General features: G+C 52.2%; 3 protein-coding genes across 5 annotated transcripts in view; all 3 read left to right on the plus strand.

Annotated features, from left to right (window-relative positions):
- The window catches only part of SPO11 (SPO11 initiator of meiotic double strand breaks), a gene marked incomplete at both ends in the record, with an annotated part of 12823 nt that extends 12785 nt beyond the window's left edge, over nt 1-38 (plus strand). For all 3 annotated transcript variants that reach the window (XM_082857037.1, XM_082857038.1, XM_082857039.1), the window contains one exon: nt 1-38. This exon is cut by the window's left edge and continues 82 nt beyond it. In XM_082857037.1, coding sequence (XP_082713163.1) covers nt 1-38 — 38 coding nt within the window.
- A 6189-nt stretch (nt 39-6227) lies between these two features.
- Nucleotides 6228-25277, plus strand: RAE1 (ribonucleic acid export 1). The gene is made up of 12 exons (XM_082856213.1): nt 6228-6370; nt 9628-9724; nt 10303-10407; nt 11432-11524; nt 15465-15551; nt 16528-16614; nt 17079-17150; nt 18187-18294; nt 20599-20705; nt 20790-20865; nt 21452-21646; nt 24712-25277. The coding sequence occupies exons 2-12, from the start codon at nt 9635-9637 to the stop codon at nt 24796-24798; spliced, it is 1107 nt and encodes a 368-aa protein (XP_082712339.1). The 5' UTR covers nt 6228-6370; nt 9628-9634; the 3' UTR covers nt 24799-25277.
- Nucleotides 25278-39370: 14093 nt separating this feature from the next.
- Nucleotides 39371-54599, plus strand: RBM38 (RNA binding motif protein 38). The gene is made up of 4 exons (XM_082856602.1): nt 39371-39769; nt 40508-40631; nt 41110-41164; nt 53266-54599. The coding sequence occupies exons 1-4, from the start codon at nt 39533-39535 to the stop codon at nt 53567-53569; spliced, it is 720 nt and encodes a 239-aa protein (XP_082712728.1). The 5' UTR covers nt 39371-39532; the 3' UTR covers nt 53570-54599.
- Nucleotides 54600-69540: the final 14941 nt, after the last annotated feature.

The following is a 69540-nucleotide window of genomic DNA, read 5'->3' on the forward strand; positions in this document are numbered from 1 at the left end:
ACTTACCCAACAAATTAAAATTTGGAGGATGGATATAAAAATATATCAGAATATATCTTGTGATTGCAAGAGGCTTTTCATTAGTTTTGTTTTCAGCAGTGGATGCTGTTGTGGAAAGAACATATGGTCTTAATAAAATAATTTCCGTCAATTGTATTTTTTGTCAAAAAAATGCTGCACTCTAATTTTCTTCAGAAGGCTTTATTTTATCCTTCTCTGTAGAGACTAATTTCTATCCTATGTTCTAAAGTAAATCATAAAAGAATGTATGTTATTTTGACTTTTAAATTTTGTTTGAAAAAAATGTTTACACATGTCATCAAAGTCTGCAGAAATATTCTATTTACTTTCTACAATACAAGTAATGTTAAGGCATGGAGTATCTTATTAGTAACAAAAATAATAATAACCTAACTTTGAGAGGTCGCAAATGAATGATAGTGTCCAGCAGTTTCTTCTTAGTTATATTTTCCTTTGTCTTCATAGTATAAGGGTCATACCTCATTCATTTACTGTGAAATTAGTAATGTTTATTATGAATAAATATTTGGATTGATGTAGTCTTCAGTGCTTTGTTTTGATTTTGAGCATACTTTTTTTTTAATAATATACTTATTTGAAAAATTTCCCCAGGGTTGTATCAGTTCTCACCCAAATTCAAGTCACCTGAATTCTTCTCTAGTCTAGGTTTAGAGAACAAAGAACTTGTTTTAAGATTAACAGAAACCTCAAGTTTTAATAAGGCCTTTCTATAACAGTAAAGATGTGATCTTTTCCTCTCATAAACTTATCTTAATTTTTCCAGAGATGAGTTTTATGATTTTATTCTGTACTTTCAATAAAGTTTTAACTGCACTGGAAAGTTTATTGTAATTGTAAGCAAGATTATGTATTTATAGGAGAAGTAAAGAAATGTTGGGTTAGTTTTTTATTGAGATAAATATTAATAATAATAATAGATATTTCTGAGAACTTGTATATGCCAATCACTGCTTACACGTTATCTTATTTAATTCTCCTGAGAAGAGCCTTGTCAGGTCAGTAGTACACTTATAGTTTACAGGTGAGAACACTGAGGATGTTGCTTGTCCAAAGCTACACAACCAGATGTAGGGGAATGGGGACAGTAACACTATCTACCTCAAGAGCAGGGCCGGGTGCCGGATATTTGGGGCCCAGTGCAAAAGGTAAGCGTAGGGTCCCTTGTTCAAGAGTTATTAAGAATTTCAAGGTGACAGCAGCTGAGAATTAAACCGAGCATGGGGCCCTTCTCAGCCTGGTGCCCAGTGTGACTGCACAGGTAGCACAGCCATGAAGCCAGCCCTGATCAAGAGGTAAATAAGGTCAAATATAACAATGAAAGAAAATACTTGTATAGCACTTATTATGTGCCAGGCATTTCTCTAGGTGCTTTATGAACATTAATTTCATGGTCACAGAAACCCTGTGACCTAGGTACCTTTCTTATCATCCCCATTTTACAGATGAAGAAACAAACATGCAGAGAGGTTAAGTAACTTTCCCAAGGTCACATAACTATCAAGCAGTGGAGCTGGGTCCTAATCCCAGAGACTCTGACTCCAGAGTTCATGCTGTAATCGTGATACTGGTACATGTAAAGTGCTTCACGTTTGGCCGGGCAGGCACACCACTCAGGAAGGGTCTACAATTTCTGTTGTTGGCGAGGTGTCAAATCAAGGCTCCCTGATATCAAGCCTGTGATGTCAAGCTTGTTACGTTATATTCTCTAGTCACATCAGAACCAGGTATTTCATTCTGAGAACATTTTGGTAACTGTTCATTTGACTTACTTGTGAGACTATTGAAAATTCTAAAAACATTTTATAAATCTCAAGTTTTTCTTTGAATTTATGCCATACTCCCTCCCTTAATAGCTAATAATCATTGAATTTTGACAAGTTTTGCAAAGGAGAAAAATACTAACTTAGAAATATATGGTTAAGCCACAAAATGTCTGGATTAGGATATACTGTCAAAATGGGAAGGAATAAAAAAATCTATAATAGTCATTAAAATTTGAAAATAAATTTGAAGAAGGCTTGCAGATACAGTTTGGATAATTCATTTCAAGTTTATATTTGGAAATTTACTTAAAATAATTTTCATTTATTTGGGAAATGAAAATGGGAGGAGAGCAAAATGCACTGAGTTTGGCTTTGCTCCCTGTCTTTATCAGATGCAGCTGAAAAGTTAATGTTAGTAGCTATTTGGGACCCAGCTAGAATTCTCATTCTTAAGATTTGTTTCTAAAGAGTATTACTGTAAAATAGGCAGCTGTTTAAAATGGCAACTGACAACAGACATCCCCTCTACCATGTGTATTTATTATTTATTTGTTTATTTTTTATAGCTCACTTATTAGATTCAACACATAAAATAGTCAACTATAAAAGTTTCTAAATTCTTAATCTTATTTTCTGAATTTATCATGGACAGCTAACAATTTGAGGACTGCACTGACTCCATTAGCTACACTTGGAGCAGCTCTATGCTATGTCACATTTTTTTTTTTTTTTTTTTTTTGCGGTACGTGGGCCTCTCACTGCTGTGGCCTCTCCCATTGCGGAGCACAGGCTCAGGAAGCGCAGGCTCAGCGGCCATGGCTCACGGAGCATGTGGGATCCTCCCGGACCAGGGCACGAACCCGTGCCCCCTGCATCGGCAGGCGGACTCTCAACCACTGCGCCACCAGGGAAGCCCTATGTCACATTTTGAGCCATTTCTTGAATGAGCTTTCTAAGAAGTCTCTCATAATGAGTTTTAACCTATATAGATCTCTCCCTTCCTCTGAATCTCTTTCTTTCTTTCGGCTACGTTGGGTCTTCATTGCTGCGCGCGGGCTTTCTCTACTTGCAACAATCGGGGGCTACTCTTTGTTTCAGTGCTCGGGCTTCTCACTGCGGTGGCTTCTCTTGTTGAGGAGCATGGGCTCTAGGCGCGCGGGCTCAGTAGTTGTGGCTCGCGGGCTTAGTTGCTCTGTGGCACGTGGGATCTTCCTGGACCAGGGCTCAAACCTGTGTCCCCTGCATTGGCAGGTGGATTCTTAACCACTGTGCCACCAGGGAAGTCCCTGAATCTCTTTAGCATCTGCTAGTGTTAAGAGGGTCTCCTGCAGAGGCAGGGGGTGGCTGTGTCTCACCATGAGGACAAGGACACTGGCAGCAGAAGTTCTGGGAAGTACTCCTTGGCGTGAGCCCTCCCAGAGTCCGCCATTAGCTCCACCAAAGAGCCCGGGTAGGCTCCAGTCTCTACCATCTGTATTTATTTTTAATATTTCCATAATTTTAATCAAGAAAGAACATTTGGATTGGAGTCTGTTTATAATTAAAGTGAATAAAAACTGGTGCAACGAAAAGATGTTCAGAGAATCTTGGTTTTTTCCTTAAGGGCTCATAATCACCCTCGTAAAATAAAAGCTCTCGTAATATCTCCAGGTTTCTGGGAAATTTAACCGTCATCATTGATGATGCTGATTGATTTCAGAAGTCATGATTTCATGAAAAAGAAACCCATATTGCACTTTCTACAAAACAGGCAAAAAACACTCCAGGATTTCTATCTATAACTTCCCTTAATGAATGTCTCAGTTGAACTGTTTGATGTAGATACCTGTTCAGTGGTGCTGAAAAGAATAGATGCTGTCAAAGCTAAGCCACAAGTACGTGTATACTAAACAGTATTTTCAACAGGATGTTTTTGTAGTAAACTACTGAGAAACATTACATTTGTTTGGACTTCTGTTCACCATTTAAAGGTTATGTGTCCCAAGAAAATCTTGTAAAAACAAGCCAAGGTCTCCCTCTGCTGGCAGAAGCTCTATGTTCTCTCAAATCCTTCCACTGTTTTGGATGGACATTTATTTAAAATATATTCGTCCCAAGAGGGAGGGGATAGGGGGATATATGTATGCATATGGCTGATTCACTTTGTTGTACAACAGAAACTAACACAGTATTGTGAAGCAATTATACTCCAATAAAGATCTATTAAAATATATGTATTCAAGTCCTTGGTTTCAGGAATGGGGTGGAAGAGTCTGGGACACAACAAGAGGTTGGGGAAACTATGAGGATTTCTGTGTGAGACTGAACACTTCTAGACAGGAGCCCATTTTGTATTACCATCTTTGGATGCCCCCAATTCCTTGTAAAGCTACACTTAATGTGTGCTTCGTTGCAACCAAGCTATTTACAAAACCTTAAGACAACATATTAGGACTTTTTAATTAAAATAACAGAATTAAAGATCACTTCAAATGAAAAGGAACTGATACTAAAATTACAAACATTCAGTTTCTATTTACCTAGAAATGGAATATAAACTGTGTAGTCATTCATAAATACTCCCTTGTGTAAACAACTGCAGAAGGGTATACTAATGTGAATAATAGCCACGACCAAATTTAATTTTACTTTTTATTTTTAAAAATTTTCACCTAGACTTTTGGCTTAATAATCATACCCATGGATACAGATTGTTTTGATCCTCCTTTTTGTTTCTGAGGGAAAAAGTGAGGTGAAGCCACAGACTGCCATCTCTAAAGTCACATTTTGAGGGGCAGACTGCTTGCATCCCAATTGCACTTCTACTCACTGCCTCTGTAGCTGGGAGAAGTTACAACCTGGCCTTCATTTCATCAACTGTAAAATGGGGATAATAGTGATAATACCTAACCTATAGTGTCATTGTGAGAACAAGTGTGGGTTTGAAATAACACTCTTTAGAAAGAGTCAGGGAGTGTTACTGTTATATTTGGGTACACATGCTGCTACCATTGTTCCACTGATGCTATATGCAAAACCAGCTTGTCGATTACATACCCCTAAACAACAGATTTTTTTAAGCATGCTGAATAACCAGTATTGTACATAACAGAGGCTTCTGGAAGATTCCTTGGGCATGGAAAATATAATTTGACAAATATTAAACACCACAATATGTAAGACTGTGCTTGGTGCTATATACATGGGCTTAAGACACAAAGTTTAAAATCTAGGAAGCTAGACAAGGCAAATACACCCACAATCTTATGAGACAGAATATGATAAGCACTGAGAGAGCTTTGAGAGGGCTTCGAGAGTTGAGAGGTGCTATGAGATGATCCATTTGGTAAAGAAATTACAGGAGATGGAGTATCCAGTGCTTAAAGGAGCTATTACTATTATCATCATTATTTAGACCAGAGGTTCTGAACCTTGCCTGCATTTTAGAATCACTCGGAGAGCTTTTAAAAAATATTAATTCCCTCGTTCCACCCCAGAACAACTAAATCAGAATCTCTGAGGGTGAGGCATCAGAGTTTTTTTTTTAAAGTTTCCCCAGGTGATTCTGAACACCTCATCTAGATCCTCGGTGCTCAACTGCGGTCCGTGGCCTGGCAACCTCAAGCAGGGAGTTTGCTAGAAATGTGGGTTCTCAGGACCACACTGGACCTTCTGAAACTGCATTTTATAACAAGGTCCCGCGGATCCTCAGGCTCCCTGAAGATGTCTGAAGGCTCCCTGAAGGCTTTTGGTACGCAGCCCACGGTGAGTAGTAAAGGAGAAGGGTCAGTGTATGTACCACAACCTCAGGAGATCCCTTCCTCTGTTTTTCCTTCAGACATTCTTAAAGGGGGAAAAGCAACCAGCTGAAATATTCGGAGTTGGCACGTGTGCGTCATAACAGCCCCTTAATATTCCTATGGAACCTTACACTTAGTAAAAGGCCTTCGTGTGTGTTACTTTTACTTGAACCTAATTAAGAATAGCCCTGGAAGTTAGGCATTATTATCCCCATTTCACAGCTGTAAACTGAAGTCCAAAGAGACCAGATGGCTCAAGATACCCCAGTCGCAAATAGGGAGGCCAGGGCAGGAAACCAGGTAGCGTCCCATCAGCTTCTCGAAGGATGGCCTTAAGAACTGGCGGCAATCGTAATTTTGCTAGACTTGTCATTCACAAGAGAAAATTGTTAACTAACCCTTCACCAGCCGGGGCCGCGGACTTATCAGAGAAGTCGCTCCGCAGCTGCGTCGGCTACACCAACTTTCGACCAATCCGCAAACTGCTGGCACGAGGACTTCTTCTTGGCGTCAATAGTGCTTCTGCGCATGTGCAATTCCCTTCAGGGAGGAGGAGCCTTTTCCTTCCTTTCCCTGCCTTCCGGACAACACAGGAAGTGGCTCGGAGACGCATGCGCAATGTCTCCGCGGTAATTAGGGCTGTTTCCTCAACCGGCGTGAGAAGACCTCAGGCTCCCGGGATTCCTGTCACCTGGCTACCGCCTCCTCCGCGCCCGAGCGGGGTCGCAGGCTCCCGAGCTCTTTCCGCTCCCTGCCGCCGGCTTCCCTCCGCGGCGCGACTCTCAGGTAGGCCTCGTGCCGCTTCCCCGCGTTCCCCGCCGCCATGGCGCCGCAGAGGCCTGGTCCTCCCGGGCGAGTGCGGCCCGCCGCGAGGTGCTGGGGCACGAGCAGGACTGTTGGCGAACTCCATTAGTGGCCCCTGGGAGGGACGTCAGAGCTGCAAGGGGCCTTACGGGTCCCCTCCGGTCTAACCCCCTCGTATTTCTCGTGGGGAAACCGAGGCACCGGGAAGGGTCACAGAGTGGATGGCAGCCTCTGTTGCCTCTCGCCTTCCTCGTCACACGTCTGGCTTCTCATCAGACACAAGCCGCCACCTCGTTGACCTTCGCGGACCGTTCTTCTGCGGAAGGCCATCCCCCTTTAGTCTCCCCCATGGTAACCGGTTTCATCTCCTTTGTTGCGTTTATCCCTCTCTGAAACTGGTTCTTTGCTTCTGTTTCCTCCGCCAAGTAGTCCAGTATCCACGTGCACACACTGTGCCCTGGCAAGTATCTGTGAGGCGCCAGGCGCTGTGCTGAGGGCCAGGTGTGTTTTAGGGGAGCGTCCAGGTTGCTCTTTGCCGTGGTGGAGCTGGCACTCTCCTGGGGAGGCGACTGACTGCCAACAAGTTCCAGATGGGGACAGGTGCTGTGAAGAAGACGGAGATACGATGGAGGATCCCGTGTGTTACATTAGGAAGGCAGGGAAGCCTCTGGGAGGGGCCTTCCTTTAAGAAGATGCTTTTAACAGCTTTACTGAATGTCACTTACAATAATCCGTTTAAAGTGTACATTTTGATGATTTGGGGAAGTTTAATAGAGTCGTGTAAACATCATCACAGTGCGGTTTTAGACCGTTTCCATCACCCTCAAAAGTTCGCAGGAGGCCCCTGTTGAAGTGGGACCTGAAGATTCACACTGAGACAGCTGGGGGTTTGGGGGAGGGCGGATCACCCCAGGCTGGAGGAACAGCTGGTAGGAATGCTCCAGGGCTGGGAGGAGCTTGCATTGTTCACGGGCAGAGAGGAAGGCATCAGAGCTGGGATGCAACAAGGAGGGAAGGAGCGCACGCTTCGGTAGGCTGGAGACGTATGCTTGTCTTCCGAACTTCTAGAGGGTTCTCGGTGTCCTGCACAACATGTGGCCCACGTAGGCTGATTAATGCTCGATGGCCCTTGTTCTTCTCCCTTAGTTCGTCCCTAATGGCAGAAATGCTCTCTCCCAACTTGATGGTTGAAGAGAGGAAGGGACAGGCGTTTCAGGCACTGTGTGTACAACCTCACTTGGTTTTCGTAACTCTGTGAAGTGGATTTCAGGGTCTGTTTTTACAGGTGAGAAAATGAAGGCTAAATAATGTGCCCAAATCATATATGTAGTTCCTGGACTTGACTGCAGAAGCCCTTCATTCCTTTGTGTGCTTGTGCAGTTAACTGGTGTTTCAAATACATCTCAAACATTTGAGGCAGAGGTGGTCAGCAAGCACCACGGCCTCGCACAGGTTGCTTTCTGAGATACTAATGCTTTCATAGACCTAGTAGGTCTACACTTGATTATTTTTCATAAAGCTCGGGAAATTCAAATACCTCCCCAGAATTCCTCACAGTTTTCCCATTCTATGTTGTCTTCTTAAGAGATGCTACTGTTGTTATCTCCTGTCACATGAGCTGTATGTTATTGGGTTAGTCACTTTTGTCACTCAGCTGCTAGCCTCCTTTGGGAGAGGTTGCTGATATGGTAGGCTTCTGGGTGTAAAAATTTACTAACCAATGACAGAATTGAAAATGTGGCATCAGTGTATGTGAGGCGTCAGAGTTATAATACACAGACTTTCTCCTTGGAAGGAAAAAAGGGAAAGTTGTTTATGACCCACTATGCACTAGACATTGCGCTTTCTACATAGATAATCTGATTTGATCCTCAAAACAGCCCTGGAGAAGCTGTTAATATTCTCTATGTTTGCAGGATAGGGAAAATGAGGCTTGGTGAGAGTAGGGTCCCAGCTCTGGTGAGTGGCAGAGGCATGGTTCTAACCCAGGTGGGCCTACTAGACTATGGTGCCCAGGAGAAAACTCAAAGTGGGGAGATTCTTGCTGGGCAAATGTCCAAAACATAATGCCAAACCTTTTGCTACTTAAGCAGACCAAAATGGATTACTTTTTTTTAATTTTTATTTTTTTGCGGTCCGCGGGCCTCTCACTGTTGTGGCCTCTCCCGTTGTGGAGCACAGGCTCCTGACGCGCAGGCTCAGCGGCCACGGCTCACGGGCCCAGCCGCTCCACGGCATGTGGGATCTTCTCGGACCGGGGCACGAACCCGTGTCCCCTGCATCGGCAGGCAGACTCTCAACCACTGCGCCACCAGGGAAGCCCTGGATTACTTTTTTTAAACTCCTATGATTGCTGCCAGGGTTGGTTGTTTTTCTAAGTAACTTCATGCAGAGATATTGACCTAATCCAGAGTGCGGAAATTAGTACAAAGACAGTGAACTGTCACTAAGCGGGAAGCTGGAAGAATGGGGCCTTCTGCTGGTTTCCAGTTGTGTTCCTGGTGCTCAGCAGCGTGTCTCTAACTGTGTAAAAAGAAATGAGCGAATTTATATTTTACCTGGTGACTGAAAAATACTCTGCTGTAATGTGTCAATATTGGTGAATTAATTGTGACAAAGTTAAGAAGGAAACTGGATGTGGGGTGTATGGGAACTCTTCTTTTTTAAAAAAATTTTTTATTTAATTAATTTATTTTTGGCTGCATTGGGTCTTTGTTGCTGTGTGCGGGCTTTCTCAAGTTGTGGCAAGCGGGGGCTACTCTTCGTTGCAGTGTGCAGGCTTCTCATTGCGGTGGCTTCTCTTGTTGCGGAGCACGGACTCTAGGCACGAGGGCTCAGCAGGTGTGGCACGTGGGCTCTAGAGCGCAGGCTCAGTAGTTGTGGCGCACGGGCTTAGTTGCTCCGCAGCATGTGGGATCTTCCCGGACCAGGGATCGAACCCGTGTCCCCTGCATTGGCAGGTGGCTTCTTAACCACTGAGCAGCCGGGGAAGCCCAGGGAACGCTTCTGTCTTAAGAATTTTCCATTAAAAACTATTCTAAAATAGAAAGTTTATTTTTAAAAAGCACTCTGCTTATCGCATATTTAGACCTCTTCAGGAGAGAGAAGCCTGACCATCAAGCCATTTATTTATTTACGCTCTATTTCCCTTCCATAACTTAATTATCTTTATCTTGCCTCTCAGTGATGTTTATTACTTAAGAGAGGACCTGTCCTTAACTTTTCCCATTATTTTTTAGGGCCAAGATGAGCCTGTTTGGAGCAGCCTCCGGGTTTGGCACTGGGGGAGCCAGCATGTTTGGCAGCGCCGCCGCAGATAATCACAACCCTATGAAGGTACCGCCTAAGGCTTCATGGGTTTGTAGAGACACTGCAGGGGGCCCCGCGCTTGTGGCAGCGAGAGAAACCCAGATGGGTTGGGAGCCTCCTTTGGGGGTGAAAACTCTGAAATTTTGTCCAGGCTGCTTTTACAAATACTGGAGCAGAGAAACTGTGTGTCCCCTGGACGAGTGTCCTATTCCCCCTGACATTCCTGATCACTGGAATCACTCGAGATGCCTGTTAAAATTGCATGTTCCTAGGGCCCAGCCCACAACTGTTGACTCAGAATTTCTGTGGCGGAGGGAGGCAGGTGATGCTGTGATTGAGCACTTCGGGGCAAGAGTGACCGGGTGGGCCGTCGTCTGGGAAATATGGTTGTGGGCCTGCCTTTGAGAGTGCTGCTTGTACTCCAGCAGCACCAGTGCTTTCACTGGCTTAGTTACACTCCCCCTTTTTATCAAAGTAAGAAAGGTCTAATTCACTTAGCTCTTGACACAAGGGAAGGCCACCATGAGGCGCTAGTGAGAAAGAAGGCAGTTTTGAATTGACTTGTGACGATGTATACATTTTAACACGGACTTTTTCCACCCCAGGATATTGAAGTAACATCCTCTCCTGATGATAGCATTGGTTGTCTATCTTTTAGCCCGCCAGCCTTGCCGGGGAACTTCCTTATTGCAGGGTCGTGGGCTAACGATGTAAGTGCTCCTTAAACGTTTGCGTGTTCTCTCTGGCATATCTCTTTGTATCGGCACAGTTAGTGTTAGCTGTTTTGTTGTTTTTTTTTTTTTTTTTTGCTCCAAGTGAGTGAAGCAGAGAGTTCAGGCTTATTCATGGCTTTTTTTTAAGCACCGAGTTTAGAGTGTGAACCCGTCTGAATGGCAGGCATCCCTTCTTGTGCCGATTTTTGTTAAGAAAGCAGGATCATATGCGGCATTCAAAAATTCCTACTCTAGTTCAGTATCTTGAAGTATATTCCCAGGTCTGTAGTATTCATTGAAAATAAAAGTTGTCCATGATGGTATGTACAAATTTCCCTTCTAGGCATCCTGCAAATGTTCTTCAGGCATATGTTAAAGTTTTTTCACCTTTAGATATAGCATAAATCCTGCACAGACACTATACTTACCAAAAAGAAATCATAGCATATGAAAAGAAAGATAAAAACTCTGGTACAAAAATAGGCGAAGGGTGTTTAGAGGCACTTCACAAAGGAGTGCAAGTGGCCTGCTGGAGTAATCTTGAAACATTCAACCGCATTCCTAATCGGATAAACACATAGTGGCTTTGCCACTCTCTTAGATATGGGACCTGGGCCAGTTATCTTAGTTAAGCCTCGTGTCCTGTTTCATGAGATGGAGATGACAGTAAGTTCACAGAGCTTTAGCTGTTGTAGAGATTAATTCAGATAACGCATGTAAAGTACATCATGGGAAATCTTCAAGTCCCGAAATAGTTGAGACACAGGGTACAGACTTAAGGATTTCAGATAAATATCTTCCAGAAGAGCTGTACCAACTTACACATCTGCCAGTAGTACAAGTCTCAGCTTATCCGTGCTGGCACCAAGTATTATTCATTTTATGTTTGTTCATTTGATCGGAAAAAAGTGTCTATAATGTAAATTTATGTTTATCTGATTATGGCTTGGAGCAAAGGACTTAAAATGCATATAATGTATCATTAATTGGCTGTTTGTGTTAATTTGTTTTATTATTATAGGTTCGATGCTGGGAAGTTCAAGACAGTGGACAGACTATTCCAAAAGCCCAACAGATGCACACTGGGCCTGTGCTAGATGTCTGCTGGAGTGATGTAAGTTTCATTCAGTTTTTTCATGTTTTCAGAGTGTATATAAATGTATATGTTTTTATATAACCTGAAACACAAATAGCAAGTATGTGTACACATTGTAGAAGTGCTGTTTCTGAATTTAAATATAGTAATTTATTGATACTCATAATGTAGTCAGTTAACTTTAGTCATGTTAACTTTAATCTCTCTGAAAGCTTTTCTTGCATTAAAAAATCCATTAATTTATTGACATATTTCCTTGAGCAAGGGACTAGACAATTTTTTAAAGCCTTTCCTACCTCTACACGTGCCATGAGCTTATGTTGTTTTAAAATTAGAAATTACTGTCCCAGAAAATAAGTCCTAGGGAAAGAATCAATCCTTTTCCATTATTAAACTTCTGAAATAGTTTGTTTTTTTGGAAGTCTTTTTCCTCCCAAATCCTGAACATCAGCAATGTAAGTAAATGTGTTCAAGTTTATTCAGCTCTGAGCTCTTCTTTATTTTTCTTTTTGGGGGAGTGGGTGGGTGATTGGGGAGTTTAATGAAGGTACCATTTACAAGGAAACCAGCAGGGATGGTGAAGTCACACAGCAAGAGCTGCAGCTGTGGAGGACTCACCCCTCCCTACAGGAGGAGCCCAGGATTGACATCCCAGCCTTTCTCTCCTCCCTTCTGCTGAAGGCGGAACCCTGCAGAAGTGAGAAAACAAAGGGGCCTGACTGAGAGTCTGGGGCAGCTGTGCGGAGGAAGCTAAGCCTCAAGGTCCCTCCTCAGGCTCATGCAAATTTTTTTTATTAGATGCGATTTGCAAACAGTAAAATTGAACCTTTCTAGTGTATGATTCTGTGAGTGTTGAGAAATGCATAGAGTTGTGGTCAAAATATAGAAGAGATCCATCAGCCCAAGGATATCCTCCTGCCCTTTGTAGTCAAATCCTCCTCAGCCCCCAGTCCCTGGAAACCACTGATGTGTTTTCTGTCCCTGTGGTTCTGCCTTTACTAGAATGTCATAAACAGAAGCCCTTTGAATCGGGCTGTTTTGAGCACACTGCATTTGAGGTCCATCCAGGTTGTTGTATCTGGCAGTAGTTTGTCTTCCTTATTGCTGAGTAGTAATCCATGGTATGGATGTATCACTCTTTGTTCACCATCCACCAGCTGAAGGACATTTGGGTTGTTTCCCATTTTGGGTCATTACGAATAATGCTGCTATAAACATTTGTATATTGGATTTTCTGTGAATATAAGTTTTCATTCCTCTTGCATTAATATCTAATAGTGGGCTTGCTGGGTCATATGTAATATATGTTTACCTTTATGAGAAATAGCAAACTACTCACACCGTACATTTGTGTGATCTTAGCTTTCAAATAGGAAATGATTCTACTATTTATAAACATTTTGAGATGGTTAAGGAGCCAGAGTTGCTCCCATTTTAATCATTAGCTCTGACAGCCTTCTCTAAAGCATTTTTGTTACCTGTAAAATGTATTTCTGACATGTCTGATTGGGTTATTATGAGACTAATAATAGTTTTAATTTACCTGTAGAAAAATAGCAACTTGAATAGATTTTAAATATTTCTAATTTATTTTGCCTGTCTTTCTTTACTGATCAGTTAACAGATCAGAATTGTAAGTTTCTTATCAAGTATGGTAAGAAATAGAATTAACTGACACCGGAATTCTGTTGCTCGGATGGTACTGAGCAGGCTGTTGGCTTTTACAAAGACTTGTACCGTCTATTTCCTTTCTCCATCACCATTAGAGTTGTGCGCCATCTAGTGGAGGCATCGAGACATAGACATGAAGAGTTCCTATTCAGTGAGCTGAGTTCTGAGAGAGGCAGGATGCGCTGTACTGGGTAGACAGAACCCAGAAGGCAGCTATAAAGTTTGGGAAGGGGGCTGTGAATGCTCCACAGAAGAGGCAAGAATTGAGCTGAATCTTAAAAGTAAACCATCTGCTTATATAGCTTTAGAGCATTGTCTCATCCATTCCAGGCCTGGGTTCAAATTTTGGCTGTATCTCCACTTTTTGACTTTGCCAAGTTATTTAATCTCTGTGAGTATGTTTTTTCACTTATAAGATGACGATAATAATAGTTTTACAACAGGTAATAACATTATTTAGTTCAAATAATTGTCTGGCACCTATTGTATGCTAAGCACTTGGGATATAGTGGAAGTCAAAGTAGGCGAGGTAGGCAAATCCTGTGCTTATGGAACTCATGATCTCTTAAAACCGACAGAGAGGAACAGAAGGATTTCAGGTAGTGGAAATCAGTGACAGCTAGATTCAGCCACGTAAAGACTAGCGGGGCACCTGTGGGAAGCGGTTAAGAGACTTGTTTGAGGGAATATAGGGGGTGAAAGGCTGAGCCCAGACTTGGACCTTCCTGGCTCCAGAGCCCACGCACTTAACAGCCTCCCTCACAGGGGCTTACAGGAATAGGAGCTAGCCTGGGAGAGAAGGGCAGGTGTGGAAAGGCACAGAAGCACAGAAGAGCCACAGTTAACGCTTGAGGCATAAAAGCCAAAACTTGGTGAGGGTGATTCTCTGGCAGTCTGAGGACGGTCAGTCTGGCCACAGCAGGTGGACCTGAGAGGAGCTGAGTCGAGAGCACTTGGGAATCTCGTTTCTGTGCCCCAGCCGTTAGGTAGACTGGCCTCTGTCTCAGTATGTCCACTGCGGCCTGGCATCCTGCAGCTGGTAGGACTGGCGTTTTATGAGATTAAGGGGCCAGTGTTTCACTCAGCCTCGGGGCATCCCTCTCCATACATTATCGTCTTTCCAAGGGTTTGTGGAGTTGCCCTCACAGCTTCATTAATAGGGAAGAAGGTTTTCTCTCTTCTTTCACATGGGGAACTGGCGACTGCAAATGGGAAGAAGTTTTTGCTAGGGGAAGATAGTGGTAAATCTTTGAGCTGTGGAACCAGAAGTGAAGTACTGTAGGGCAGGGGTCAGCAAATTGTGGCCCATGGGCCAGATCTGACCCATTACCAATTTTTGTGAATAAACTTTTCTTGAAACACAGCCACATCATTCATTTACATAATGTGTATGGCTGCTTTCAAGCTACAACAGCAGAGTTAAGGAGTTGCAACAGAGACCTTTTGACCTGCGAAGACTAAAATATTTACTATATGGCCCTTTAAGAAAAAAAATTTGTTGACAGCTGGTCTAGAATTTTCAACTCAGTACTTTTTGTTTTTAAATTACCTTGTGCTTCATGTTGACTAACCTACTTTATGAGTTCTGTGTGTGAGTATTTTAAAACCACTATACAGTGACTGCCAATTTTTTAAGCTATTCTATAGTTTACATTGGACCAGTGACTATCATAAATTAGTGTAGTTTTATTGCATGCACTTTCGAATGCTATGAGATACTGAGCTGAAAAATAATCATGATTGTACATGTGGTACAGAGCGGGAATGGGGGGTAGAAAGAGATACAGTAAATGTGGCAAAGTGTTTACAATTGGTGAATCTAGGTGATAGGTTTATGGGTATTCATTGTATTATTCTTGCAACTTTTGTGAAGGCTTGAAATTGATGAAAATAAGAAAAAAATTTTGAAGTGGCCCCTGGTAGGTAATACACATCGATACAGGATGTACAAAGGCTGTTCTTGGAGGACATGCCAGTGGCTATGGCTGCCTCTGAGCGGCGAGCTGGGGTCAGGAGAGACTTCGTTTTCACTCTGTAATTCTAAATGCTGTTCAAGTTTTTTTAACCTTTTTACATATTATCTCTTAGAAAAAATTAACAATTAAAAAGAGCAGAAAATGTGTTTTGTATATGATACTGTAGCTTGCAATACTCTGGCCCCCAAATAATTGGAAAAATTAAAATTGCAAAATAAAACCTGCCTCGGTATGTTCAGTCTGATACCTAGATGTTCATATAGACGTTTTATTTTTCTTAGAATGTCAGATTTTTTTCTATTTTATTTTAGGATGGGAGCAAAGTATTTACGGCGTCATGTGATAAAACTGCCAAAATGTGGGACCTCAACAGTAACCAGGCGATACAGATAGCACAGGTAGTAAAAACTTACCCTCTGCAGGAAGGCTGGGCAAGGCTGGTGCCCAGGGTTGCGATGATCTCTTAATTACAATAATTCTCTATTATAGGAAAGATGCAGTTTGACCATTCCAAATCAATTAGATTTAAATATACCAGAAACCTCTGTAGCACAAAAATGACACCAATCTTGTACACATTCTCGTTTTATCTAGTGTTTCATAAATTGTTCTGTCATGGGTCTTCCATAGTGTGTGGATGGGGAGGGCATAATAAGGAGCTAGTGACATTAAAACCTGTAAATGGTACAGCTCATCCTCAGCATTCTGACACCCGTGTGCGGCTTGCCTTGTACCAACTGCATTTGGTCACACATTCATTCGACAAGTCTGTATTGAATGAATGCCTGTGATACTCCAGGCACTGTCCTTAGGAGTACAGATAGCGCAGTGAGTAAGAGGGACCCTTCCACACGCCAGGAGCTTTTACGGTCTGCTCGGGACAGCAGGCAGCTTCTGTGAGAAGACTGCTAAGAAAAGCAGAAATGAGGAAGATGAGAGAGCCTGGAACCAGAGGGTCTGGCCTGGTGAGGAAGAGCCTCTTGACACTGAGACATTTTCAGGAAGGTGTTGCGTACCGTGAGGTTGCAGTACTGTGTGCTAGAAGCATCTCCTCAGTCTCTGAATGCGTGTCATCTAAGTGATACAGCTGTGGTGGAGTTCCCTATGAGTTATTCCTGAATGTCTCCCCCTTTCACTCTCACATGCTAGTTAATTATGGTTAAAGTCAAATTAAATTTTGTTAGAATGGAAGGTAGATACATGCTCTTGATGTTACATTGAATGTTTTGGTCATGGGGAAGAGCTGACCTATCCTTTGGTTTCTGTTTGACGTGACCTCAGTATTTAAGGTTCCTTCTCTTTGAATTTCCAGAACCAAAGCTGTGTAGCATATTATTACATTCACCTTGGTGTATTTTGGTTTTATCTTGAAAGCACGATGCTCCTGTTAAAACTATACACTGGATCAAAGCACCAAACTACAGCTGTGTGATGACCGGGAGCTGGGATAAGACTTTGAAGGTATAATATACTGTTGAGGGACTGCATGGCCTGACCAAGATTGGCGTTTATTTTATTTTATTTTTTTAAAATTAATTAATTTTATTTTTGGCTGCATTGGGCCTTCGTTGCTGCGCGGGGGCTACTCTTCGTTGCGGTACGTGGGCTTCTCATTGCGGTGGCTTCTTTTGTGGCGGACCACGGGCTTCAGTAGTCGTGGCACACGAGCTCAGTAGTTGTGGCTCGCGGGTCTGGCGCTCAGGCTCAGTAGTTGTGGCGTACGGGCTTAGTTGCTCCGTGGCATGTGGGATCTTCCTGGACCAGGGATTGAACCAGTGTCCCCTGCATTGGCAGGTGGATTCTTAACCACTGCGCCACCAGGGAAGCCCGACATTTATTCTTGCACTATTTGGACTTTAGCTCTGAATGGTCACTTATTGGGTTTTTGTGGTGTTTTTTTTTTTTTTTTTTTTTTTGTCTTTTAGTTTTGGGATACACGATCATCAAATCCTATGATGGTTTTACAACTCCCTGAAAGGTGTTACTGTGCTGACATGGTAAGGAATTTTTAACTTAATGATAATTATTTCCTTTAAAAAAAAATAAAGGCACTTCTTACCTTATGATATCTTGCAATCAGAGGGTAACGTAAAAACCCTTCAAACTTTAGGAATAGATGTGGGATGTAGTTTGGATTGCCTCAGTCATCTTAAATCTGTAGATTTTTGTGCTGCATATGTTCCAGAATTACAGAAAACTAGATGTCGCATTTTTTTAGTCACTTGTATGAACATACGCAGATAGCCACATGCCATGCTGTCCCCAGAATGACATGCACTGTGTGGCTGTAGGAAGACTGGCAGTAACTTTGTGGTGTGGTGCTAGAGCTTTGGTGACTGTCTCTGAGTGAGCCGGATTGAAAGTAAAGAACTTCTCTGTTGGTTTAGCAATAAGTTGAAGTTTTATACCAACTGCCCCAGTAATTCCACTTTTAGGAATTTATCATGAGAAAAGTAAAGATGCAAATGTTTTTTGTTTTCTATAATATAGTAAAACATGGGAAGTGACCCAGTGGGCCAACAAGACAGACATGGTTAAGTGAACCCTGTTGTGGGTTCATTTGAGGGAATGTTAGATACGTGGCCACTGCTAGTGTTCTCTGGAAAATGTGTGGGGCGGTGCTCACTAAACATGCTTTGAGTGAAGGATCAGCATTATACAGAAACATGCATATACACACCTGTATAATGTTCAGGAAAAAAGACGGGGGTTAACATACCATAATGCTAACAACAGTTATCATTTGATGGGGTGAGAGAGGTGATGTTCATTTCTTCTCTATTTCTCAGTACATTTTCTAAATGTATACTTTGTAGTTTTAAAAAATGAGTCTTTTAAAAAGATATGAATGTTCTACTTTCAAATACGATTTCTCTAGGTTACCTTGAAATGTGATAATATCATTGAACTGTTAAGCTTGAAAAAAAATTCAGGCTTACTTTTTGCGACTCTAAAAAAAATTGATCTAATACTTTGGTATAAAAAAGAGTACAGTCCACTTTAAGCATGTCTCTGCTTTCCCCTGTTTCCCAGATATATCCTATGGCTGTGGTGGCAACTGCAGAGAGGGGACTGATCGTCTATCAGTTAGAGAATCAACCTTCTGAATTCAGGAGGATAGAATCTCCACTGAAACATCAGGTGAGTCACAAGTCAAATCAAGAAGCTCATGTTTAGCACTTGTCGCAGGCAATCTGGCCATGTGGCCACATACGGAAATCGTTGTACTTTCCGACATTCAAAAGGGGGTGAATTTAAACACAAATATTTAGTGAGTAAATACCATCTTCTGCAAACATCCCCCGGGTGCGCTGCATGTTGCTGAATGGGTGCACACCTCGGTGGATTGGTTCCATTGTGAATCCACAGCTTCTGTCTTTAGCTTGGTCTTCACCTGCCACGGATTCTTAGATCTCCTTCACTCTCTTCAGACCCCTGGACACTCCCTCCGAGAACATAGAAGCTGATGGTTGGGAACTTCCCCATCTTCCTCCTGCTGCATCTAGAACTCTGGCTACACCTGCATCTTCCCTGCCTTTTCCCAGCTGTTAGGTGAGCCTTCTCAGGAGCCTTAGGTTGTCAACCACCTGCCTCTCTCCTGTATCTCATCTCCCCTCCTCTTGTACTTCATTGGCACTGAACCAGGCTCAAGTCCAATCCTAGGAAACAAGCTTCTTCTGACCCCCACATCCTCTTCCACCTCCGTCCCTTTTTCCCTTTGAAGTCAAGTAAGTGTCTTACGTGAGCTTTCTTGGTTCCCTTACGTCCCATTCATCTCTTACCCTCCTTTGAGACTTCTGCCCCCGTTACTCCGCTGAAACTGTTTCTGGCATGGCCAGTGATGGCTTTCTAATCAGTAGCTCCAGTGGGTACTCATCAACCCTCATCTTACCGTGGCAGCAGCATTCACTGCTGTTCTTATCACATATTCTTAAACCTCTCCTTGGTTTCTGTAATGCCAGCCTCTTGCGTCCTGCCTCTCTGGTTGCTGCTTTGTCTTCCTTGCTGCTTCTTGCTGCATGTTGAGGTTCCCCAGGCATCTGCCCTTGGCCACTGGCTCCTCTACATCTGCCGGCCGTTGCTGTTGCTTAGGTACGCCTTGTGGGCTGGAGACTTGGATCCCCAGCAGGCCTTGCCTCTGTGCTCCTGACAAGGACACCCACAGTCTGGCAGCTCCTTTGCACCCTCCTCATGTCTCAGCCCCAGAGCATCCCATGCCAAACCCAGGACCACTTTCTGCAGATCATGTTACCTCTTCTCAGGATCCTCCCTGCTCATTCTCCCCAGGCTATATATAGAGAGATACGTGTGTGTGTCTTATATATACATACGTGTAGATTTTACTCATCTTGTTTTTTTGACCAGACCTTAGACTCAGTGAGAGCAGGGATTTTGTGTTTGTTGCTGCCTTATTCCTGGCACCTGCAGCCAGGCCTGAATAGAAGGCATTCTGTGTGTGCCGAGTGAGCAGTCTTTACCTGCCCCTCCCCACCACCCCAGCCTGCTCTCCCCTGTGTGCTCTGCACCTCCGCCCCTTAGCTGTCTAAGCCAGAAATCAGGAGTCGTCCTTGATTCACTCTCCCTCCTCTCCTCCTCTCCCATGTCATCAACCACCAAGCTCACTTCTACCCTGCATGTGATTTCAGATCTGTTCATTTCTCTCCTTCCCTGCGTCCACATTTAATGCACCTCTTCTTGATTGACAATAAGAATGTGGATCTGTGCTCCTTTGCCCCTGGAGGCTGGGCCGTGGGCTGTTTCTGTGGGATCTTCTGTGGAGTCCAGGAAACCCTCCTTTGGGCCCTCAAACTCAGCGTTGGATCGAGTGTAGTGTCTGGCTTTTGCATAGCTTATTCACGGTTTAGAAATTTCTGGCCGCGTCCACTGTATGCTTGACCCTTGGTCCCCCGTGCTCCACAGGCAGGCACTACTTCCCTTTTCCAGTTGGGGACGCAGAGGCTCTGGAACGTTGGGTGACTTGCTGGAGGGCACTTACCTAGTCAGTGGTGGGCTGTGAATCAAAGTGACATGTTCTCCCGACCCACCAGGGGGCCAGCACCAGAAAAGGACCTGGTGGGGCTCTGAGGGCCGCGTGCCCTGCTGCAGTGACAGCAAGGCCTTCAGGGTGGCAGAATAGGACCTGGTGGGGCTCTGAGGGCCGCGTGCCACGCTGCAGTGACAGCAGAGCCTTTAGGGTGGCAGAGGGAGAACGGTGCCTGGATGGAAGCACTTGGTCCGAGGTTTATTCATAAAATCATGTGGCTGAGTAAAAGGAAAATAACGCTTACTTGGAGGAATAGAAATTATCTTCTTTACCGTATTTGAGAAATACTGTTTCTGGTTCTTTCAAAACCCGAAAATGGGGTAAAAGCTGTGTACAGTCACGTTAGTTATGGAATGTTACAGCTTCCATTGTGATGATATACTTTTTCCCCCCAACTGTAGCATCGCTGTGTGGCTATTTTTAAAGACAAACAGAACAAGCCGACAGGTTTTGCCCTGGGAAGCATTGAGGGGAGAGTTGCCATTCACTACATCAACCCCCCGAATCCGTAAGTGAGGCCTGATCAGCTTGAAGATTTTCACTTGAGGCTTTTTTTTAAAAAGGAAAACTAAGTTGGGCCTTTGTTTTTCAGTGCCAAAGATAACTTCACCTTTAAATGTCATCGATCTAACGGAACCAACACTTCAGCTCCTCAGGACATTTACGCGGTACGTTTTTAGAAACTGTAACCCTGAGAACGTGTCTAGAAACTAGACTTGGAGGTGGGTAGCTGAGTCATTATGGGGTCAGAAAAGATCACTGTCATTGTGTGTGTTCGCGTGCAGAGATAAATGGCTTACGTGAGAGGTTTCAGTTTTCTGTTTTTATGAACATATTGACCGTCTTCATTCTCTCTGTTTCTGAATGCAGGCTTAGGAGTTTTGGGGAGCGACTTCCACCTGTATGAGTGCTGGTAGACAGTTGATACACTTAGCTAAAACCGAGAAATTGCTGTTTGCTGAAAAAGAAAAAGGCATTTTCCTGAGGTTCGCTCCTTGGTGTCACTAGCTTACATACTTATTAACCTCTGCTGACTCGTGTTTTGAACAAGAGACGAGATTCAGTCCTGGGCTGCCGATTGGTTCAGGAAGTGGGGCTAGTTTCTCTTGTCATCAGCGGGCCGCCAGCTCTACTGAACTGACGGTCTGTTCCATTTTGTGTCCTGACTGAACCAGGAAGTCTGCATTGGCGAGAACCTGATTTCTCCTCCCTCCTCTGCCTCTGCTTCTCATTGTACATATCCATCATTTGTAGGTGAATGGAATTGCGTTCCATCCTGTTCATGGCACCCTTGCAACTGTGGGATCTGATGGTAGATTCAGCTTTTGGGACAAAGATGCCAGAACAAAACTAAAAACTTCGGAACAGTTAGATCAACCGATATCGGCTTGCTGCTTCAATCACAATGGAAACATATTTGCATATGCTTCCAGCTACGACTGGTCAAAGGTGAGAATTCCCAAACCTGCGTTGGGCCCCTTCAGGCAGCAGAGCCAGGCTCTGGAGTCGGAAGGCCTGGGCTTCAGTCGCAAGGCCTCCACAGACACGCTGTGTGTCTGCAAATGGCATGTCACCGTCACCTGACTGCAAAGGGAACAGCAGGGCCTCCCTCCCATCCTTTCTCTGAGAACGTGCCCACGTCAAGTGTTTGGTCACTGTAAACCCAGCGGCCGCCACTCTGGGGGGTCCAGTCATCCAGTGATGCCAGGGGTTGTTGGGCGAGAGTGAAGAGGGCTCAGCAAGGCCATGGGGCTTCCACCAGAGGCATTGGCTCTTTGCTTGTTTGCTGTGTGGGGAGGAGGGAAGTTAGGGACTGACAGGGTCCTGGCTGTGTTTTGGAGTCATCCCAGTGTGATGGTAAAGAGAGCAGACCTGGGTACTTGGGCTCCATAGCCGTAGTGTCTTTCTTGTTCACATCCACAATGTGTCTGTCTTCCCTGGCCCTGCCCCCCTCCCTTCCCCGAGACACACACAACACACAGCACACATCTCTCTCCCTCTCCCTCTCCCCCTCCCCCCTTCGTTCTTCTCTACCTGTCCCCTGTCTCGTTCCCCCGTCTGTAGGCACACCGGCTCTTCTAACACAAGTGTTAAGAAGCCTGGTTTCCCTTCTGTTAAACTTGTCCAGAGTGGTGACCCCCTGCCCTCTTTGTTCCCCCACCTCTGTCTCCTCCTCAGTTTCCTGGACTGTAGTCAGGTTCTTGCTGCCTTTCTTCTTGTCCAGTCCAGAAGCTTCCTTGCTGTCTGTGCTGGGCACCGGTCCATCCCTTCCTCTTTCCTTCACAAAGCCCTCCCCTTGGTTTCTCTGAGCTTTCCGTTGTCTGTTGTCTTCCTACTCCTGTCTGCTCCTTGCCATCTCTGGTGGCTTCTGCTCTCTGCCCACCTCTTGTACGCAGGCCTTTTTCTGTGGTTCTCCTTCGGGTCCTCGAGGCGCGTCTGCATTCACGAAGCAGCAGCTCTTCCAGCCTAAGCAGGTGACTCTTTCATGTCTAACTTGGCTCCTGACCTCGCTCCCCACTTCTTCCGCTGTTCCAGTCCCAACGGGATGTCCGCCCCTGGCTACCCCCTAAGCACCTTAACCTAGGAGATCAAAATCTGGTGGATTCCGCCCCCGCTGTACCCTCCCGCTTGCTGCTTCTCCTGTGTTCGTTCCTCTTTGAGGCAGACACCTCCTGGGCAGTGGGGTGTCGGTCTTGGAGTCGCCTTGGGTTCTCTTTCTCAGAAGAGCTGGGCAGTCACGGAGCTCTGTCCACTTCACCTGCGGTACATCTCACCCGCTCAGCGCAGTGTTGTGATGCCTGCTCAGGCCTGTGGGAGGCGCACTCTCTCTGAGCGTTTGCTTATGTGAGCTGCATAGCTGCCTTTTTTTGCAGCAACTTTACTGAGTTGTAATTGAAAGGCAGTAAATTGCACACATTTAAAGTGTAGCTTGATCAGTTTCAGTATCTGTGTATATACCCAGGAAACCTTCGCCACAGTCAAGATAACATACACTTGTGTCTCCCCCAGAAGTCTCTGTGTCCTTGTAATCCTTTCCTTCATGCACACAGTGATCTGCTTTTTGTCATTATAGGGGATTTGCGGTTTTCTAGAATTTTATATAGGCGGCTTCATATACTGTGTACTCTTTTTTGCTCTTGTGTCACTAGTTTGTTTTTACTGAGTAGTATTTCATGGTATCTGGATGTATCACAGTTTGTTTATCCATTCACCTGTGGAAGCCACGCACTCAGTTTTGCAAAGTGTGTGCTTTTTTGGTTCTGCCTGGCTGGGGTTGGACCCAGATTGTGGCCTGAGGCCTCAGTTTCCCTGTGGGCCTCTTCGATGGATCTCCGCTTCTTCACCTGCTCAGCCTGCCGCCACATTAAAACTCCATGTTTAACTCACATCACACTCATGGCTCTGTGTGTTTCAGGCGTTGAAAAAATAATTGTAAATTGTAAGCAGTGTAAAATCAAAGCTCATCGCTTTGAATGCCACTCAGAATTAATTCATGTGAGCAATTAATGTCAACCGTGGAACACTTAAATTATAATCTTTTAACTTAAAGTTGCTTACGAATTTTCCATTGTTCTTAGTTGAAGGACAGTTATCCCCACATATGATTAATATTATTAGCTTGTTGCTTGAGCGTAACTGTTCCGAAAAGCTGCACTTTGTGTATTACGATGAGACTTAATGGTCATTGGGTGAGCAGAACTTCTAGAACTATCTTGGCGTAACTGTCAAGGAGTGAGAATAAAGCATATCGTTGCACTGCAGGCGGCAGAATGCACCCAGAGGCGCTTCCCACCTCCCTGTTCCAGGCCTTTTGGTTACCTCGGGTTTCCACTCATCTGTCTTACCCACACCACTCTGCTGTCTTCCTGAAACATAAGTCCTGTCATTGTCACTTAGCTTTGTGGCTGCCATTCCTTTTCCCTGTGGGACAGTTTTCACAGGCCTCAGCTTGTTCACAGCCCTTTCTAGCCTGGCCTGAGCTGGGTGCTTCCGACTCCCCCAGTGTCACACAGCCCCGCTTCCTCCTCAGCACAGGCGCAAGCAGACACGCTGACACCCGCACTTCACCTCCCTCCGCGTCTGCGATGGCGCATCCTGGGACTTGCCCCGCTCCCTGTGACGTCACAGACCAGAAGTCTCCTGTGCTGAGAAACCTCCAGCTCATCCTCCGCCATCCTCCCCTCCCCAGTCTGTGCTCACTGAGGGGGAGTCATCTTGGCATTAAGGCGGTGGAAGGTTGACAGAAGTCTCAGTGCTGAAAAGATAAATATGTAGAAAATCATCCTTCTAAGGGGCACATTGAAGACATTTCCACCAAGTCCTTAACCTTTACTCTGAGGATTAAAGTTTTTGTTTAACGTTTGACTTTTATTTCTCTCCATTTACCTGTTTTATTCCTCCAGAGAGATTACACATCATGCATGGAGCACAGGACTTGGCATGTTAAAAGTGCCCACAAAATGCTAACCGGATTTTTAATCAATTTTTAAGGTACTGTTTTTTTTCCCCTTTAGGGACATGAATTTTATAACCCCCAAAAGAAAAATTACATTTTCCTACGTAACGCAGCCGAAGAGCTAAAGCCCAGGAATAAGAAGTAGTGGCTGGAGACTTGTGGGTTGTCCAGAGTTGTCTTCTCTCCACTCTGCCTCATCTCTGTACGAATTTGGGTCCCAGCTTTCAGTGGGTTGTCAGCCATGGATATGGATTTCAACCCCTGAAGAAAACGATGTCATTGTTCAGCAGTCAGGAGCCTGGCGGCCACGGTGACTGTCCATCTCTCCATTCCACTGCCGGTTACAGGTTTTGTCTGTAACTCTAAGATCTTAGATTCATGTGGGCAACTGCCAGGTATTTTGCAGTGCTTCATTCAGCAGTATATGTATTAGAGAACATTGGGAAACATTCTACGAGCCCTGTACTGTATTTTGTAATAAAATATTTAGAAGATTGTCTACTAAGCTCCTTTGTCCGTCTCTCCCCTTGCCCACCCCGTAAGCTTTGAAGTGGTTGCCCTGCTCAGCATCATCATTGGGTTTTGATTTGTGATTGCAGATGCCCTGTGGGAAATGCAGAAATTTTGCCCCTTTGGAGAGAGGAACCCCTGAGCTGGGAGTATTTCTGCTGTGTGGATTGTCTAGCAGCAGTCTCTCCAAGCATTGGTGGGCAGAGTTTGAATGTGTTTTTCTTTTGCTTCCTTCATTCCTGTCTTGGACATTCCAGTGCTTTTCAGTTCTGCAGGGCAGATGTCCTGGTGACTGGAACAGGGGTGTTCGTGTTCTGAGTGACAGGCCTTTGTGGGCAAAGCCAAAGTGGGTGATGCATGTGTGGCCTTCAAGTTAGAACCCAGGTACCCTGCCTGGGAAGTACTTGGAGCTGCTGCCCCCAGTAGCCATAGGTTTGAGGTGTTGCTTTTTTATTTCATGTAGTTCAAAATTCCTGATTGGTAAGTATCTGAAATGAGAGTCTGTTGTGTTTTTGCCCTGCAATCCCGAATGCTTTTTCTGCTTTACTCTTCGGGGCTGGTGTGTAAATTAACTTCCTGAGTGTGGAGCTCTGGTATTGATAATACTGTAAGACTTGTTTGCCTACTCTTAAAAGACAAAATAAAGTTTTCTACTGAAAGACATTGCTAGCACTCAATGGTTTAAATTCTTTGGTAGTCAGATCACAGATGAATTCAGACCATTAACTCTCTGGTTCTTTTGGTCTGAAAAGTTTTGTTTTGGGTTGGTTGTTTTTTTCTTTTATTTTTTTGAGAGAGAGGGAAAGGCAAGTGCACTAGAAAAGTCTTAATATTCAGGTTAACTGTTTACAGCTAACTTTTTCCTTCCCTTTATGAATCAGCCCTGCAGCTCTGCGATCTGTGTGTATCGGCAGACAGCGAGTAGGAAAGATTGCCATGAGGAGAGCCAAGCTCTAGCCAAGCTCAGGCTATTTCAGTAGCCAACGTTCGTTGGAGGTGAGAATAGATGGATCACTTTTAGTTTAGCCGCAGTTATTTTTTTTTTTTGCGGTATGCGGGCCACTTCCGTTGCGGAGCACAGGCTCCGGACGCGCAGGCTCAGCGGCCATGACTCACGGGGCCAGCCGCTCCACGGCATGTGGGATCTTCCGACCGGGGCACGAACCCATGTCCCCTGCGTCGGCAGGCGGACTCTCACCACTGCGCCACTAGGGAAGCCCTAGCCGCAGTTTTGTTACTCTTACAAGCTAGTGGCTGGCTATGGTTGAAAATGACCACAAAATAGTGAGTCTTAAGTCATGAGCCTTTTAGAGTGTTCTTTTCCAAGACTGGGCCTTGTCACATCACCAAGGGGATAGTTTTTCTAATTGGCAAATTTAAAACATTTGCTTAAGTCCAGGGTTGGACTTGGGGCTGCCAGAAACCAGGAGTAAAGTAAGCTCCTTGCTGGGAGACAGGCTCAGTTCTCTGTCGGCCTAGAACCCAGAACATAAAAGTCTGCTGTATTTTTTCTAATGTTGAACCTGTAAATATTTGTTGAAGTCATTAAACTTAAGATACTTGTTCTCATGTTTCCTAAAAGGTATGCGAAGTCTGAGGAACTCTCCAACTTCAGCATCCTCATCCCTGCAGGCACCAGTGCTGTATGTTGCATACAGCAGGTGCTCAATAGGTAGTCGTAAATTTGATGGCATCTTCTAGTTTGGAAAGATACAAGTGTAATCTTGACTGTGCTTTAATAAGTGTCAAGTCATACTGCCATTAAAAATTTACACCCAGTTAAAAATAGAGTTCCTGCTTTTGCTGAAGGTGGAATATGTAAACCTCATGGAGAAGACAAGTTTTGTTTTCACTTATTTTTTTTCCAACATTTTTAAGGAAAACTTTCAAACATACAGAGGAGTGGAGATTTGTAGTGGCCATATATCTACCACCTAGATTCTACAGTTAACATTTTGTTTCCATTCAATTTTCCACTTGGTTTTATTAGGTTTCTTCTCATCCCTATTTATAACATAACTTTCTTGATTAATTGTGGACATGATCATATTAAGATGCTGCTCAGGACCTCCATGGCGGTCCAGTGGTTAAGACTCCGCGCTTCCATTGCAGGGGGCGTGGGTTTGATCCTTGGTCAGGGAACTGAGATCCTGCGTGCCTCATGGTGCAGCCAAAAAAAAAAAAGATGCTGGACAAGGTGTCCTTACGGTTTTTCCCAAGCCTGAGTACAGGGAGGAGCTCCCCTCTGATCCTGTTACGTTTGGTCTGACCCCAGGTTCAGAGGGGCAGATCCTGGAAATGGCAGGGCACTGTGGTTCTCCGTGTGTGAGCGCAGGTCTGCAGGCCCGCGTCTGAGCCTGCCTGGGAGAATCCCGCTCAGGCAGGGGGGCCTTCCGAACCCTCCCTGCCCAGGGCTGCTTTACGGGCGGCTTCATCTGTCACCAGCCCTGGACAAGAGGATGTAGGGGTTGGGTTGGGTGGAACTATGTGTGTGCCCGACTCCCTGCAGTGAGGGATTGCTGTCCTTCCAGAGAAGTGGCGGTTCCAGCAGGGGAGGAGCTCCTCAGAGGCGGGGCCCTGCGCTGGACAGCGGGTGTCAGTGCAGCTTCCCAGGCAGGCTGAGCCACCGCTTCCACTGGTATTTACTGATTTTTCTTTAAATCGATCCACTTCTTGAAAACATAGTTACCTTTCAAAAATAAATTTGTTGCTGCCATAAATTTAGAGAAAAAATTTCAGGATATGGAAAACTAATACCTCTTGCCCAAGGTATTGTAGAAAGTAACCATAAAAAATAATACAGTGAAAATAAAGCAATGAAAATGAGACAGGAAATAATACAATGGAAGTTAAAACGTACACCTGAAAGTCGTCTTCAAGGTACAAACATACCTCGCTGGAAAATTCTGTAAAGGTGACATTATTCCATGTGTTCTAGGCTACTTGGTAGAGTGGAGGGATACTTTTTTTTATTCAAAACTTGAGTTTCCTTTTAAGGACGGGCTCTGTAAGAAATGAACCTGGAATGCATATAGGAACATCTAAGCCAGCATTTTCCAAATTAAATCATGACTCATTCATAGGTGGTACAATGACTGTAGTTGTAGCATTTTTTAAAATGGAGCCACAAAAGTTGACAGAACCCATTCCAGTACGTTGCATACAGTAATGGTAAGTATTGTGCTACCATTACATGTGTATATATGAATCTATGCATGTATGTATGATATATTTTAATATCGGAGATGGGCATTTTTCTCTGTCCCTGTTAATTTTTATATGGTTTAGGGTGAGTTCTTGAGGTTCAATAATAACCTCAAGTAGTATTGCATGAGTACCAGTCATAAGTGTGTCCTTGCCTTCTCCCCAAAATGGGAGGGGTAGTTATAGCAATTCTAATGTGACATTTGAAATGGCTGTACAACGTTATAGTTAAGAACATGCACTCAGAGTTGGATTGCCTGTCTTCACATCCGAGCTCTGTCACTTACCAACTCTGCGACCTTGAGCATGTGATTAAACTTCTCTGAGCCTCAGTGACCTCATCTGTAAAATAGGAGACGTTAAAAGTAGCTACCGCAGAAGGTGGGTGTGAGTAAAGAGCTAGAGCATGCCAAGGGCTTCCGTGGCTGGCACGTAATAAATGCTCCAGTGTCAGCTGCTGCTATTGTAACTTCATGGGGGGATGGCATCGGTGGGAAGTCTCCTATCCCACGGAGTCTGCTGGAACGAAAACGTCCCTAAGGATTGTCGCAGGGGGAGGCTGTTTCAGTGTGGCCAGCAGATGGCGCCAGTGACGCCAGTGGCAGTATTGGGGACAAGGTTCTGTATTCAGTTTCACCTGCTTCAGCTGATTAAAAGAAGTGGCATGTTTACTCTCCGTTTGCTGCTGTCAGTAAGCTTGTCAAATAGTTGGAAAGTGGAGTCAAAGATTATTTATCCTGCTAGAAGACTATTCTTTAAAATAATACACTTTTATCTTTAGAAGATGGATGGCCTCCTTAGGAAATGCTGAAGGGGACAATTTTTCAGTAGTCAGATTCCTGACTTTTCTACTTAAAATTTAATGCCCCCATTGGTTTCCTCCTGGGACATTGAAGCCTTGTTGTGTGGGGTGCAGGGGGTTCTGAGCACCTGCTCACCCTTTAGCATCCCTGGTTTGGGAAGGAAAGATTCGGAAAATCTCCATCCCAGATGGGCATTGGAGGCAAACAGGCCATTTTACAATGAGTTTTAGTAACTTTGGGTGCTCTAGGCCTCTGCGTGACTAGTCAGAATTGAGATGTAAAACGTACACAGAAGATTTCAAACAAAAAGAAGAATGTAAATATCTCATTAACTTCTATCAATTATACGTTGAAATAATATTCTGGATGATAAAATTAATTTCATCTGATCATACTTCTGTACCTGTAGCTCCTAGAAATGCAGATCTACTGCTCGCAGTGTATTTCCCTGGGACATTGGGGCTCCAGGCCCTCTGACTTTTTGTAGGTTTCCCCACTCATCACATCATATGTTAAAATACACCCACATCCCTCCTTAAATACACATTCTTGCTGCAAATTTTCTGAAAATTTTTGTTTCATGTGTTACTTCTGAAATTATTTGGCAGTCTTTAATTCACACTTGGCAATGATTTCTTAATGATCACCTTGAATACCAGGAAATTTCTCATACATGTTTTCTGACAAATTTTTGGAACACTAAACCATTGATAGTATTACATTTGTAGACACAAATGTTAATTTGGGGTGGTTGTTTTTATATTTTGAAGCCAATTTCCTCTCTCTCTCTCTCTCTCTTCCCCCCCCCCCCACCCCAAGACACTTTTGTAGGCCCTTGAACAAGCTGTATAGCCCCAGTCATTGCGTCCACAGTGCCCGGTGGGAAATCTCTCGGGGCTGCAGTGTTTGGGAAAGGCAGCTTCAACACAAGCGTCCTATTTCCTTGAGAGGTGCTGGGTTGATAGCCAGAGACTGCCACCGTTTCATAGCTCTGCAGGATGTCCTGCTAAGTGAGGTTACCCGGATTTCACAGATCTTGTTCAGCAGAAGGTGGGAGAAGGTGGCAAAACCATGCGGCTGCGGTTTTGAGAGTTTTTAATCACAACAGGTGTTACGTCACCAAAAGGCAAATGGAAGCAGAGTGAGTAATGTTGTAGCCTTTTGTATGTAAGTCTATTGTAAATTTTGCATTGATGTATGTTGGGAAATATTCTTTAAGGTGAGGGCCATTTCCAAAGCAAATAAGAAAAACCTGTTACACACTTGCTGAAATAATAAGTCAGCCCCTAAAAAGCAACTGGTGTGCATTCTTTTGGTTTTTTCCGCCAGGTGTGGGGCAGAGGCAGTGATGGGGAGAGGAACTGGACACAGTACTAAGAAGAAACTGTCAATCCCCAGCATCCCATGGATCCAAATCAGCTCCACCCTTCGGGTCATCGTGGCCACTGGCAGTGCCGGGTCACCCCCGCACCTTCAGTTTCTCTTCCCCGTCACTGGTCAGCAGTGAAGGTCTCTCCCTCTGCTTTTGAGTCTTGAATTTAGATGTGGCCGGGAGCCCCTGGGTACAGTGTCAGCACTGCTCCAGGTGAGTTTATGGGCGTCGGTCACTCGCCAGATTTCACAAGGCTGCCTAGGGACTGGGAGGGGCTGGCCGATGCTCCCTGTGACCCGGGCTTCCGGCCAGGACTCGCTGCTTGCAGTGGAGTCGGACCCCGCTTCCTCCTGACCCTGGGCGCCTCCTTGGCCACCATACCTGCCATCGTTTCCACTCCCTCACAGATCTTGCTGACTCCTGGGTTGGCCCTTAAAACAGAAGTGCAATGGAGACCGATTCTTTTCTGAGAGTGGGAGGTACCCGCTGTTCTCAGATCAGTGCGTGTCTCCTGGCGCCAGGGCCCAGGGGCGCCCCCAAGGCTCTTCAGCTCTCGGACTTCATGTGACGTGAGCCTGTTCCTGGGCTGCATCGGTGGGACTCCGCAGTGAGGGCCCTTGACCAGTGCGGAAGGCCCTGAGCATGATTCTGGTGAACAACTCAGTTGCCTGCAGATGCAAAGAAGGTATTTGTCATGGGCTGAGTTGTGCCCCCTCATTGTATCTTGAAGTCCTAACTCCCCAGTACCTCAGAATGTGACTGGATTTGGAGAAAGGGCCCGAATCCAATATGACTGGTGTCCTTAAAAGAAGAGATTAGGACGCAGACACCACAGAGGAAAGACCATGTGATGACACAGGGAGAAGACGGCCGTCTGCAAGCCGTCTTGCAGAGAGAGAGGCCTCGCAAAAGCCAGCCTGCCCACGCCTTGACCTTGGGCTTCTGGCCTCCGGAACTGTGAGGAAATGAATTTTGGTGGCGCTTCGGCACAGCACCCTGAGCTAAGTGTTCCCAGGGAGCCATGTGAATTTCAGCTGTGTGACAAGGTGTCCCCCTTGGAATAGAGCCCATGTTCATGTTGCACCTACAGGAACCTTCACACACGCTCCTGGGCTCCCAGAGCTGCCAGGCTGCGTCTGCCGGGGCAGGGTCTCCCACCAGCGCTCACTGGGAAAGACCCCTGCCAGCAGGGAGGTGCCCTCCCCCCCCCCCCCGCAGGGACAGGCTGGCCCTCGTCCCCAGTGTTGGTTCTCGAGGGCCACTCTCAGCCTGGGGATTAGCCACACACCATCCTGGGGAAGGGGCTTCTGCTGGCAGGACAGGCTTCCCAGCACCCAAAGCTAAGACACTTGTAGCCTTCCGGGTGGGGTGGGGCTGACTGCGTTTAGTCCACATTTTCACACCAGCAGCGGCCGCTCTTCTAAGGCCGACAGAGGTGGTGTCCCAAGGTGTGCACTGACACACCATCCTCAGTCCCCAAGGCGTCCCCTGCTTTCCACGCCACCCCACATGGTAAGAGGGGCTTTGCAGGTGTGACCAAGGCCCTGGGCCTCGAGATGGGGAAATTATGCTGGATTATCCAGTGGCCCAGTGGAGTTGAAGGGGTCTTTAAAGTGGAAGAGGTGGGTAGAAGGGAGAGAGCGTCAGAGAGATGCTGTGGGAGAGACACGACTCTGAATGTGGAGGAGGAGGCCACGAGCTAGGGGTGCAGGCGGCTTCTAGAAGCCAGAAAAGGCAAGCAAACGGATTCCCTCCTGGAGCCGCCAGAAGGACCACCCCTGCCTACACCTTGACTTAAGCCCTGTGAGACCCGTTCTGGGCTCTGACCTCCAGAACTGTAAGAGAAGAGATGTCTGCTGCTTTAAGCCATAAAGTGTGGGCACTCTGTGACAGCAACACCGGGAGCTAATGCAAAGGGGTCCTTACCTGGGACCCAGAGATCCCATATGTAGACTTCGGGGGTCCATGAAATGGAAGGGGGAAGTGTTCATGTTCAGCAACCAGCGTCAGACTGAGGCACAAAGGAGCCACAAACTTGGCCGGGGCCCCACCACCAGCAGCAGCTGTGACCCAGCCACGAGGCTGTAGCGCACCGTGTCTCTGATATCCTGACACAGCCGTCTTGCTCATCAGGCCTTCACAACTACAGACTCACTAGCTGGATCTTATTGCTCAATGCACTAGTAAGGGAGCACATGCTTGCTTTTCACTGTTGTAATAGCTGTGTTTTAGTATGATTGTTTTCCTAGGCATTTTATTAAGTATCTAAGACCATCCGTCTGAGGACGGTCCTTCAGTCTCAGCAGACTGCCCAGGGCTTCGTGGCCTACACAGAGCTGTGGGCCCCTGGGAGGGGACATGACTTGAGGAGGCTGGGCCCTTTGGCTCTGGTTTGAGGAGCAGGGAAGGCATCTTGAACAAAGGGATCTGGGACTCTGCCCCAGGGCACTGGGGAGCCACCAAAGCAGCACACGTGGGAGGGCTGCCAGGGTCCCTGGAAACTGATGCACGCCTGGTGAAAAAACCCAAACTGCAGGAGTTCGCATTGACCAAGCTCCCATTCGGTATGAGGATGAGCTCAGCACTCTGTGTGTGATCTCACTTCAGCCTCACCGAAGCCCTAGGAGGAAGTCACTGTCATTATGCCCGTTTTACAGATGAGAAAACTGAGGCCCAGAGAGGTGTTGGCTAGCAAGCACGGGATGCATGCAGGACACAAGTGTGGCCTGCCCTCTGCCCGAAAAGAACGGGGAGGGACTTCACTACCTGACGGTGATGATCAGAGAGGAGCTCAGGGGTCAGGTTACTCTCGGAAGCTGAAACAGCAGAGCCCAATCCAAGCCCGGCTGGCGCGCAAAAGTCTCTCGCGCTTCCTCTTTTGGTTCGCTGTGTCGGTTGTTGTATTTCAAGGCTCCTCGGGCCTCCGCCGGTTTGGGTGGAGGTGGGTGCAGGTGGCCTGCACGGCCCCAGCTGCAGCCCAGGTCTGCGATGCAGAGGGGGCTGCCCAGGCTTGACTCCACAGGAACACTGCGTCGCGTGCATCTCCGTTAAGATAAACAGGCTTTGGGGATCCCTCCACGTTCCCAGTCTCAGTCTTCTGGAACGCGTTCATTCACGCATTTGTTCCTTCACTCAGCACATCTTTACTGAGTGCTTTCCATTTGCGAGGCCCTGGGTACACGTCAGTGAACAAAGCAGCCAGCAGCCCGTCCTCCTGGAGCTGGCCTCTCGTGGGGAGGCGGTCCACACAGAAACAAACAGATGTATAAAGCAGGGTCGGGCAGGGACACGAGCTTTTGAGGGGTGCTGGAGGAGAGGTCTGGATGGAGTCCGAGTCCCAGGCCCTGAGAGCATCCAGTCAGCGACAGCAGATCCAAACACCAGGTCAGCTGCCTTCCAGGACGGGCTGGGAACTGAGAACCTGCGTCGTTCCTGGGGCTGCGGCCAGATGCCGCCTCTGAGATGCAGGTGGGGATGGACGGTGGGGTCTCAGCCTGGCTACTCGCTGAGTGAAAGGTCCAGACTCAGGAGACTGCCAGGAGGGGGGGCAGGGAAGGTGGGCGCGGGTTCCATTCCCAGCGGGGGTTGGGAGGGAAGGATGGGACCAGACATAAACTGGGGATGTTTTAAGTGAAAGGATCCTTAGTTGAACCCCCACTTTTCCCAGCTGAGCAGCTGAAGCCCAGAGAGGTAACAGGGGTGCTTCCCAGTCCCCGGGGAGTCCCAGGACCGTCACGTGGCTCTGAAGCCCGTTCCAAACCATGAGTTTGACAGCCGTGATTCCACCCGCTCAGGGCTGTGGCTTCCTCTCCCCTCCGGCCGTGCTAGTCTTCTGGGGCTGCTGCAGCATCTGACCATGAACTGGAAGACTTAAGACAACAGACATTTACTCGCTCACAGCTCTGGAGGCCAGAAGGCCGAAGTCAAGGTGTCGGCAGGGCCGAGCTCCCCGAGAAGGCGCTAAGAGGGAAGACTGCCCCTGTATGCCTTTCGGTGCTGTGGCTTCCGGGGTCGCCAGCAATCACGGCACTCCTCGGCTTGAAGGCGCATCCCTCCAACCTCTGTCTCTGTTGTCCCAAGGCCTCCTCCTTGCATGTCTGTGTCTTCACGTGGCCTTCTGATAAGGACAAAAGTCATTGGATTAGGGCCCATACTGCTCCAATATGACCTCATCTTAAATGGATGGTAGTACAAATAAGGTCACATTCACGGGTACCAGAGACTTGAATATATTCTTGGGGGACACAATCCAACCCGTAGCAAATGCCCACATCCAGGCACAGTCTCAGAGTAGGGTCCTGAGTCCAGGCTCCCCTCGTGGAGACAGTGACAAAGCCTGTAAACCATCTCCTGAGTGAGCTGTGTCAGGCGAGGGTAGGCAGTGGGCAGGGGGACGGGGCTTTATCCACTTGCCACATTCAGAGCTGTGAGCCTGGGAAAGTGTCCTCAGGGGAGGAGAGGCAGCACGTGTGCTGGGCAGCAGCGGACAGACCCTCACCCCGAGCAGCCTGGCCTAAATCGTCACTCCTGTGTCTTTCCATTTGGCTTCCCAACCCCCCTTCCCTTCTGCTGGTGATGCAGGGACCTAAGGGGACAGAGGATGAATGAGTCAATGATTCAAACCTGGCTGTCCTCTTCTTGAGACACCGATGTTCCCCCTGTCCCCTTCCTGGCTGGGCCCGAGTGCAAGGTGCATGCAGTGAGCCCACCCACCCGGGGGCTGACCAATGTCCCGCCCGTGTCCTGCTCTGTCCCCTTGTAATGAAGGGCTTGGAACTTTAGAGAGAGGAGCATCGGCCCAAAGGCCCAAAGCGTTGGGGCCAAGATCAACCTCTGGGCTGACCTCCCAACCCACCATGTGATGGACACCAAAGGAAGCAGGCACAAATGACCCCTGTCCAGCCATGCTGGCCCCTTCAGTAGAAATTATCAAACTGCATCTGCTTCATTTGGGAACGCTTTCAGTTGTCATCATGGAAAGCCCAACTACAGTGGCTTAAACATGTTGGGATCTATTCTTCTTACCCAACAAGGAGCCTGGTTGTTGGCCTTGGTTTAGCCCAAGTTTTCTGAGTTTCAGCACTGCTGACATTTTGGGCTGGACAATTCTTTGTTGTGGGTGCTGTCCTGTGCAGTATAGAATATTTAGCAGCTTCCCTGGCCCCCACATTCTAGATGCCAGTAGCGTTCCTCCCTCAAGATGTGACCACCAAAAATGTCTCCAGACATTTGCCAAATGTCCCCTGGGTTTAGCGGTATCAGGACTGGTGTCTGTGAGTCGCTTGCACTTTGCCTCAAGGTCGTAAGTCAGCTGCCACAGCTCCGAACATCCCAACCATGTTCAGAGCAGAAATAACAATAAGGGGCTGGTACCAGATACCATTGTTTCTTTGAGCAGAAGGCTGGAAGCCAAACAGATTTCTACTTGGTTCTCACCTCACTCGACCTCTCTGAGGTCTCACCTGCCCAGCCCTCAAAGCAGGGAGACAAGGCCTTCTCTAAAGGCTGTGGGAGGACAAAATGGGATCATGGATTGGCCATTTACTGCTCTGGGTGGCCTTGGGGGAGTCACTCTGAGCTTCAGTTTCCTCCCTCTTAAAACTGGGCTAATAGTACCTACCTGAGAAAAAAAGGTGTTTTGAGGTTAAATCACCTAATTACATGTGTCACCCAGTTCAGGGCTGGGCTCAAAACAGGCACTAAAACAACTGACCTTTATTATTATTAGTGGTGTGGGAGGATTAGCCACTAAAAGTGCCCGGCACTCAAAGGTTATTCCGTTAGTGATGGTGGCTGGATCTCCTGCCTCTAAGCTTTTGCATTGTTACCTGTGCTGTTCCCTATGCGCCAATGGCTCTGGCTCTCACCACTTGCTCTCACCAATTCCCAGAGGCCTTACCTGACTGTAAAGAACACCTGTCACTTTTCTTTGCTCCCATCTCAGGACCCGCCTGGAAAACTTTTCTCCCATCTCAGGACCCGCCTGGAAAAATTTAAATGTAAATATAATATTCATTCATTCATTTTCTCTCCATTCCTCCTAGAATGTAAGCTCGTGTGTGTGCGCGTGTGTGTGTGGGTGTGTGTGTATTGGGGGTGGGGTACGTCATTAGTTTCCTACTTGCAGTCTTCCCGGGGTCTAGAACCCTGGCCTGGCACCTAATGGATCATTAATAAGGATGTGTTGGGTGAATAGCTAATTCTCAGGCAGAAGTTGGTGACACGTGGGCACGTGGGGCCACCCGACGGGCGGAGAGATTGGTGACGCAGAAACTTAAGGGCCGGAGAATGAACACGTGAAAGAACCGTAGCGGGCGCATCCGCCTTTTAAGAGACTGACGCCCCCTGCCCTCTTCCGGGCCGGGCGGGAGCGCGAGATGCACGCAACGAGCCTGCCCATCCCGGGGCGTTTCCCTTTTCTGACCCCGTGTCCCCGTCCCGGGCGCCAACCGCCAGGCTCGAGACCCTTCGGACCCCGCAGCGCCAGCACGTGCTCTGCAAACGCCCGCCGGCCGGCGCGCAGCCGCACTCCCCGCGGCGCCCCTCCCTGCGCGGCCGCTCCGCCGGGAGGGGCGAGGTGGGCGGGGCGGGGCGGGGCGGGGCGGGGCGGGGCCGGTCCGGGCGGCTCTGGGACTTGTAGGCCTGGAGTCTCGCCGCCCGCACCCCGCCTGCCCCCGGCCCTAGAAGTCCTGTCTGTCACGGAAAGGGAAACTGAGGCCCGCTGATGGGACCCAGTGTGCCCAAGATGGAGCGGACGCACGGTGACCGCCTTCCCTGGCCCAAAAAGTGGAGGTCACACTTTCGCAAAGTTTTCCAAGGGCGCGCTGAATGTCCCTTGTCTGGTCGAGAGCTCTCCTCGGCTTCTTCCTTCCATCGTGCGTTCGCTCAACAAACATTTCCCGGGGGCCCTCTGCTTGCCAGGCCGCACAGCTTGAGCAAACCATCCAAGGGCCCACGTCGCAGGGGAGAGAGACCTTAAACCCATGAATAGGTAACCAGGGCTTGGGGAGGTGAAAGTACACTGAAGGAAAAGAAGAGCAGAATAAAGGGCGAGCGATGAGGTCCAGCCCCGAGGCAGGAGTGGGCCTGGGGAGTTGGAGGAAACTGGGAGCGACAAGACCAGGGAGAAATGAGGGGAGACTGAAAAGTGTGTCCCCGGAGTACTCGGGGTTCCATTCCCAGCGTGAGGGGGCTGGGGCGGGGGTTTGGGGGGAAGGAAGGTTCAGACCAATGGTTGCCGGGTGGCGCGCGGGGTCAGGGAGTCCAGGGGCTTGAGGCACAGCTGGTCTGGGCCTGGAATCAAACGCAGCCTGACAGAGAAGGTGCCTGATAAACACCTGAAAGACTAGTGAACGCTTCGCCTGCCTCCCTGTACCCCTCAGTCCTCCAGGAGCTGGGGTCACCAGGAGCGACCCCACTCAGAGCAGTGGTAACTTAAAAAAAAATGCACAACCTAAAAGTTAAGAAGTATGTTTTACTTGGCGGACTTTCTGCGGACTCGAACCCTTGAAGCAGCTCTCAGGCACTGCTCCAAAGAGGTCAGGGAGGAGCCGGGATATAGAGGAGTTTTTGCAAGAAAAACCAAAACGTGGGAACATCAAAAGATCACTGTTAGTTAAAGAAAAACCAGACATCTCAAGTTAGCGAATTTAGCGCTTTTCTACGTATGCGAAGATGCAAGAGTCTGGGCTCATTGAAATCATTCCTTTGATGTGCACCTTAACCATCTAGGGCCAGTATCCTGTTTTGTTCCACCCCGAATCCCCTCAGGGTACACAGTTGGGGGTGGCTGCAGTGGCTGATGGCCGCAACATCTTTTGTTTACTGACATGGCAGGTGACACTTTCCCTCCACAGCAGAGTCCCGACTGCACAGGACATCACAATGCTGGTGCCTGGACATGTGGAGGGTTTGAGATCCTCAGGGCCTGGCTCTGCACGGCCGTGTGACCCACTGGTGGGGGGGTGCTGGTGCCAGGGCCTCGGGTTCAGTGCTCTTGTCAGACATGAAATTCCTAATAACTTTGGACAAGATGCCCTGACAATTCTGTAGCGGGTCCTGCTACAGAGACCCAGGGGTGGGCCTGTTTCTAGGGCTGGGGAAGGGAACAGAGGGAACAGGGCCACCCTCTGCTTGTTTTCCCCCAAGGATGGCCCATAGAGATGGAGGGATCCTTGGCACAGGGATGGACTTTTGAGGAGGCCAGAACTACTTCCCCTGTCCAGTCACCTTCTCAGAGGGGCCTCCGGGACCACTCTGGCCACTCCTGGATGGCAGCGCCCTGATTTATTTCTTAATGGATAGTACACTGTATATTTACCTGTTTGTCTTGTTCATAGAAGCTCTGTGGGGTAGAGTGTGTTGCGTGCATTTCTGCATCCCCCACGCCCTGATAAACATTCGTCGAACGAATTATATTTACATATAAAAACAAAGGCTGTTTCACCTTTAATATGAGTTCCTGTACCGTAAGCTGCGCTGGGGAAACGATTCAGACTCACTAAACATGGTCTGAATCGTTTACATCTCATTCGCTAGACGGTGCGCTCCTCGAGAGCAGGGGCCAGGAACCCAGTGAGCACGTATTGGTGCCCCCAAAACACCCGGATGTGCTCCCTACCCTTGTGCTCGCCCTGCCCCTGGGCTTCACCAGGGCACGTGGGGCGTGGCGTGGCGGGGCCGGACTACGCCTCCCGGCGGCCCCCGCGCGCCCGGGAGGGGATGAGGGGGCGGGGCAGGACGCCAGGGGCGTGGCCTGGGCGGCCGGGGGCGGGGCCGACTACAAAGCCCGGGTGGGCGACGGGGCGCAGAGTTCCCGCAGCGCCGGCACAAACGCGACGCAGCGCAGTGCCGCGCGTAGAGCGGGAGCGACCCGCGAGTGGACGGGCCCGGCGGCTGGGCCGGCGCCCCTGCTGCCCCGCTCGCTCCCCGCCGCCCCCAATGAGCGCAGCCCCACGCGGCCCGGGTCCGTAGGCGGCGGGGCGCTCCCCATGCTGCTGCAGCCCGCGCCGTGCGCCCCGAGCGCGGGCTTCCCGCGGCCCCCGGCCGCCCTCGGCGCCATGCACGGCTCGCAGAAGGACACCACGTTCACCAAGATCTTTGTGGGTGGCCTGCCCTACCACACCACCGACGCCTCGCTCAGGAAGTACTTCGAGGGCTTCGGGGACATCGAGGAGGCAGTGGTCATCACCGACCGCCAGACGGGGAAGTCCCGCGGCTACGGCTTCGTAAGTGGCCCCGCGGCCGGGCGCTCCCCGCCCCGCACTTATCGCGGCCGGGCCGCTGAGTCAGCCGGCGGGCGCACGCCAGCCCCGGGCGCCTCCCGCCGGCTCGGCACCTGCTGCCCCCTCTCGGGCTCCAGCCGGTCCTGCCCCCGCCCCCCAGGCCCCGTCTCCCTGCCCCCTCCCCACGCCCGGTTTAAAGGGAGAGCCGCTGTGTTCAGTTAGGTCTCCGAAGTTTGTGGAGAGGTTCTCGGCACTTCCTGGAGCAACAGGCGAGCGAGGAGCCGGGCTTCAGCCCCGGGCGCTCAGGAGCTCGGAAGCAACCCCATTTTATTTTCCAGCACTTCCTCAGACACCCCAAACAACCTAAGTAAAAATGGGCCTGAAGACACCTCTTCTACTTCCTTTCTAACTAGGGTGTTCCTAAACCCCTCCCACGAGGAGGCTTGTCGTCCCCACTGGCCGGGACCCCTGCCTCCCTTCAGGGTGGCCGTGTCTTCCCTGGTGGTTGTTTCCGTCCTTGAGGGCAGTGTTTCCTAGCACTTGAACTCGGGGGGAGGAGCCGGGGCCCAGGGGCAGCTTTGGGAGGGCCCCGGGCTGGGGTCAGAGGGGACTGGGCTGGACGCCTTGGGTAATGGGCACCCGGGGCGGGGGGAAACGAGGGCCCCGTGCCAGGGCTCTAGAGCCCTCTCTCCGTTCCCCCCGCCGGCAAGGGAAGCCCCTGATGCGTCTGTGCTCCTCCAGGTGACCATGGCTGACCGGGCGGCGGCGGAGAGGGCTTGCAAAGACCCTAACCCCAACATTGACGGCCGCAAGGCCAACGTGAACCTGGCCTATCTGGGCGCCAAGCCGCGGAGCCTTCAGACGGGTGAGAGCCCTGTTTTCCTTCCCTGGCACTTCTGATTGCTATATTCAGCGTTGGTATCTGTCGGGTGGAAAAGGCACCCGCCCGCCCCCCCGCTCCCCCCCCCCCCCAGGGGTGGCAGTCGGCTGTCATGTGCTCCCAGAGAGCCATCTCAGAGCAGTCATCTCCCAGCTTGGAAGCTGAACCCCTTCCTCTGGCTGTGTGTGCCTGTGGGACAGGGCGAGGAGGGCGCATCACCCGGTTGTCAGCTGTCCTCACCGGAGGGAGGAAGTTGGTCCCTGGGGCTGGAGGTTGGGAGGACCGACACCCAGAGGCTGCTGCCTCTCGGGTCCCTCGGCCTCCTTCGGCTGGGAGTTTCGGGGTTCATGTGGAGGTGGCCTGGGAGGGGAAAGGAAGCTGATTAACGCGTTGGGTTAGAGGTGGGTGGTGGTGAGGTGCTTTCCTGTGTCAGGCCGGGCCCCTAACTGGTCCCTCGTTTTAGGCTTTGCCATCGGCGTGCAGCAGCTGCACCCCACCTTGATCCAGCGGACTTACGGGTGAGTGGACAGGGCTGGCTGGGGTGGGGGGCGGTAAACAGGCCTTGGAAGCCAGGCCGGGGGCCGTGGGCTTCCCGGGTCTTCTGGTGCAGGCGCCCATCGGTCTGAGGGAGCCTCTTACCCTGGGACCGCCGACCCCACGGCGGTCGGTTGCGCTGTCTGCAGCCACCTTTCTGCGTCTGAGAACCGACCTTTGCTCCAGCCTTTCAGAAGCGTGATTGTGTTTTGGGAGTGGGAGGGAGACAAGCTGGGAGAAGGGGGAGAAGGCAGGTTGCGTTTCTCTGTCCCCCAGAAAAGGCCGCACCACAGAGACATGGGAGCATGAGCTCTGGAGCCTGTGGCCTGGGTTCAGATCCCGGTTTCTCCTCGCTGGGTGCGTGACCTCCGCTCACGCAGCCACCAGTGCCTCAGTTCCCTCACCTGTGATATGGGATGGTGACAGCACCTCTGAGTTCTGTGGGTGGAGGCCTGGCATGGGCCCCATGCAGGTTAGGTAAGTATGCTGGAAGGGTTTGCCGACTAGGAAGCAGGCCAGGCTCTTTGAGGGTGCCCCTCTGACCTGCTCCAGTGCCCGACAGATGGCGGCAGCAGGTCACTGCCAACCGGTCCAATGTTTGCGAAGCTGCAACAGGTGAGCCGGGATCAGGGCCAGATGTCCCCACCCGAGTGGGTCCGGCCTGTGGACGTTTCGTCTGATGTGCTTTAGAGCAGTGTGTCCCAGCCTCCTCCATCCGAAAAGGGCCTTCGTCGTTGTCTTTCTTTGTTTTTTTTTTTAACCGTCTAGTAAGGTCTAGCGGCTGCTTGGGAAAGGACAGAAACTTTAGGGGCACAAAGGAGCCTGCCATGCCGGCTGACTTCCCAGCCCTGTGATTGATGCCGGCTGTGTGCCCCAGTGCAGGGAGTGTGCTGATGGGGATGGGGGTTTGTTTTGGGGGGGCAGATATAGAACAGGCAGCCCCTTTTAGAATGTTAGAACTTCTTAAGCTATCAGAGACTGAATCCCAGACCCTGCGTTTTGTGCTGAAAGTTGCAAGTGTGTATGCGTGCGTGTGTGTGTGTGTGTGAGCGTGTGTGTGAGCGTGTGTGTACCTGCCCCAGAGGCTTGGTTTAAGGGGCCACCTGGCTCACTGGGGCAGCGTGAACCGGGCACTGGAGCAGGTTGGGAGTTGGGCTTGGGTGGACTGGGCAGGTCAACCATGATTTCGGGGCTGCTTACCCTGACAGGCAGCCTCTGTGGCAGCACAGTGGCCCCCACGTGAACTGGAGGAAGTGTGTGAGCCCAGGTCCCGGTCTGTTCTCCTGAGAGGAAGCCTGGAGGGCGGCAGGGAACAGGGGGTTCTGGTTTCCTTCTCGCCCTGGGATCTGCTTCACCTGTGTCTGCAGCCATCTTGGAAGGTGTTTGGGGACACCCCTGTCTTCCTGCCATCACCCAGGTTCTTCCTGTTTGGGTTCAGGCCGTACGAGGAGGGTGTTCCTCACTTTCCACAGCCCTGGCTCTGTTCCCCAGGGCAGGGGCTGGGCCAGGGGCTGGCACGGAGATCCGGGCGTGAGCCTCGAGCACGTGCGGCTCTTTCCTGCTTGAGATGCGACCGTAGCTTCCCGCCCGAGCCTGGGCTCCCTTTTGATCTGTCACAACTGCCTCTGGGACTTGGTGGGCATCAGCACTTGGCCCCTGGAGCCTGCAGACCTGGGTTCAAACGCTGACCTTGTCACTTACCAGTTGGTCCATCTTGGCGAGAGATGTTCTCTTCCGAGCCTTCACTTTCCTCATCCGGAAAATGGGAATAATAACCACCTGAGGCAGTGCTGGCACGTGGGGCCAGGGGCTCCATGCCTGTCTGCCTGCTCTCCTGCCCTCGCGGCAGCTCTCTAAGGTTGGGACCGATATTACTCTTGTTTCTTAGGTGGGGAAACTGTGGCAAAGAAAGGTTAAGAAGGTTAACAACCTGTCCAGGGTGGCTGAAGTGACAGGATTTGAACCCACGCGGGCTGGCTCTGGAACGCGTGCTCTCAACCGCTGCTCTCTGGGGCGGGCGGGTGGGAAGGGTGCTCGACCGTTTCCCTCGTGGTCCTCAGAGCACCACCCATGGCGGGGTGGTCAGGCATCGGTCACCGATTTTACTGCCATGTGCTCCCGACTGCAGGCGACAGCGTTTTGTAAGTGAATCTGCTGGCTGGCCATTTAATACCTGTGACGACGAAGAGGCTGCTGGCCCTATTTGTTGGTTACCAGGGGGTGGAGACCCAAACGGGGACAAGGATCAGAGGGACAGTCCAGCTCTGCATTTCCAGCGGCCGGTGGACCGCAGCCTCTCAGAGCTGTGCCGCCTCCCGCCAGGCCTCGCTGAGACCCCAGAGGGCAGGAAGGGTGCCGGGCCGGGCTTTTGGGGTCAGCTGTCTCCTCCCAGCGCCCGCCCGCCTGGCTGGAGAGTTGGGCCGTCAGCGTCCCTTTTGATTTTGCAAACAATGGGCCTGGACTCGGCCGGGCCTGACTCAGCGGTCGGTGGTGGTGGCTCTGGGTTGGCAGCAAGGCCCGGGCAGCCCAGAGTTTGCAAACCCGTTAACCCTCTCCTGCCCCGCGGAACTTTCCCCGACTTTCTGGCCCCGATCGTGTGCCTGGGACAGCTCTAAAGATTCCACAGCTTGCTTCTGGGCAAGGCCGCTGCGGAATCCTCATCTGGCTGGGTCGTAAATGTCAGCGTGGAAAGAGTTGCCAAAGAACTTCTACATTCGCTGCTTTTTGCTTGGATTCCCTGCCCGCAGTTTTTCTTTTCTTCAAGAATGGGATTTTTCAGGACCTGACGCGACTGGGACACTTCCGTCATGTTACCTACGTGGGGCCGAGGGTTAGAGTTAGGGTTAGGGTTTGGAGAAGGCTTCTTTGGCAGGTGGCAGGTGGCTCGATCCCGGCGGGGGGGACTGCAGCCATAGACCCCCCCGGCCGACCGGCCCTTTGCTGATGGGGTGGGACAGTCAGCAGACTGCAGGCACAGGTCCAGGCAGAGTGTTGGGTCTGGCTTGGAAGGGGCCTCACAGTGTCAGGGCTGTCTGTCCAGGCCTGGGCCTGAGGCTTGTAGGAGCTGAGGTTTGTCCCAGGCCTGGCTGCACTGGGAGCCTCTCCTTGGGTTATTTTTGAAGGGCCAACTGCTTCTCCGGGCTCAGCTCCCCACCCCAGCTTCTTAAGGGTGCCTTGTTGTGGGCTCCACAGCCGTCCACCGCAAGCCGCCCCCCTCGGTGCTGGGTTGGGGCCAGTCTCTAGGTCCCAGATGGCAGAACAGGGTCCCGGGGCTGCTGGATGTCAGGCAGGCCTCGTGCTGGAGCGAGGCCCCGGGCTCAAGGCCAGGCCCAGCCCCTTCTCTCTGGGCTCATCTCCCCGTCTGCGGGGTGGGGACTGTCGGTGCCACCTCTCAGGGCCGACTGGGGATGGGACCCTCTCCCTGGCACGTGCACATACTGTTCTTCCTAGAGTTTCAGGGCCCCTACACCCTCTGTGTGAAGGGCCCCAGTGCCCAGATGGAGACCTGCTGCCCTTACTGTGACCAGGCTGTGGGTGTGTGCCTGCCCAGGGGGTCTGAGCAGAGTGTCTGGGTCCCCAGGGCGGGAGAGGGGCCAGAGAGTGACAGGAAGATGTCACGGAGCACAGTGGACTGGGCAGAAGGCCAAGAGCTGTTCCCAGAATCCTTCATTCATCCAGTATTTGTTGAGCGCCTGCTGGATACTTTGAATAAAAAAGGTGTGGTTGGTTCTCCATCTCGCTTTCTGGCGGGGAAGCCAGACCATTAGACATCCACGTGGGCACCCGAGGGCCGAGGTGGTGACGGGGACAGCTGGACAGGGCAGCTGGCCGGCGGAGGGCCTCATGGCCTGGGACAGGCCTGTGTCGAGATTGTAACGGTGGGTGGGTGACTGTGCGTGCGATACAGAATCATGGACTTACACCCGAGGACACCCCTGAGCTGGTGGAATCCAAGCCAGGCCCGGAGCCGAGCTCAGAGCGATGGTCCGGCGTGCACCTCCTGGGTTTGGTAGCATGTTGGGTTATGAGACGTCACCTCTGGGGACCCCACGGGAGGGCCTTTGGGGCCTCTCTTTGCTGTGTTTGTGCTTTCCGGAGAGTCTCTCGTGATTTCATGATACGAAGTAAATAAAGCCGGGGGGAGTCGCAGCGCCTGAACAGGGGGCCTGCGCCTTGGAGGTGTGGCAGGAAGTGAGGTCAGAGCCGGAGGGTATGGGGGCAGAGAGGAAGCTGGTGCCCTCCCGGGTGGCATCACGTGGCTTGTTTTTACTTTCAGGGTGTCTGGGGTGGCCCTGCCCCTCCCCAGCCCGTCGCTTCCTGTTTGGCACTCGCTGGAGCGAGGAGTGGGCCGGCGCGTGGCCCTCCCTGGCGGGCGGCCCGCGCACACCTGTTGTTTGTCCCCGTCTGCTGTAACAGACACTGGCCTCAGGGGCGGTTCTCGGGCTTCTGTCCAAGGATGAGCTCTTCGCCGGCCCCAGTGGCCCTGGCAGGAGGGCCCCCGTACCGAGGCCTCGTCAGGAAGCCTCTGGTCGAAGGGAGAGGCCTGACCACTCGCAGGCTGATGTGGGCGTCTCACTTGGCCTCACGGGTGTGTCCCAGAGCAGGGACCTGGGTGGGGGGCGCCCAAGTGGGCCGGGCCGCCCCTTCTCACTGCAGCGGGAGGAGGCTGTGTAAGGAGCCTGGAAGCCCCGCGACTTGTCTGTGTGACCCTTTGTTCTCACGACGAGTTTTCTTCCTTGAGCCTCAGTTTCCCCATCTGCCATGTGGACATGATGCGTGCCCTGCAGCGTGCTGACGGGGGGCGGGGTGCATCTGGATCATTCTCCTGACCCCTCCCACGTGGCTGAAAGGAGGAAGCTGTGCTTTCGTTCAGCCAGTTTGTGCCAGGTTGGGGACTTCGTGGAGACGGAGGGAGCCCTGGCCCTACTCGTGATTACGGAGCTTCCTTTGGCAGAGCGGTGGCGGCTCGGGTGGCGACAGGCGCTCTGCGGGGAGAGGGGCAGCTGGGCAGGGGAGGCTGGTGTGAGTGGTGGGAGATTGGCGGGGTCAGAGGCCCAGCAGGGTGGCCTCAGCTCACGTCGGGCCTCGGTGGCCCAGGGGAGCATTTGGATTTGCCTGAGTGCTGGGGGGCCGCTGTGGGCCCTGAGCAGATGAGGGCCAGGTTACTTGTGTCTTATAGCGTCTCTTCAGCTGCTGGGTAGGCCTGAACCACCGAGGCCAGGGTCGGGGCACCACTAGGGGACCTTGCAGTGATCCAGTCCACGCGCGAGGCCGTGGTGGCCGCCCGGGAGTCAGGAGCTGTGGGGTTCTGAGCACATTTAAAGAACGTGTGAAAGAAAGTCTGAGAAGATTGCAGAACTTTGGGCCTGAGCTAATGGTGGGTCAGTTGGCCTTGGCAGTGAGGGGAGGCTGCAGTTTGGGGGGAAGAGCGGGCGTCTGGGTTTGGACAGGTTCTGGTGGAGATGCCGGGCCAGGGTCTGGCACTGCCCCGTGGGAGATGTGTTTTACCTGCTTTGTGGTCCGACGGCCCCAGGGAACCTGGATGTCCCCCCTCCGGAGAGCCCTGGGAGGCCCCTCCCCGGCCTGAGGATCCTGAGTTGTGCCCCAGCGGCCGCCGGCTTCTCCGACCCCTCAGGCCGAACCTCCAGAGAGCAGAGAAAGTGAAATGGGCTCATTTGCCTTTTTTCTTTCTATTTTTGGGGATAGCTGTGCATTCACCAAATGAGTGCTTGGGGCTGCAGCTGATCCCTTTCCGCTGACAGTTTTGCTCTGAGTGTGTGGGCGGCGTGCCCGTCTGTCTCCCAGGCGCCGGCTCCCTCGGCCCCCTCACCTGCCCCAGCGTCCCCGGACGCTCCTGCGCAGACCCCAAGACCTCTGCCTTCAGGGCTCCAGGGGAGGCTCTGTTGGACTCTGTAGCACCCTCAGTTTACCCATGGGGAAACGCGGCCAGAGAGGGCCGATAGACTTGGACAGGCACGGCCAGGACCCAGACTCGGTCCTCGCCCGCCGCCCTGGTCTCCATCGGCCGAGGCAGCTGGCTGGCTCCTGGCTATGTGCCGCTTGCCCTGGGTGCGTGGGTCTGGGCAGAGATCTCGGCCATCACCCTTTCAGCAGGGGGTGCTCAGCCTGAGCGTGTACCCCCCAGGATGGTCTGGCCTTTTTTTTTTTTTTTTTTTTTGTGGTGATATGCGGGCCTCTCACTGTTGTGGCCTCTCCCGTAGCGGAGCGCAGGCTCAGTGGCCATGGCTCACGGGCCCAGCCGCTCCGCGGCATGTGGGATCTTCCCAGACCGGGGCACGAGCCCGCGTCCCCCGCATCGGCAGGCAGACTCTCAACCACTGCGCCACCAGGGAAGCCCTGGTCTTGCCTTTTGAACCTGGCTGGCTGCAGCCCTCTTCCCAATCTGGGGGTTTGGGGGTTTGCTTTGCCCAGGCCCTGGGCATCGGGTCAACTGACTTTTAGGTTCTGACCCCAAATCTGACCGTCCTGCTAGCTGGTTTGCTTTTCTCTCCAGGGCCCCGGGCTACCCTCCATGGGGCTGGGCTGGGTGGGGGCTGATCTTGCCCTCCCTCAGGCTCGAGGAGGGGGTCTCTGGGGTGTGGAGAGGGGGCAGTCCCGGCCCCTGGGTCGAGGCCGAGGCTGGCAGGTGAAGAGCCAGACTTGAACTGAGGCTGCGGGTTCTGCTTCCCCAGGGTCCCCGGCTGTGCCGGCCGGGCTACTTCCTCTGCCTCCCCAGGGCCGTGACTCCCGGCCCAGGAAGTGGCAGCAGCCCCGGAGGGGCCCCTTCGCCACTGGGTGCCCGCAGGGCCCTTGGCATTTGGCAGGGGTTGGCTAGGCATTTGGGACCCAGCCGTCCAGGCCAGGTTCCCGCCCTCGTGGGGCTTGCATTCTCGTGGGGAAGACGGTGGCACAGAAGATGGATGACAGGGTAGTCTGGGGTTGTAGGAAGGAAGTAAGGCCGGTGGGGGGGCGTGGTTGGGGAAGGCCTCCGAGGAGGTGAGGTTTGAGCTGTGGGAAGGAGCCTGCCAGCAGTGGGAGCAGCAGGTGCAAAGGCCCTGTGCTCGGAGAAGCAGGTGCAGTCTGGGGGATGGGAAGGAGCTCTGGGAGGCCGGAGTGGGGACAGTGGACTGGAGGTAAGCTGGGGAGGTAGGCTGAGGGAGGCCCTGGGGGGGTGGGGAGCAGTCAGGGTTTGGCTCTGGGCAAAGGGGAGGCCCCTATGGGGACGTGCCTGAGTGGCATGGTCTCCCAGACTGTTTTTAAGACGACCCCTGGCCGCAGGGTAGGGGACTGCGCAGCAGGCCTGCCAGGTCTGGGTGGCATGCAGGCTTGCTGCTGGGGGATGGGGGGGAACGGGGGGAATTGGGGGACTGGGGGTGGGGTGGGGTGGACGTGGGCAGGGGAGTCCCCGAGGACAGAGCGTGCCAGGCCTGTGCCCTTTTCAGAGGCCTGCAGAGCAAGCACATGGAGGCCGGCAGCACCCTGACCTTTCTGGGGAGTAGGTGGGGTGCTGAGGAACCCGCTGGACGTGCACCCTGTTCCCCGGTGCCAGGCGCGTGAGACCTCCCCCATTGTGGTGTGTGGGCCTGGGAAGGGGGCGCAGGGGCTGTGCTCAGATGGGGCCAGCCGGTGGTTTGGCTGGGGTTTCCTTTTCATCGAAGGGTCCAGTGGGTTCCCGTCGGGGGGCGGTGTGTGTGCACCAGCTCAGTCCCTTGGTCCCTGCCTGGCCTCTTCCCAGCCCTCTGCATGGGTGTCAGTGGTCGTGACAATGGTATTTGCCTTTTTCTTTGCAGTTTACAGCAGGGTCTCGACCTTACCGTGATGCTGGAGGGTTCTTCGTGGTCGGCGGCGGGGGGTGGGGGGCATCCTGTGCGCTGTTGGTCGTGTCCCTGGCCTCCACCCGCTGGCTGCCACTGGCACCCCCCAACCCCAGTGTGACACCAGGAATGTCCCAGACGCAGCTGAGTGCTCCCTGGGGGCAGAGCCGCCGTGGCTGAGAAATGCTGTTCTGGTGGAGGGTCTCGGTTCTCAAGCCCTGACGTCAGCCTCTGCCAGACCCGTTTTACAGATGGGAAAACTGAGACTCGCAGAAGCTCTGTAACTTCAGCGCAGAGCTGAGGGCCCCGGTCCCCTTCCTGGGGGTGGAGGGGGAGCTTCGCAGCTTCCTCCCACCTTTACTCAGCAGTGCTTAACCCAGTGGCAGAACCCACGCCAGCCGTTGTCTCCCTGGCCGTGTGACTGCTAGTGCCTCGGCCTCTCTGAGCCTTGGTTTCCCTCTCTGGGAAATAGGGTAACAGCAGCACCTATTTTATGGCTGTGAAATGCTTCATAAGTCATCTTGGGCTTTTCACAAACAGAGTGGGGAGTGGGGAGAGGGTGCTTGAGGGAAACAGGTGAACAAATACAGACACGCAGTGTCCCTGCAGGCCAGGAAGCAAGGGAGTCCCCCTTCCTGTCACCCTGAAGCTTATTCGCCCACACCGTGTCTGAGCGTCCCCCAGCAGGGCAGCTCTGTGGTGGCCAGAGCAGAGCTTAGTCCTGACGACGCTGAGTGTCAGAAACCTGGTAAACGTGACAGCTGCCTTGGCCAGCAGCCTTGAGGCAGGTGTGGCCAGAAACCTGTCATTTCAGAGCCCCGGGTGCTTCCGCCGTGGGGACAGCGTGTGCCTGGTCCAGGTAGTGGTTCTGCAGTGTCTGTGTATCCGAATCTCCGGGTGCCTGTCAGATGCAGGTTCCCGGACCCCATCTGACTTGGCAGTCTGCAGGGATCCACGTTTTTAGCAAATGCTGTCTGAAGCAGTGGTGTGCCTGCCCGTGTTGGGAGAAGTTCTGGGCTCAGAGCTTCCGTAGCTGCCCACTAAGGAATGTTCTGGGGTTCCGGGAGCCGCGTGGGGCTCACGTGGTGGGGGCATTGATGATGCCCAGGACAGCACAGCGGGCACCGCACCAAGATGCGCTCCATCGTGTCTGCACTGGCTCCTTTTCAGAGAGACATCCGGGCGGCCGGGGCCCCTTTCCTTTCTCGGAGGGGTCTGTGCCCACCGGCTGTTGGTCAGCACTGCGTGTCCAGCCCCTCCCGTGGCCCGGCCCTGGGCGAGGCACTACCTGCTCCTGTGAGGTCCAGTGGGGGAGATGGGCCAGGAGCTCGGGGTCTGAGCGCTGCCCCCTCCTCCGAGAAGCCTCTCCCGACCACTCCCAGCTCTGGCTCACGGGTTGGTGTGTTCGTTGCCTCTGGAATCCAAGCGCTGAGAGGCCAGGGGCTGGGTCGTCTGCTCACGGCTGCCTCCTCGCCCAGAGCACACGCGCAGGCACGTGAGAAGGGTGGTTGCAGCCTGGGAGGCCAAGGCGGGATTCGAACCCAGGCCCTGCTCTGTTCAGGGCTCTTGTTCCCACCAGGGAGGCAGGAGGGGGTGGGCAGCAGAAACTCCTAATAGGGCGGAGAGGGAGAGTGGGAGCCATGGCCTGGGCGCAGGGTTCCGGGCCAAAGCTGCCTGGCTTCCTGACAAGCAGCAGTGTGTGGCCTTGGCGACCATAGGAGTGCTGCCACCCAGGAGGGCAGACGATGGGGAGGCGGGGGCCCGGTGTAGGCACTCCCTGGCCGGGGGGAGCTGGGGCCCCTCCGGGACAGGCCAGGTGTGCCCAGGCTCTCACCCCCAGGGGTTTGCTGCTGGATCCCTGGGGCTGTGGTGCCCGTTGCCACCCCAGCTCTTTCCTCGCTGGGTCGTTCACCCCTCGCTCAGGATTTGCCCCTTGTATTTGTGCGTTTGTTGTGGTAAGGCACGCGTAATCTCAAATCTGCTGGTCTAGGGCATGAAATATATTCACACAGTCGTGCGGTCATCACCACTGTCTGATTCAGAACTTTGTCGTCGCCCGGAGGGAGGCCCGTAGCACTCACTCCCCTCCCCTGCTTTCCGAAGCCCCTGCAGTGTAACCACTTTCTTCCTGGGTTTGCTTTTCTGGAGATGTCATGTGAAGGGAATCATTCAATCTGTGGCCTTCTGTGTCTGGCCTCTTTTGCTCAGCATCGTGTCCTCAAGGTCCATGCACACAGTGGCGTGTGTCAGTGTGTTATTCTTTTTTATGGTGGAATGCTCCTCCTTGGCGTGGGTGCGCGGCAGGCTGGACATCCATTCATCAGTGCGTGGATGCTGGATGGGTGCTTGCTTTTCCTTTTGGCTCTTGTGAGTGGTGCTTCTCATTCCCCTTTGTGCCTGTGAATCCATTTGCCTTTTAGAGATGCTTGGACCCACATGCAACCCTGACACAGCCTCCTTCCAGGCCTTTTCTTTGCGTTCAGAACATTGCCCCACATAAAGTTGCCGTCAGTCAGCTCTTGGACCCATAAAAATGGCAGCTCCATGCAATTCCACCTCACCCGTCCTCAGCACGGATATAAATACACATGTGATTTTTTTAGCGTGAACATTATCACCATTCAGTATAAATATCACAGTTTTGCATAAACAGTATCTCTGTTCTGCGGCTTGGCTTTCTCTCCCGGCGGCGTGGAGGGGAGCGGCTTGGGGCTGAGCGTGGACCTTGTCCTGCTGCCACGTGGGGCGGTCTGGGGACACTGGACGCTGCTCCGTCCCTGTGGACGACACTCGGGTTTCTCTGCTTTTTCGCTGTTCCCAGGGGTGCCGCCGGGACCCACTGAGCCCCTGTGCTTATTCGGGAGGGAGGGCTGCTGGATGCCGAGGGGCCTGGCGGGGGCAGGGAGCCCAGCTTCCAGGGCCCAGCTTTCTGTCCACTTGCTCTCCCAGAGCTGCCCCAGTTTCTGCCCCTGCCAGGCCTGCGGGAGCACCGGGAGGGGACGGTTCCCTTTTTCTTTCAAAGCAGCTTCTCTTCGGAATGGGGGGGGGGCAGGCCAGGGGTCCGGGGCCTGTCTCACAGGCGTGGAGGGACGCTGGGGCGGACCCCAGGTGTGTAACCACGTCAGCCCCATCCCGTGTGACTTGTGCGGGCCCGAGAGGAGGAGGAGGGGCTGATGCTGGAGGCCACGGCGTCTGCCCCGCCGAGGCTGCCGTGGGGCCCGGCGCTGGCTGCAGAGTGGGCACCTGCTGGTACTGCCTTCCCGACCCTCAGGTTCTCTGTCTGCAGCGTGTTGGGTTGCCCCTACAGTGGAGGGCTGCACGCACGGAGCCCGCGGTGGGCATCCTGCAGGGAGGGACGAGTGCGGGGTGCAGCTCTCAGCTCCCAGGCTGATGCCCGGGGGGCCTTGGGTGAGGCACCTCCAAGACCAGTTTTTCTGTTGTAAAATGAGATGGTTACCTGAAGGCCAACCTGGGGGAAGTTTCAGCCAGTTACTGCGCGTGAGGCGTGGCCACCGGCCTGCTGAGCCTTGTCCCTCAGGCTCTGGCCATCATCTTTTTTTTCGCAGCACCGTCATTGCGGTTTTGCAGTTACGCCTGTACTACATCGTTGTCTCCTTTCACTCAGCAAGTGAGCCCCTGCCTGGGCCAGGGCCTGTGTTGTCAGTTCATGGGTGGCTGACGTTGTAGTCAGGGCAGACAGATGTGGTGAACAAGTAAACTGTGCAGGTGTCACTGCAGGGAGTGGCACATGCTGGGAAGATGAACCCAGGGAAGTGGGGGGACAGGACTGGCTTCATGGACATGTGACCTGGGTGATCACACAGGGACCTGTGCTCAGAAGGGCTTGTGCTGGATTTGATGCTGAAATTGTTCATCATTTTTAAACTCCCCACCCCTGCCCCCAAATCATGTTGTGTTGCTCCTGTGAGGGATGTGTGGTGTTTGGGGTGTAGGGTGGGATGGGGGAGGCTGCCTGGAGGGGTTCACGGAGGAGACATTTGAGTGCAGACTTGAAAAAGGGAGGTGGGAGCCCTGTGGGTCTCTGGGGAAAGTGCTGTGCAGGTTGTGGGCACGACCAGTGCAAAGGCCCTGTGGTAGGAGCACCATTATTGTTGTAATTGCACCCATTTTACAGATGAGGAAGTAGAGATGCTGGAGGGGGGACACGGCATCACCCGGCTCTTCCGGCACCTCCACTCCACCCGAGCCAGCTGTGTTGCCCCGCTCTGTCGCCCGACCCTGACCCTGACCCTCTCTGCTTGGCCCCACAGGCTGACCCCCCACTACATCTACCCACAAGCCATCGTCCAGCCCAGCGTGGTGATCCCGGCGGCCCCAGTCCCGTCACTGTCCTCGCCCTACATTGAGTACACACCGGCCAGCCCGGCCTACGCCCAGTACCCACCGGCCACCTACGACCAGTACCCGTATGCCGCCTCGCCCGCCACAGCCGCCAGCTTTGTGAGCTATGGCTACCCGGCCGCCGTGCCCCAGGCCCTCTCAGCCGCGGCCCCCGCGGGCACTGCCTTCGTGCAGTACCAGCCTCAGCAGCTGCAGCCCGACAGGATGCAGTGAGGGCCGTTTCTGCCCCTGCAACTGCGGCACCATCACCACGCGCTGGGCGAGTGCCAGCCGAGCCCAGGGGTGCACACCGCACCTGTGCCTCGGGAGACCCTGCGGGACCCCGCCTGCAACCCGGGTGGCCCAGAGACCACTTCTCTTTACACCCAGGACCGTCGCGCCTTGAGGGAGGACTTTGAGAGAAAAGAGTGACCGAGAGCCATTTGAAGATCAGCCTGGATGTCGCGCACGCACTGTCCCCATCCTCCCGCACCCCTGGAGCCCATGGGCGGCCCCCCAGCATCCTGTGGGGCCTTCTAGACCCTCCACAGACCCCAGCGGCCCTCCGGGGTGAGCAGAGACTTTGTCCCGCTCAGAGAGGCCTTGCTCCAGGGGGCCCAGGATCGCGACGCGTGTGGACTCTTGTTGCTCTGTCTGCACAGCTGTGAACCGCGCACGGGGCGGCTCACCGGCCCGCTGAGTTCCCATTCTCTAAATGCTGGCCCCGGTGCACCCCCCTCCCCCCGGCCCCCAGACACCCAGGTGCGGCAGGGCCACCAGTGACCAGCGACGGGGCAGCTGGCCGTGGTCCTTTACGTCGAAGCACTGCGACTTTTTTTCCTTATCATCATTGTTTTGCTACTAAGATGATTCAGAATTTCAGTCTATTTTTTCAGCAGAGACTCTCACCACCAAGAATCCAAAACCTGTTTTTGACTTTGAAAGACTCGCTTTTGTCGATGGCTCTACACCCGAGGAGCCAGTGATAGTATTTCTGTGATAAGGTGTCTGCTGGCCCGGGTGCCCGAGCCCCTCAGAGGGTGGGCGTCTCCAGACAGTAAGTTGTCTTAAGCTTGTCCCCCTCCCTGCGGCCGTGACGGGGTTGCGGGCCGAGGGGCTGGACCGCAGCGTCCTGGCCGGCAGGGTGGAGGCTCAGAGTGCCCCCCGCGGTGTCGCCTGCTGTGTATGTACCAGCCCAAGCAGCTGCGGGATTGAGCTGAGACACATCTGCTTGCCTTGGGGGTTCGGGGACGGGGGAGGTGACAGTTCCCACAGCCCGCGATGGGGCTCCTGGAGGGGGAGGGGAGAGTGAGATGAGGGGACAGGCCCGAGGGGGTTGGGGCGTGCGGGCCGCTCCTGCAGACCTACCTCAGGGAAGTGGGAGGCCTCGGGGCTGCTGCACACGGGCAGGCGCTTCCCTGCACGCCAGGGCAGAGTCAAGGCCCAGAAAGCAAAGTAGCTCAGATTCTAATAATATTTTTATTAGAATGTTCTGATTATAAAAATAAAACTTGTTTTCTTTAAAGAAAAAGTGGGTCTGTAGTTTTTCCCTCGAAGTGGGCGCCTCTGAGCCCCACAGCCACCGGGCTCAGTCTCTGATGTGCTCAGAGCAGGGCCCCGGGGGCAGAGGCTGGGCGGCTCCACCAGAGCCTGGTGGAGCAGGGGGCGGCTCCTTGGAGAAGGCAGGGCACTGCTGGCAGAACCCGGGCAGGAGCTGCTGAGAAGGCATAGGAGCAGGTGTCCAGGCCCCCTGCCCTCAGGTTGCTGGCAGCCGGGCGCGGCGCAAGTCAGGAAGGGACGTCTGGGTGTGCGGGAGAGGGGCTCCATCCTGGGATGGTCCCAGCCTCTCCCACCATCCAGCTGGAGCCCCAACTCAGCACTGAGGGAATCACGGGGGCCTCCTGGAGGGGGTGTGAAGACTGGAGAGGAGGTTCATTCACTCATTGCCTCACTTTCTCCCTCATTCATTCATTCTAAGAAGTGGCGTGTGCCAGGTCACATGCAAAGCACTGGGGATAGTCATAAAACACAGTCCTGCCCACTGGGTTTATAACGTACTGGGGGCACACAGCAAGCATGCAGACTAGTGGGGGAGACGCAGCAAAGGCAGATGGGGCAATTTCATATACTGGTCAGGACGTATCACCGGGGGTGACGGAGAATGAGCGGGTTCTAGGCAGGAGGAACAGCAGGTGCAAAGGCCCTGGGACAAGGAGGCCAGTGTGGCTGGAGAGGCACAGTGAGGGGAAAGTCAGTGGGAGGTGAGCTTCGGAGGTGATGGGGATGGGGCGGCAGCAGAGACCCGGTGGACGGATGCACTGTGAACGCAGTCTGGGGAGCGGGGGTAGCAATGCACAGACACGGCCTGGCCAGCTCAGCACAGTGCGGTCAATGCCATGGGGGAGGGGAGGACTGCACAGGGGCGAGGGGCCATCGGGGGGCTCCTGGTGATCTGGGGGAGTGGAGTGGGCGCTCCTGGTGGGGAGGCCAGTGTGGGCAGAGCTCGGAGGTTGCGGCTTGGCCTCCTTTGGGATGGTCGCTCTCCAGACACCAGGCTTGTCCTCCCCGCGACCACCGCCCCAATCCTGCAGAGCGGAGCTCGGCCTCCCAACGCAACATGTGCATCTGTCCCGCCTCCCACGTTCACCTACTGTGCACAGCGGGTGAGCCAGGCTCCCTCCGGTCACTGTGAACCCCTCCCTCACCCTCCGGTCCCTCTGAACCCCTCTCTCACCCTCACAGCCGACTCCTGCTAAGCCTGTCTCACATCTGCCCCCCTCCTCCCCTCCTTGCCCCCTCCCCTGTTTCCAGCCCCAGTCCAGGACCACCCCCTCTCTCCTGGACCCTTGCAGTGGCCCCTTCACTGCTTCCGCCCCATCCTTCTTCAGTCCATACACTCCACGTGCAGGTAGAGGGTCCTGTTGAACATGCAGCTAGAGGGTCACGGCTCCTCCAGCTCCCCTCTGCGGCTCCCCATCATCTTTGAGGAAAAAGCCAAAGCTGTCACTGTGGTCTGTGAGGCCCCTGCCCACACTGGGCACAGCTCACCCACCACAGGACCTTTGCACCTGCTGTTGAATCCTCCAGCTTTTACCTGCCGGCCTCCTTCAGCTCTCAACACGGAAGTGTCTTTGTCCCAGCGGCCTTCTCCGACCCCAGTCTCGGTCCAGGCAGCTGAACTGTGTCTCCCTTCATCTGCGTCCTCACCTGTCTCTGTCCCACCCCCTTTAGAACACCGATGCTAGGGGGGCAGGGGCTGTCTGCCTTGTGTCCCCCACACCTAGTGCTGTGCCAGGCACAGCAGCGAAGCTGAGGCCTGCCAGCACTCAGAACTTGATTGTGGCGGAGGACACCAGCGGGAGTTTTGGGACCATCCATCCCAGCTGGAGTGTGCTGGGCAGATCTGAGGCTGGGGCCAGGGAAAGGGGGGCGGGCAGAGGTCAGAGTTGCTGCAGGGAATGGGGCGGAGGAGATGCATGGGGAGCACAGCACCTGCACAGAGCTGGGCAGCTGGGTCTGACCCCAGAGTCCGGTGACAATTCCACATGGTCAGCCCTTGGCTGTGAAGTGAGATGGGTCACCCCGATTCGGGAGGTGGCTGGGGGTGACCGGGAGCCACCTTCTCTGTCCTAGCGTCCCTGTGGGATCTCCTCGGGCCTTTTCCAATCCCTTTGATTCTGAGATTTGCAAATTCCCCCTTTCTGTAGTCCAGGCCTCCAGCCTCTGCCCAGGGAAGGGTCAGGGTTCCCGGGGTCAAGTCAGGTGGGATCCTGCCAGGCAGGGTCCCCTTTTCTTACCTGGAACCACTGATGCCCCTCCCTGCCTGCCCCTGCCACCTGCCCATCTCCCTCCGGCTGGGTCTTAGTTTGCAAACACTGGCAAGGGGTCAGGGAGGTCAACATGGGGCTCCCAGCTCAGAGGAGACATTGCTGCAGCTGATAAGGGCTGTGGGGCCATGGGGAGAGTTGCAGGTGCTGCCAGGGTTATCGGGAGGGCCACTTGTGGCCAGCCCGTTTCCTGTCACTATCGGCCAGTGGCAGCCTCTGGGACAGACCTCAAGGACTCAAAAACATCCTCCTGGAGCCCGGGATTGAGGGCTCTGGACGGTGGCAAACCCAGGAGGGACAGAGCTTGCAGAGTCAGGGCACTGAGTGCAGAGCAGGGGCGAGCTGAGGGCGGCAGGGCCGAGGTCTGTGCCCGCGGGGCATGTGGTGACTATGATTATACATGATGATGGTGAACACTGCTGGCAATGTCCGCGGTGCAGACTCGGCTCAGGCGCTGTGCAAGCGCTTTTCACGGATGGTTGGTGACCCACGAGGGGAACGCTCAGAGTGGCCCCCTTGCACAGATAGGGAAACCGAGACGCGGGAGTGGGGCCACCACTGCCCAGGCCCCTGAGGAGTGGCGGCGGGAGGTGCTCTGCCGTGGAGCTGAAGGGCGTGGGCCTGACCCGCGGCCCTGGTCCGCCCCAGGCCAGCAGGGTGAGCTCGGCCAGGCCTCCACCTCCCTGAGCCTCGCTGGGAATGGGGCCATGACCGTCCTCTGAGGCCGGGGCTCTGTCCCTTCTCCGCTGCGTCCCCAGCAGACAGTGTAGTGAGAGTGGCCCCAGTGATTGGTTCAGGGATAGGCATATGAGCCAGTCTGGGTCAGTGAGTCAGTCCTCCTGGATTTCTGCTGGCACTCCTGGGGGAAGGAAGCTATCTTTCTGCTGGGGAAGCCAATCTGGGAGCAGATAAGCCTGGAGCTGCTGGGGTGAGGGGTAGGGTGTGTGTGGGGGTGGGGTTGAGAGGTGGGACTATTTGTGCTCATGGAGGGACTGTCTGAGAAGGAAGCCAGAACTAGGGAAAGTAGAGCTGAGGAGTGAAGATAGGGTCTTAGTGACATCTTTGGGGCCCCTTGATCCAGCTATGCCTGAGTTAGACACTGGACTTTTCCATTACAAGAGCTAATAAATTTCCTTTTTCACTTAAGCCTATTTAATTTCTTTTTCTATTCCTTGCAGTCAAGACTCTGGATATATACAATCTCAAAGGGGCTGCATTACTTAAAAAATTAGGCTGAGTGACATACAATTAAAAAAATCAAAATAACTGGTTTCTGGCAAGTTACAAGTTTTTTTTTTCTCATGTAAAAGAAGTCTGAAGCAGAAGGTCCAGTGTTTAAATGAGAGCTCCAGTCATCAGAATCAGGTTCCTTCTAACTTCCCATGGCACTATTTTAGTGCATGGTTTACTTTCTCAAGACCATCTCGTAGAACAAGATGGCTGCCAGAACTCCAGCCATCACGTCTGAGTTCCAGGCAGCAGAAGGAAGCAGGAGGAAAGTGAAGGAATACCTCAAGCTGGGAATTTCCAAGGAGACTTCTCAGAAATTGCACATTCCTCTTCCATTTCACTGGCCAGAACTTAGGCACATGGCCACACCTAACTGTTGGGAGGGGGGTGGGTAATGCAGGGGTTTAGCTGAGCATATAGCTGGAGTATAGAAAGCCTTTGGTTACTAAGGAGGAAGGTGGGAATGTCCGTCATGCAGTTTCTGTCTCAGACTCTCGCAGCACTTAGCTGTGAGTGCAGGATACTAATGTCTCATTCAAAGGGGCTTTGTGGAGACTGTTACTGACTCAGTCTCTCTTTCGACCTTCACACCAGCGAGGTGAGCTGGGTCTGTCATCATTATGCCCATTTCCCACATGGAGAAATCGGGGCTCAGAGTGCTCACAGAATTTGCCTGGGGTCACCTGGCTCCCCAGGGGCAGTTCTGAGATGGCAGCTGAAGCTTCTCCCTCATGGTATGTTCAGGTCTGGTGAACAGTCATCACGGGGCATGTCACCCTTGCGCAGGACTTGCAGCCCGAGGTGCTTTCACATTTAGGGTCCTCGAGTGGGGTGCTGGGTCTGCTGCTGCCAGGGGGGAACCGCGTGATGTTTTCCGGTGTACTGGCTCTTCTCCTCCTGGTCAGAACCCTCCCACAAGGAGTGGGCTAATAGTCCCATTTTACAGAGGGGAAGACTGGGGCTCAGAGGGGCTACGTGGCTGAGCGTAGCTGGTCCAGGCTTGGGTTTGTCTGTCTGACTCCAAAGCCTGTGTTGTTGGCTCTGTGGCCTCTGGGAGCTTGAGGTGGAACATCTTGGCCTGGGCTCCCACCCCTCCCCTCCGCCCTGCACGCCTCCTCCAGGCAAGCAGACCCCATCGGGCCAACATGGTGCAGTGCCAAGGGCCGGATGTTTGGGCACCTCTGGCTCTGTCTCTGGGCAATAACTGGGTCGTGGTTACATCACCTGCACATGGGGTAATCCCCACAGTCGCCCTCCCTGGGCCACCACTGGGATGAAAGGGGGTGACTTAGGCGAAGTGCTCAGTGATAGCCCCCTGTGGGGTGGGCGCCCAGCTCCTGGAGCCCCCAACCCCCATGCCAGAGGGAAAGCTGAGCAAGCAGTGGAGGGTGGAGGTGAGAAAACCACCCTAATTCCTGTGAAAGCCGCCGGCTGCCTCTCAGAGTCCCGCCTGTGGATGAAGGACCCCATGTTTCCAGTCAAATGAGGCAGCTCCCACCTTGTGTTACCCTCAGCTCTGGAACTAAGGCTGTCCTCAGAGTCCCAGAACTCATGAAAACTGACATTCATTAAATACTTCCTATGTCTTTTCTTTCTCTGAACCCTCCCAGCAACCCGTGGGAGGTTGACTGTGCCCAGCTCCCAGATGGGAAAACCAAGGCTGGGGAGATTCAGCTGCTTGCCCAAGGCTAGAGAGCTGGTGTGGCTGAGCCAGGATTTGTACACAAGAATCCTGAATCAGGAGGGCACATGCTGCCCTTCCCAGAGGGCTGGGCTCTGGCCTCCCCATCCCCGCCCCGTTCTCCTCTCCTTCGTCACCGCCCCCCCCAGCATGTCCCTGCCCTGACTGCTGAGTCACACTTGTGCTTGTCCCCGGAGATGTAAACCCTGAACCAGACTCCCCCTAGGTTTGGGGACCATCCAGATACAGCGAGAGTAACAGGGGCAGCTGTCCAGCGTGCCCTGGGGCTGGGTGTCTGCACAGGGCATGGTGTGGGGTGGGCACCTGGCCCTCCAGATACCTCCTGGGCCTCCTGCTGGGGCTGATAAGTGCACGGCCTTGCTTATCAGCCCTGTCTGCTCACCCCAAGCCTTGTGTACACATCGGGGTGCCCAGCAGCCTGGAGATCAAGGATGGGGCAACCCCACCCCCTGAAGCCCAGCCCACCAGACAGCTGAACTTGGTGCACTAAAGGCAACCCAAGAGTTCCTGGTGCCTCCTGCTGGCTTCTTGGCCCCGTGATAGGGATATTTTTAGAGAAATTAAAGTTTTTAAAAAAATAAATTATAACATTAGAACTGTTGGGGGAAAATTCCAAAATAAAGGAAATTTATTAAAATAATCTACACATGTGTATAAAAACGGGAGGAAGGAAATAGACTAGATGTTAATGGTACTAGGACTACAGGAGAGTTTCCTTTTTTGAACACGGTTCTGTACGATTTACAACTGAGCAAGAAAAATTGGAGAATGAAGTTTGGCACTTGGTTGACGTTACATCTGTGTCACGTACCCCGAATACTAACAGGGTGGGGTGCCCGCCGGCTTGCCTGTGTTGCTCTTCTGCATGTCTCTGATGAGCCAGAGCTGGGTGGGGTCCACAGCTGTCCTTGCCTCCACCCGCCTCTTGCCTATGGGGACCCACTCGATCTTCTAAAAAGGTAGCTCAGAGCGTGCTGTTCCCTGGCATAGAAGCCCCTGTGGCTCCCCACTGGCCTGGAAGAAAATCTCAGTTCCTTGCCATGGCTCAGCTGGCCCTGCCACCTCTCAGATGCTTTTCTCAAGAGCCACTCTCCCGCCAGGTGTCCTGTGCCAGGTCCTTTCTGTCCCTCAGCCTGGGTCCAAAAGTCACCAAGTCTCAGCTCAGATGTCATCCCCGCTCCCCACCTGCTCGATGCCTTCCCAGACCTTCTTGTCGAAGCTCTGGCCTCTACCCTGCCCCCCATCCTTGTTCTCTCTGATTTTTCTTTTGGGGCAGTGGTCTCTCTTTCTGTCGCCATCATCTGGGACAAGAGCCTGGACCTGGCCTCAGAGCGTCATTGGAATGAGGCTGGGCGGCCTCTTGCTCCCCCCTCTTCCTACTTGGGGCTGACCGGGTCCTCTGGGCTGCGTTCTCCCGACAGCCCCACTCCTGCCTGACCCGAGGCCTCCCACCATCGCCGCCCACCAGTGCTCAGCAGGCCGGGACTGCCCACCCCTGTGCGGTGTGGACCCGGGCTCTGTCCCATTGGCGTACACGAGCTCTCCTGACCCAGGGAGAGGCGAGCATCGCAGGAGTCTGCTTGGCTCCCTTGGGCCCAGGATGAGGGAAGGACTTGTGAAAAAGGCCGTAATCCTGAGTCTGGAGCTGTGGTTTCATGAGTCTCCAAGGTCACAGGGGGTGTGGGACCGCCGTGTTCCTCCTCGTGGGGAAGGAAGGACAGAGAATCCTGCACTTACTGAGCACCTAGCTTCTGCCAGGCCCTGCGCCCGCCACTCAGCTGTGTCAGCTCCCAGCAACCCCGTGCAAGATGCATGTACACTGTCCCCATTTTGCAGATGCAGAAACTGAGGCTCAAAGTAGTTAGGGAGCTGGTAGAGCTGGGGCCCAAACCCCAGAGGGTCTGACACCAAAGCCCGCCCCCCCAACCTGCTGCCGGCTTCTCCTCTGGAGGGAATGGCAACATGAAATATGGTGCAGCCGTGAAGAAGTACATTTATGACATGGAGAGATGTTCACGGAGCACTGTGGAAAGGAGAGAGCAGCTTCTCTGGCAACACTGGGCCCACAGTCCCGCATAGCAATGATTAAACACGTGCTTTCCCCCTTTTCCACAGTCCCCACCAGTCCTTATTGTGCCTCTCACCAAGCTCTGGTGGGCATTTTAGTTTGCCAGCTAGGAGCCATGGGAGAGAGACAAGGGCGGGGAGAAAGCAGGGGCCACATCAGATACACATATGTTTTATCCACCTCGATGTCTAACTAGAGGACATTCATGTGGTTAAGCCTTGATGGATGGATGGAGGGAAGGAGGGATGAATGAATGAATGGAAGAAAGTATGGACAGAGAGAGAGAGAGTGAGAGAAGGAGGGATGGAGAGAGAGAAGGAAGGAAGGACTGATGGATGGAGGGGTAGAGAGATGGAGAGACATGGATGAAGGGATGGATGGATGGAGTGACGGATGAAGGGTGGATGGAAGGATGAATGGTAGGTTAGATAGACTGCTACCCCCCATCCCCACTCCAGCAAAGTCAGCACAAGGGTCCAGTGCAAGGGTTTGGAATCAGACAGGCTTGAGTTTGAATTTGAGTTTCTTTCCTTACAAGCTATGTGACCCTGGGTGAGTCATTCACCCTCTCTGATCCTCAGTTTTCTCATCAGTGCCTCCTAGGACACCAGTGGAAAAAGCAGTGAGGGCCAGGTTTGAGGGAGGAGCTCGAGGAGTGCCAGCCCTTTATTACAGTCAGTGCTTCTGTCCTGCTCGGTCCTGAGAAAACGGGTCGGTTCCTGGGGAGACTTGGCATTTCCCCCTCCAGTTCTGAGGATCTTGGGATCTCGCTGGATCACTGCCAATGCTGATAGCACCCTTCGCTCACTGGCTCTAACCTCAGCTGGACGGATATAACCCACCCAATACACAAACAGTCTGCTGTGAACAGGGGGAGGGTCCAGCACCCCCCCGACCCTGACCCCAGTCCTGGCTGCACTGCAGAACCTGCCTCCACAGGGCTTCCCAAAACAATACTGCATGGGCCCCACCGGGACCAGCTGAAGCCCAGTCTCTGGGAGGAGGGCCTGGGCATGGGTATTTTTTAAAGAGCATCTAGATGGTTCTCAAGTGAAGCTTGGCCTAAGAACCGCTGTGTTTAGTACGTTTCAATTTTTTGTATGTTTCCCCCTGTCCGTTTTTCCCTTGTTTTTCTCTCTCGTTTCTTCAGAGGTCAAAAAGGACTCTGCCTTCCGTAGCTGGAGAAAGAATTCAAATTTGTTTCCTTTTTAGGGTTTTGATAGTTCACTTTAAAAAATATTATTTTGTGAATCCCCTTGGAGTACAGCTGGTTAGAGCGGGAGAGACGGGAGCCCATCTCTTTCCTTCATGTGGCTCTAAGACCCTCCATGAGTATAGCGTGGGCTTTTATTATAACTTGACTGGTTTGAAAGGACAGCGCTAAATGCAGTCAAAGCCAAAAAGTGAGATGCCAGTTCACAGCCCCTAGGATGGCTAGAAGGAAAGGCCAGGAAGGAACCCATGTTGGCGGGGTGGGAGGGGTTGGAACTCTCACCCTGTGGCGGGAATGTGAACGGAGGACAGGTTGGCAGTTTTCAAATGATTCAATGTGGAGTTACCATATGACCCAGACATTGCCCGCCTGGGTATACACCAAGACAAATAAAAACATACGCCCACACAAAACCTTGTCCACGGATGTTCTAGCAGCCCTATTCACAGTAGCCCCAAAGTGGAAACCACCTCAGTGTCCACCATTGAAAAATGGATAAACAAAGTATGGTATCCCATCCAAAGAATATGACTTGGTCATAAAGGGAACCGATGAAAAGGGAATGAAATTCTTTTTTTTTTTTAATTAATTTTTATTGGAGAATGGTAGATTTACAATGTTGTGTTAGTTTCAGGTGTACAGCGAAGTGAATCAGTTACACGTATACATATATCTATTCTTTTTTTAGATTCTGTTCCCATATAGGTCATTACACGGTACTGAGTAGAGCTCCCTATGCTATCCAGTAAGTTCTTATTACCTATTTTATATCTAGTAGGGTGTACATGTCAATCCCATCTCCCAGTTTATTCCTCCCCCGCTTTCCCCCCTTGGTGACCATAAGTTTGTTTTCTACATATGAAATTCGGATACATGCTACAACTCAGGTGAACCTTGAAAACAGGATGACCACTGGCAGAAGACAGTCACAGAAGACCGCATCTTGTATGACTCCATTCATATGAAATGTCTAGAATGGGCAAATCCATAGAGATAGAAAGTACGTCCGTGCTTGCAGGGGCTGGGGGGCGGGGGTGGCCTGTCCCGTACCAGGCACACCTCACCAGGCAGGTCTTAGGAAACCAGCAAGGCAGTGGCTCTGAAACAATGAGAAAAGACAATGAAAGAATATTCCAAAAGAGCAATGGACGTCACCGCGGGAAAAGGCAGAACTCTGGGCCCTCCCACACTTCTTTATCGTTGAATATCACTTCTATTTTGAATGACGCATGCGATGGGCACCCAGTCCTTCTTGATGTTTGTGCCCAGGGTATCGGCTTGACTGGAGCCGTGGGGCAAAGGCTGCGACCAGGGCCAGGCCCGGCCCAAGTAGGGAGTCGTCCCTGTGCTGGGCTGTGTCTCTAGGACACAAGGGGAGGGGAGGCTCTGGGCTTAACCAATCTGGCGAGGAGACCCAGACCTCTCTGAGGCCTGCACCCCCGCTCGCCTGACCCTGGGCCTCCACCTCCACCTCCACCTCTATGGTGGGCGTGGGGGCATCAGGTATAACCTGGGGGCAGGGGCTCTGATGAAAGGGGCACTCATGGACTTCAGGGCGGGCTGAGGGGTGCTGTCTGGCGAACGTGGATTTTTCTTTCTACTCTATGCGTATCTTTGTTTGAATGTGGTACCACATTCACGTATTGCTTCTGTGATTATAAAAAACAAGAAGAGTGAAAAGAAATACAACCTCAGAGTAAAACATTGGACGGCTACAGAGTTCAGTAACGTACAAAGGGATATTCCCTCCAATCCCAGATAACATTTGTGTTTGTTTCTCCAGATTTCTCTGTAGCAAGGCAGTGACAGTCATAAATATTTTTAAATGAGACCTCCCTATTTTTCAATGTGCTTGTCCACTGACCTTGGTGGCTCACAGCCCCCTTGTCGTTTCTGCATTCCGTGAACTCTGCTAACTTGTATTAGCGCCTACCGTGCACAGACTCTCTTCTAGGCCCTGCGGAGACAGCAGGGAACAACGCAGACAAGTCCCCGCCCTCACAGGGCTTTCAGTTTACTGGGAGAAGTGGGCAATAGACAAGGAAACAGGTAACTAAGATCGTTACGGAATCAGCAGGAGCTGGGGAGGAAATTAGCTGGTGATCACAGGGCCTTTGCACGAGCTGTTCCTGCTACCTGTGCCCTTCCCGCAGATGTTCACGCAGTGCCCATCCTTGGCCGACTCCTTGCCATCTTCCCACTCTGCACTCTGCTTGCCTGCCTCCTCTGGAGAACTTATCAGGGTTGGTACTTCTCAGTGCATTTTATTTGCTCATTTAATATCTGTCTCCCATCCTGGACTGTAAGCTGGGAGGGGCAGGAGCAGGCCAGAGACATCCATGCTGGTACGCAGCCTCTGCGCCCAACGCCGGGCACATAGAAGGGGGCTTCTAATACGTGCTGGCCATGTGAATGCTAAGTAATTTAAATGAAATGATCTTCTAAGTTGAGGAGAGGCAGTCTGAGGCAGTGGGGAGTGCATCTTCAGGAGAGGATGCATGGGGGCGTGGGTACCCTGCCTGTGGGCTCTGGACCCAGCCAGGACCTGACCTGGGAAGGGCCAGCAGAGTCCAGGCCCGGGGAGAGGAGGGATCGCCTGGTCTGGGTGTGAGGGATTAGCAGAAGTGAGCAGCCGTACACCTCCCTCCCCACCCAAGTCTTCTGGGAAGGATCAGGGATGCCCGCGGGAGTGTGGGAGGTGGACGCCTCCCGTGGGCTCCTCTGGGGATAGGCTCGGTCTCTTCTGAGGGCTGCATGATTCAGTTTTGACCATATTTGCCTCAGAGCCAAGTGGCCACCCCGTGGGGCCATGGTATAAATATCGGTTTGTTTACTCTGTGTCCCAGTTGAGCATGGTTCTGAGGAACGCGAGGCTTCCCTGTTGTTTAGCCCGTGAGTTTGGAAAGCGGGCCCTGGGGGTGGGAGTTGTCCAGAGGTTCTGAGTCACATTCGCTGGGGCGGCTTGGGGCTCCTCGGCCCAGGCCACCCTGCGCGGTGCTCATCTCCAGAAAGTAAAACAGGCAAATTCTCTGTGCGAGCTCAAGCCCCCTGGTGTGGCGGCTTCTGTGGCGCTCTGCCCTCTAACTGGGCCCGAGTGTCCCCCTGGGAACCAGCCGTTCCCTACATCTGTCCCCGAGGCTCAGGTGGCTCCACCCCTGACCCCGTTGAGATGGGCATGTGACCCAGACCTGGCCAGAAAGAATGTCGCATGCCACTGGCCTTAGTGACTGACTCGGGGGTAGGCACATGGTCCAGCTACAGGCAATGAGAGTCAGTGAGACTTATGATGGGACAGCTGGGAGAGGCAGGCCCCCTTGCCTGTGAATTTAACCTGGGGGATGGGAGCCTGGAGCTGCCAGGGTGACCCATGGAGCCTGAGCATGAACCAGCTTAGGAGGCAGCAGAGAAATTAAATCCCGAGGACAGTGTTTAAACTGCTGGATCCAGCCATTCCTGAAGTCAGGCTGAGAGAGCCTGTCAATTCTCTTTTTTCATTAAACCAGTGTATTCGTTTTCTATCAAATCGTCACAAACTTAGTGGCTTAAAACGACACATAATAGATGATTATGTCCTACTTTTGTGGGTCAGAACTCCAGATACAGCATGACCCAGCTTGGCCTTCAGCTTGGGGGGCGGAAGTCAAGGTGCCTGCAGAGCTGTGATCCTTACTGGGGGCTCTGGGGAAGAATCCTCTTCCAGCCTCATTCAGTTTGCTGGCTGAATTCAGTTCCTTGTGGCTGTGGGACTGTGGTCCTCATTTCCTGCTAGCTGACAGCAGGGGTAGGTCTTTTCTTCTAGAGGCTGCCCACATCCTTCTCGTGTTTTCCCCATGGCTCCCTTCAGCCACGGTGGGTCAAGTCCCTCCTAGTGTTCAAATCTCTCCAACTTCCTCTTCTGCTGCTCCTCTCTGCCTCCTGCTAGAGAAAGTTCTCTGCTTTTAATGACTTATGTAATTAGATTGACCCCACCTGGATAACCCAGGATACGCTCTTTTTTTTTTTTTACTTTTGGCTGCATTGGGTCTTCGTTGCCGGGCGTAGGTTTTTCTCTAGTTGCGGTGAGCGGGGGTTACTCTTCTTTGCGGTGCGCGGGCTTCTTATTGTGGTGGCTTCCCTTGTTGCGGAGCACAGGCTCTAGGCGCACAGGCTCAGTAGTTGTGGCACACGGGCTTAGTTGCTCCGCGGCATGTGGGATCTTCCCAGACCAGGGCTCGAAACTGTGTCGCCTGTATTGGCAGGCGGATTCTTAACCACTGTGCCACCAGGGAAGCCCTACTCTCCCTCTTTTAAGATCTATAACCTTAATCACACCTGCAAAGTCCCTTTTGCCATGTAACAATATATTCAAACTTCATATAGTCCCAATTTCCCGGGATTAGGACACAAATGTCTTGGAGGGAGGGGCGTTATCCCACCCACCACAGCAGTCTGACTTGGGCTTTCTGTCATTTGCAAAGAAAAGAATCCTGAATGATTCACCCTCCTTCTGGAGAACGATTAGTTGGACATGACTGGATTATGCAGCTGAATTTCTGACTTCAGGAATGGCTGGATCCAGCAGCTCAAGCACTGTTAAAAGGATCCAAGTTCTCTTTATTTCTCAGCCTATGTTGGTTTCATGCTCAGAGTCCATGGCCCCTGGCTCCCAACCTCTGGGTTATTCCATTGGAAAGAAAATGTGTCTCCTTCCCGCTGGTCCCTAACCTTAGCCAAGCCCATCACAAAATCAACCTTCTGTATCTTGAAGGGCAGTCTAAGTTTCTGCTCTAAAATCCCCCACCTCGGTTAGATTCTGGCTCTCCCTTTGACTAGCCTCAGAACCACTGAATGTTTTCCCCCAAGTGACAGCACATTGTGCCCCAAAGATTCTTATTTTGTTCCTTCTACAAATGTCCAAGCTTATTCTCTGTGCTAGGCACTGGAGGTGCAACAGTAAAAAAAAAAAAAAAGTGGGTGTGGCAACTGCCCTGACAAGGGCATAAGCAAAAAAAAAAAAAAAAAAAATCACTGCCTTACAAATTTGTGAAGGAAACAAGCAGGTGAGGTAATGGAGAAGAACCGGGAGAGTCCAGGTGAGAGGTGGGTCCAGCAAAAGTCACTGGAGGGCTTCCCTGTTGGCGCAGTGGTTAAGAATCTGCCTGCCACTGCAAGGGACGTGGGTTCAAGCCCTGGCCCGGGAAGATCCCACATGCTGCAGAGCAACTAAGCCCGTGCGCCACAACTACTGAGCCTGAGCTCTAGAGCCTGCAAGCCACAACTACTGAGCCCATGTGCCACAAGTACTGAAGCCTGCACGCCTAGAGCCCGTGCTCTGCAACAAGAAAAGCCACCACAATGAGAAGCCCGCGCACTGCAACGAAGACCCAACACAGCCAAAAATAAATAAATAAATACATTTATTAAAAAAAAAAGTCACTGGAGAAAAGTCATGGAAGGGGGCAAGACGGCAGAGCGTTCCAGAGACGGTCACAGCCTGTGCAAACGTCCTGAGGTCGGGTGCGCTGGGCCAGGTTGAGGAACTGCGGGGAGGCCAGGAGGGCAAGAGTGTGGTCGGGGGAAGGCGGTTGAGGCTGGCAGAGTGTGGAGGGAACTGGGTGGGGATGAAATGCATTAACCTACCCCCAAGTCCTATAAAACAGAAACTGGCTTGGCTTTGGACTAGCAGCTTCCGGGGGGGTGGGAGCACCCCGTGACATCTTCCTCCCCTCCCCGGGGCACCCCTCCCCTCCCCCAGCACCTCCGCCTGTGCAGTGACGGAGCCAGAGACCATCGCCAGCACAGACTTCCGCCCCTGCTTCCGCCGGCCTCTCAGAATAGCGTTTGGCACCTCACCGAGGTTTCCACCTGCCGCCCTGGCCCTGCAGGCTGTCTCCACCCGCCCTTCCTCTAAGAGGAGGGGAAGCACTATTGTTCCTCGGGTGGTTGACTTAGTGAGAAAGGGGAACAGACAGGTCCAGCCCCAGGGGGTGTGCCCAGCATCCCCGCCCCCTTTGCCCCCTGCCTGGTAGTTTCCCCCACCTCCAGATGCCAGTAGTCACGTTCCTGCTCCTAAGAGCGGTGGCATTTTTATTCAGGATAATTGCACAGCTTCCATTCAGCAGTGTATCGACTGGGAATTGTGGGGCGAGGGGGGCGGTTTGTGGGATGGGAAAGTCCCTCCCATCC

The sequence above is a fragment of the Leucopleurus acutus genome, assembly GCF_964270905.1.
Source record: "Leucopleurus acutus genome assembly, chromosome: 16".
In the NCBI taxonomy this organism is placed as follows: Eukaryota; Metazoa; Chordata; class Mammalia; order Artiodactyla; family Delphinidae; genus Leucopleurus; species Leucopleurus acutus.

Bases quoted from the DNA above. Each gene is read 5' to 3' on its own strand.
- RAE1 (XM_082856213.1), top strand. From the start codon at position 9,635: ATGAGCCTGTTTGGAGCAGCCTCCGGGTTTGGCACTGGGGGAGCCAGC. The intron at 10,408-11,431 runs GTAAGTGCTCCT...TTATTATTATAG, and splicing joins CAGGGTCGTGGGCTAACGAT to GTTCGATGCTGGGAAGTTCA. The intron at 17,151-18,186 runs GTAAGGAATTTT...CCTGTTTCCCAG, and splicing joins GGTGTTACTGTGCTGACATG to ATATATCCTATGGCTGTGGT.
- RBM38 (XM_082856602.1), top strand. From the start codon at position 39,533: ATGCTGCTGCAGCCCGCGCCGTGCGCCCCGAGCGCGGGCTTCCCGCGG. The intron at 39,770-40,507 runs GTAAGTGGCCCC...GTGCTCCTCCAG, and splicing joins AGTCCCGCGGCTACGGCTTC to GTGACCATGGCTGACCGGGC. The intron at 41,165-53,265 runs GTGAGTGGACAG...TTGGCCCCACAG, and splicing joins TTGATCCAGCGGACTTACGG to GCTGACCCCCCACTACATCT.